Below are 72,089 nucleotides of genomic sequence, written 5' to 3'. Positions count from 1 at the left end.
TGTAAGAGGGCGACAGGGTGGAGAGGACTCCCCTGGCTTTAAGACAGTGATTGGGGTGGCTTTTCCTGTGATGTGTTGTGGTGAAATTTACGCAAGCTATGTTGAACACATACTAATCTCACTTTGATTTGTCATGACAGATTTGTAAGAAGGTATTAATGCAACAAGCACCCCCTCCCCCTTTCTCTCTCTTTCTTAAATATATAGTTGTGTTTGCTTGATCATTGCCGATACGTTTCAAAGCAGCCTGAGCACTATCTCTCTCCCTCTCTCTCTCTCTCTCTCTCTCTCTCTCTCTCTCTCTCTCTCTCTCTCTCTCTCTCTCTCTCTCGTGTTTTAGTGTGTGAGAGTGTTCCATTGGTGTTAGGGTTAGTGTAAATTCCTTGCTTGTTTGTGGGTTGCTCTAACGATTCTCCTCTTTTGCGTCCTAGTTCGCTCTTAAACTAGGTGGTGCCCCTTGTGTAGTTGGGATTTGGCTGTGGGTTTGTTGTTTTGGTTTGTGTTGTGTTGTGCCCCAGCCCCATTGAGCAGCACGGGAGCCTTGAAGGGTGTCTAGAGGTTGCTCTTCTTGTTGCCCGCCCCGGACCGCCTCAGCAGCAGGGTGACAACTATGCATTACGAGGTCAGGTTTTGGCCTGTTCGGGGTCCGTTTGAGGTCATCTAAAAGGCCAAGGGTTCCCAACTAATAAAGCTAAGTGTGAGAACTGAAAAACAAGAGAGAAGACCAGAAGAAACGGGGAGAAGAGAGTAGGAACAGCAGCAAGTGTGTTTTTGATTTTTTTTGGAGCATTTTTTGGCCCTAAACTGCTCATCCGAGGTCGGATTTGAGCACTGTGACATTATAGGGTGGGGTTTTTGGGCGTTCCGGACGCAATGGCGCTGTCCATTTTGCCAAATCCCTCATAGATTTTGTGTTGTTTTTCTGTGTAATCTTCTCTGGTGAGTGAAGCCTATACTTAACTTTGTGGTCGTATCTGGTGTATTTCCTCAATACTGTGTAAACTATTTGCCCCATTGGTGTTGGGATGAGCTTCATTGAGTCTAAACAATAGCAATTTTCCTCCTTTGAGCTGAATTGAGAGTGTGTCTGTGAGTGTATATGTGTGAGTGTTGAGTGGGCAAGTCGGAAATCTCTCTCTTCTCACTCCGTCTGTGTGTTTCCTGTCTCGGCTAGGCTGGTTGTGTAAGCCGAGTGGTGCCCCATAGTGTGTGTGTGTATCATTCCAAGAGTGTATGTCAGGTCATTATAGAGGCGTTCTGTGTGTTTCCATCCCGCTCACATTCTTTTGGTGCCCCCACTGAGGATCTTGTTCGAGTACCTTCTGCTTCGAGCTTCGAGCTTCAAGCTTCGAGATTCGGGGCTACAGGTTACAGGTTATAGGTTACAGGGTTAGGTACAGGTACAGGTGATTCACATAGGTACAGGTAGCTAGAGTACAGTAATATACTAGCAGTGATGTCACTTGCAGTTGTTGTGGGTATGCATCACTTGGCGCCTATTTGAGCGCATTGTCTACTGGATTGTATGTTACTTGTGGAAACTGCCATTGTACGCATTTGTGGAGCCATAATTGGTTGTATTTGGCAGTCCCAACCATTTCTGAGACTTGGTCTGGAAGATAGTCATTTCTGAGACTTGACTATACGCGATTTGCATTAGCCTTCGTGAGAGGGTCGATAGTGTGAGGTTTTTATTGAGCTGGGGGATTCTCAAATGTGGAGATCCTTTCGCTGATACAGGTAGCTGGAGTACCCTTTTTGTGACCTCGCCATAGGCTATATACTAGTGAGTCCTATTTGATGCTCGGGTTCTATTGTTGACAATTTATGCATATATATACAGTCTATATTTTGGGTTCCTACTGCTCTACTTCTGGGGAAACTCTGTCAAAATTTTTCCAAGTTATGATGGCTGGTTTCTTGGTCTTTTGAGCCATTTATGCTGTTATGCTGCTGAAATTTTGGCAAAATCAGAGATTAAGTCAGGTGTGCCTTCTTGGGAGCTTCATGGTTGGCTTTAATGGATGATCAAAATGGCCCTCAATTCACTCCTTTTCATTTAACTCAAAGAATCCAGATAAATGTTCATGTGTCCAGGAAGATTTTTTGCTAGCAGCGCATAGTCTTTATGTTTGGGCCAAAAAGATTACGAGAGATCTTGGAATGTCCTTTGCCTGTTGTCATTCCGATGATTAACTATGAAAACTCATTTGATGTGCATGTGTTTGTCCTTATCTAAAGCTGAGCTCCATTGAAGTTTCTGGGGATTGGGTAGTGAGAAGTTTTGGGTTCTTGCACGTGTGTTCGAAGGGGTTCTCAAAGCATTGTAACTTGGGTAGCCATGGCTTTCTCTTATCCGGAGTTTCATGGAAGAAGTGATGAAGATGTGGAAGATTTTTTGGAAAAGATGGAGGTTTCTTGCATTAGCAACCAGATTCATGAACCTGCGCAGATGTTACGTCTTCTCCAAATTTGTTTGAAGAGTGATGCACGAGTCTGGTCCAAAACATTTGAAGAGGAGTTGCGTGTGGCTGATCCACTTGTAAGATTGAGTTGGGACAATCTAAGGCATGTGTTGGAAGTGGAGTTTGTGAAGATAGAAGATCCTGACAAAGTGTGGCAAGAAGTACAAGGTTTGGTGCAAAAAGAAGGTGAGCCAGTAGATGGGTACATACGTAAGTTCTCATTGGCATGGGAGCGGATGTGCAAGGCCTTAGCACCACAGGTACCCCCGCTTGACATGATGAAGAAGGATAGGTTCTTGGCTGGTCTTTGGGAGAATATACGTTGTTGGAGAGTGGAGCTAAAGAAGCCTAGGACATATGAAGATGCACTAGAGGTAGCAAGGAACAAAGAGTGGAAGTTGAGGAAAATGATCCAGTTAGGGGTGGAGTCTTTGCCAATGAGGTCTGAATTTCAGCCTATAGAGTCTTTACAAGGTCGCATGCCAGGGGTTCATCATGAACCAGTGGTTCCTGTTACTACTCAAGTTATGCAAGCAGTGGTCACTACATTGGTGCAAGATGATGGGCTAAGGCAAGACATGAGGCAAGTGGTAGATTTGATGAAGAATCTCAGCCTAAACATGCTAGGTCAAGTGGAAAATAATCGAGGTCGAGGGAGGTTTGAAAATCAGCCAAGAGATGAAGAAAAGCCTAGGAATGGTGTTGGACAAAGCAATGGTAGGTACTGGAGGCAGACGCCCACATGTTATAATTGTGGAGAGTTGGGTCACATCAGCCCGCAATGTGATAAGCCACCAAGGATGGGGGGAGACATGTATCCATTGCCAAGACAGGTGCTAACTAGGTCAAATGATTATGGCATCGAAATTAAGGGGGACGAAGGAACGAGTGGACTGACCCAGGAGGAAAAGGGAAAGACAAAAGTGCTAAGTGTAGTCACCTTGGAGAAGGCAACAAAGCTAGAGGATACATTAGTGATGCCTATTGGGAAGAGGACCACAGAGGATAAGGAAGGAAGAAGTGCCCCAGGTCCTAGTAAGAAGAAAGGAAAGAGCCATGAAGGCGAGGATGTCAAGGCCAAGAGAAAAAGAAGAGCTCGTTGAAAGTTTCATGTTTCAGATTTTCCACTAGGGGATGGGCAATTAAGATATGACTTGAAGGAGGATCTGACGAGTAGGAAGACAGATGTTACTTTTGGGCAGCTTATAGAGATGGTGCCTAAGCTAAAGCGGCAGTGGAAGAGGATGGTTAACCCAATGGAGAAAGAGCCAGAGAGAGGTTCAGTAAAGGTGTTGGCAATGGATGAGCTACCAGACATTTGTCCAATAGTAGATGTGTAGCATAAAAGGAAAATTTTGGGACAAGGTTATGTGGATGGTGGAGCCCAAATATGCTTCATAACACACTCATGCGTTGAGAAGATGGGTCTCACAGTGGCTGGGGTGTCAGGTTTTCGGATCAAATTGGCAAACCATCAAAAAGTCAAATGCTTGGGTGTTGTAAAGAGCTTAGAAGTGGAGGAATATGTTGCAAAGGCAGTGGTTGATTTTCATGTGATGCCAGCAGGGTTGGGATCATATCCTATTATATTGGGCAGACCATGGTTACGTGCAGTGGGAGCTATTCAAGATTGGCGACATGGTACGATTAGCCTCTATGGAAAGACAGGTACCAAGAAGTTTTATAATATGGACACAAGAAAACGATTAGAGGAGCTTTATGAAGATGAGGATGAGTCTAGTGATGAAGACTCTTCCACGGTGGCAGATGAGGAAAGTGATAGCACTACCAACAGTGATGAGGATGCTGATGTTGCATTTCTTTTGATGGACAAAGAAATCCAAGAGTTTGGTTTAGTTGCATTTGCGAATGAGGTTGAAGATGAAAGTGAAGGGACTTATGAAGTGATTGAAGGGCTGATGCAAACCAAGGTTGAGTTGTCAAAGAAGCAGGAATTGATGACACAAATGATCAGTGGAGACCTCTCAGCTATGGAGAAGGATATATATTTGCACATGCTGGCTAGTTTTCCTGATTTGTTCATTACTTCATATAAAGAGATCAGAGGGTTCAAGGGCGAAGAGATGCATATAGAGCTGAAAGAAGGTGCTAATCCAGTGCGGCAAAGGCTGAGAAGGATGGGTCAAGAGCAAATGGAAGCCTTGCGAGAAGAGGTGGACAAGTTGTTGAAGGAAGGGTTCATAGTCCCTGTGGAGACCACAGAATGGGTGAGTCCAGTTGTAGTTAGTCCAAAGAAGGATGGGAAGTGGAGAATTTGTGTAGATTTTAAACCCTTAAACACAGCCACTAAGAAGAACCCATATCCTCCTCCATTCATCGATCAGATCTTGGATTCAGTGGCAGGTTATGAGAGGTACAGTGTGTGTGATGGTTTTTCAGGCTATTTTCAATTGAAGATTGCTCTTAAAGACCGCACAAAGACCACTTTTATTATGCCATGGGGCTGCTATTGCTACACAGTATTGACATTTGGGTTGTCAAATGGACCTTCCTTCTATCAAGAGAGAGCAAATTGGGTGTTGGAACCATTCATTGGTAGTTGTGTTAAAGCTTTTATGGATGACTTCTGTGTTTATAGTAGTAGGGCTGAACACCATGAGAAGCTGCAGATGGTATTGGCTCGATATGATGAATGTGGAGGACAACTAAATCCAAAGAAATGACATCTAGCACAGCCAAGGGTGAAGTTATTGGGCCATATGGTGTCAGAAAATGGCATTGAGGCTGATCCAGATAAGGTTAAGTCTATTATTCTTCTTCCATCACCTACGAGTACGAAGCAATTGGCAACTTTCATACACAAAGTGAAGTACATGGCAAGGTTTATTCCATTGTCTTCTCAGATTCTTTATCCATTACAGCAAGTGTCAAAGCATGATCCATTGCAATGGGATGACAAGTGTGAAGAAGTGTTTCAAGAGGTGAAAGAGGTGTTAGGGGGGTTGTCAGCCATGCAGGATCCTGATTGGGAGAAAGTGTTTTATGTAAATCCATCAGTAGGGGATGATGCCATTGGAGCCATGCTATTGCAAAAGGGGAAGGGCAGCCATTATATGAGGCCAGTGTATTGTGCAAGCGGAGTGAAGTTGGTAGCGGAGAGAAAGTTCTCGGAAGTAGAGCTAGTGATGGTCAGTGCAATATTTGCTTGTCGACGATTTCTTCATTACTTGCTACCATGGCCTTTTGTTTTCTTGACGAGTTATGCCTTTTTGCCATAGTTAATTAATGGTACTAACATGTCAAATGTGGTGAAGAAATGGGTAATTGAGCTGCAAGAGTTTGAGTTCTCTTTTCTAGTGGAAGACAGTACAAGGGCTACCCTAGCTGATTTGTTGACCTACAAGGAGAATCCCCTTATTGTTAAGGAAGAGGTGGTGATAAAGGTAGTTGAAGAAGTGCCACAGATCAACAATGCACATGTGTTGTTCTTTGATGGTTCATACAGAAAGAGCCATGATGCAACTTCAGGGGGTATAGCACTTTATGATCCAGAGGGGAAGCTAGTATGCAAGAAAGGGTTCAAGTTGGATGCACATAGTAACAATGAGGCTAAATATGCTACGTTGGAAGCTATATTACACATTTGTTTGAAGCATGGGGTTAGAAGGTTGAGCATAAAAGGTGATGCCTTGTTAGTTGTGAATCAAGTGTTGGGTGTGTGAAAGAGCAAGAACACCTCATTGAAGGAAATGTGCTTCAGAATTAAAGGCCTGTTAAAAAAGTTCGAAGCATGGAGCATCAGACACATTGAACGTGCTCTAAATGGAGAGGCACATGAAGCAGCTCAAGGCATGATTGGGGAGCTATTTGTGTTGAGGACCACTTTACCTCTTTATCATGGCCGGGAAAGTTTGGCTCAAGAAGAGGAGTTTTTGCTAACAGGAATTATTCCAAAGGAGATTCAGAAGTCTAAGAAGTATGGTTTGTGCGTAGAGCATACAATTACAAATTGATTGCTGATGTCTTATACATGAAAGGGGATGATCTCGTGTTGAGACATGTACCTTGGCGGGAGGAGCTTTAGAGAGTGTTGGAAGAGAATCATGAAGGTGCATGTGGTGGCCATTTTTCTCTAAAGATCACCTTGCATAAGAATTTGCAAGAGGGGTATGTATGGCCTAGTTTGCACAAGGATGTTCACCATTGGTGTAGGTCTTGCAATAGGTGTCAAGCATTTGGGAAGAGAGTGTTGAAGCCAGAACTACGAAAAACCATTATGGCATTTGATGTGTTTGAAAAGTGGGGGATTGATGCAATAGGCCCATTACCTATCACAAGCAGGGGCAAAAGTTATATTTTGACTGCAGTGGACTATCTCTCTAGATGGGCAGAGGCTATAGCAGTAAAACAGATCACTGCAAAGGATGTGGCAAAATTTGTGTATGATGAAATATGTTGCAAGTTTGGGGTGCCACTGGAGCTACTTTCAGATAAGGGGCCAGGCTTTAAAGCTAAATTGCTAGATTTTTTATGTACAAAGATGAAGATTAGGCACCAACATAACACTCCTTATTACCCACAGTGTAATGGCTTAAATGAAAGATTCAATGGTGAGTTGGTACAGATTCTTTTGAAAGTGACAAAGAACCAAGGAAAGAATTGGGATTTGGAATTGCCTAGTGCATTATGGGCTTACCGTACTTCGGTGAAGACAGGTACAGGGTTTACTCCATTTCATTTGGTGTATGGAAAAGAAGCACTATTGCCTGAGGAAGTAGAGTTGCCTGCGATCAAGATGTTAGAGAAGTTGCTTGGGCCACCTAGTGATGCATTCGAAGAGAGGCTCTCACAGCTACAAGATGTCCAGTTGGATAGGATGAGCGCATTGGAGCATTATGGGCAGATGCAGGATAAGGCTTTAGCAAAGATAAATGAAAAGGTCAAAAGTAAGAGTATCAAGAAACATGACTTGGTTTTGCGCTACAATAGTAAGCTGGACAACACCTTCCAAAAGAAGTTTCAAATTAAGTGGAAAGGCCCTTTCAAGGTAGTGGAGTGTTTTCCAAATGGCACATATCAGTTGGCTAACCTGGATGGTGTTCTACATAAGTCAAGCGTAAATGGATTGCGTCTTAAATTGTATCATGCTAGATTGATGATGGTGGAGCAAGATGAGTTGTCTATGGAGCAAGAAATGTTGGTGAAGGATGAGGAGACCTGTGATGCGGCGAGTCTCATATCTCTCTTTGCTGCTGTTGATCATGAATAATCTAGCAGGCTAGGGGATGGGCAATTTATGTAAGGATTTTTTTTGAGCAAGGGATTGCGCATATGTACATACACATGCATGGTGCATCGAATAAAGGATTACCCAATTTCCATAGCCAGGTGGTTACGTGGGGCCCACGTGTCTACAGGTAGGACAGGGTGTACATAGTGCAATGATTTTCACTATTATCAGTACTAGTGTGTTTTTCCTACAATAAGGAGGAGTTGGTAGCGCATAAAAATTCTCGACGAAGCTATCTGCGGGCCGACGACATGAGGTAAGCAGGTGCGTCAGATGGCATCGAGTGGCGTTAGGAGGCCGAACGGGGTCAATATTTGCACGTGGAAGAATACGGACACAAAGTGGTGTTTTCTTGTGAGAGTTATGCAGAAAGTTCATCATTAGGACCACTTTTTTGGGCCACTTCACTTGGTTATGAGACACATTATTGAAAAGAAATGAGTGCCAGGTGTGCGCATGGATGCAGCAGGGTGACAACTATGCACTGCGAGGTCAGTTTTTGGCTTGTTCGGGGTCCGTTTGAGGTCATCTAAAAGGCCAAGGGTGCCCAACTAATAAAGCTAAGTGTGGGAACTGAAAAACAAGAGAGAAGACCAAAAAAAATGGGGAGAAGAGAGGAGGAACAGCCGCAAGTGTGTTTTTGCTATTTTTTGGAGCATTTTTTGGCCCTAAACTGCTCATCCGAGGTCGGATTTGATCATTGTGACATTGCAGGGTGGGATTTTTTGGGCGTTCCGGACGCAATGGCCCTGTCCATTTTGCCAAATTTCTCACATATTTTTTGCTATTTTTCTATGTAATGTTCTCCGGTGAGTGAAGCCTCTTCTTAACTTTGTGGTTGTATTTGGTGTATTTCCTCAATACTGTGTAAACTATTTGCCCCATTGGTGTTGGGCTGAGCTTCATTGAGTCTAAACAACAACAATTTGCCTCCTTTGAGCGGAATTGAGAGTGTGTGTGTGAGTGTATATGTGTGAGTGTTGAGTGGGCAAGTGGGAAATCTCTCTCTTCTCACTCCGTCTGTGTGTTTCCTGTCTCGGCCAGGCTGGTTGTGTAAGCCGAGTGGTGCGCCATAGTGTGTGTGTGCGTGTGTATCATTCCAAGAGTGTGTGTCGGGTCGTTATAGAGGCGTTTGGTGTGTTTCCATCCCGCTCACAACGTAAAGGCGAACAACTCATTGTTCCAATTGCACCAAGCAAGGAGGAATGGAAAGGAAGTTACCAGCAGATCAAACTACGAAGCAATCAATCTTCTCTATCCTATTGACAAGTAAATACTACAAGTGGCATGCAAGGAGTCAGGAAAATTTGGGTACCAAAAGCACAGCTTAAGGTTCAAAACACAGAGACAAGAATCTCCGAGCAAGGAACCTAACACAAAATGGATTTGGAACAAAAAGGAGTACTTATCTTCTCCGCAAACTATAAAACCAATCAAGCAATGGAGAGTTAAGTCTCAAAAAACTCAACCACACCATTCTGCACAAAGAAAACCAAGATATCAATGGTGGAAAAAATCTCGGCAACAACCATTATTGATACCAATAGCTCAGGGAATCAACATGCCAAAGCATCCTGATGGTACAATCAAGAAAAGAGCACACAAGATACAAGAATTTCTCTTTGAAAGACAGCTTCAGAAAACCTCGACATCAGAAACCCTTGAGTTAATTACTCAAGACCCAACTCTTGCACAATATGACAGTTTGCGCTGCATTGATCTTCAAAGCATGGTAGAGCCAACCAAGGCTATACATAGACACTATTGTTCAACCCATGCACACATTTGAATCTCGGAGTACGCCATCTAGGAGGGGTGGAAAGGCACTAAGTAATTGAGGGCAATGTTTGAAGAGAGAGGAAAAAGCTAGATGTTAACGTGTGAATTTTTGCAAAATTACCTAATAATGCCCTTATAAATCATCAACAAGGAAAATTAACTAATAATATATTCCCGATGGTTGTAAATAGTGTATATACTATCAAAAAATCATCAAAAAATAGTCCTTTTTGGTTATTTTTCATCCTTTTTCTTGATATTGAGACTTAAAAATGGAGAAATCCCACAAAAATAGTCAAGGTGTGTTTTCCAATGGATTTTCTTAATTATTGGATTTTTATTTTGCTCTTTTAGAGCATTTTGTTATTTTCTTTTATTTTTTCAATAAACATGTCAAAATTTAATAATAAATAGCATAGGAGCTCAGATGGAAAAATTGAAAACACACTGATAATAAAAAAGACAAGGTGGACAAGCTCAAAACATTTCAATCAAATCGACAGATGGAAGCAGGAAGGCGGCCAAAGCTACTTTTGCAGAATTCTCACAGAATGAGCTACAGGATTGGGAAATTTTTTGAGTCTAACATAGATTTCACGGCCTAGTAGGACTAACAGAGGAATTTGGGAAAAAATGGTTTGGGAAGTCCGAGTATAGATACCCAAGGTAGGCTAAAATCACCTCATTTCCACTTGTTATCTTTGGATAGAGAGATTTTCGACCTTCTTCGCACGCATTTTTTGGAGTCCATAGTTGCCTATTTTCAGCACCGTCTCACACGAGACATGAGGGGTAAGTTCTATACTTATCAATGGTCCATTCTGTATGGCCGGTAGCTAGTCTAAACCCCTGGAAAAAACCCTAGAATCCGAGCAGTGCATGAAGACCTATGACCAAAAATCGACCATAGCGGCCTCTCAGCTCAACCAAATCATATGAGACTTGAACTATAGCATGCCTCAACATAATAGAACACTACTGTATAAACAGTTGACCATTCAGCAAGGGTAGAGGGGGTCCCAAGTAGAAAAGCTAAGTTTTTGGCAGATGCCAGAATTGGATTCTGACTCCACAGACAACTTATATACGAGGTCTATCTACAATGTATATGATTGGTTTCATAAAATCAACCACGCCAAGCCCTCGAAAAGCAAAAAATGGCTTGAAGGTTACAAAGCGTCAAATTTGACATACGAGTTCAAACTGACTTCAAATGGGCCAAAAGTGGATGAGTTGCTTCAGGACTATGTAACGAACAAGTCCATAGCCTCAGAAGTGACTAACCAACTCTACAGGCCATGTAGTCACAAAAATCGGTGATTTTAGAGTCGAGAAAGCAAGAAGTGATGCCAGCAAGACCAAATTTTACCAAATTCAATCTAGGACTTGTCTTAGGTGTATAGAATATGTTTAGGTCAAAATTCTTAAGTTTTGCAAGAAAAAGTTGACTGCTGTAAATAATCACGATTATTTACTTTTGCAATATTTTGGCTTGGAAATGGTATCATTGCCTGACCTATCACTTGTACACACCTATTACATGCCACATTTTAAGTCTGAGCCAAAATGATCAATTATAACTTGAAAAATTACCAAAAAACACAAGCAAGTCCTATCAAACCAAATGACCTCATATCACATACATAGGGTCTACACCATGCCTAGAACCAAGTTGCACCAAAAAATGTTCACTTTGATGAGAAAGTTAATAATTACGATTATTTACTTTTTTGCCAAGATGGGGGAAAATTGCAACTTTGCCATTATGGAACCAAAGTACATGATGTCCTTAAAGCCCACTAACCAAGTTTGAACAAATTTGGAGCTCAGAATCTCAAAATTCCTTTACATCTACTGTTCTAGAGACCTAATGCCTAAATCTGGCACTATTTTCACCCTGTGCACTCAAATGAGCCCACACTTCACTCAAAGTATCCAATTGATACATACTTCAAGCCTATAATGTCAAAATTGCAAGAAGTTGAAAAAATCTCTTAGCTATAAATAATCGTGAGTATTTAGTTTTGTTGCAAATTTTTGCTTGGACTTCATGATATTGATCTTTACATGTTTTAATGCACATGTTCAAAAATTGATTTCAAGAAAATTGGACTCAATTTGTCAGCAATTCAAACTGAAGGACAATTCATGGCAGAATCTGCCAAATTTTCTAACTTTGACACTCTATTCACTTAACAGAAGCCATGTAAGCTGCAGAGAACGCCAAGAAGAGGGTCTCCCAAAAGGAGAAGCTGCAAGAGCTACCACCATACCAACTGGACCCCAGTTCAGTAAAGGCAGCCAAAGCAACCTATTTGTCAAAAGAACAACTTGAGGAGAATAACACAACGGTTTTCACAGGTAGATTCAAAAGTGAAGAAGGGCATAAGGTGGAACTACAACTTTTGCCAAAAGAGGTCTATGATGTCGCAGAAAAGCCTGAGACAAAAGAAGCTAACAGAAGGCTTGGGCTCAAAGAGTTCTACGAACAAGAGCCATGTGGGGTGTAGATTTTCAGAAATCTTTTGAGCTCCTATCCACAATCAAGGAAGATGGAACATCCCAGATTTCTGACCAGCAAGGGAACAAGGTCGAAGTGGTAATTACAAAAGAGATAGTAGTTGAAGCTCTCAAGTTACCGATAGAAGGGATAACCATGAGAGCTAGAGATAGAAAGACATCAAGTACCTTCACCAAGGAAACCACTGCTGCAACCTTTTCTGATCTTATCTAGAAGCAAGTGGAAGAACTAGCAACATTATATCATCAACACTTCCACTTCCTCGCAAAGAGACCTCCAAGATACACAACACCCAATCATGCAGTTGTGACTACATTTACACAAGTGTTAAAGTCAACAACTAGGCAGCCCATTGACCACACACAATATGTTCTATCCACACTGAAGGGTACAAATAAAGAGGGTAAGATAACATATCTAGGAGCACCTGAGGTACTCACAAGAATCGCATACCATGCTATCGGCATGACAGACAATTTTCCACCTACCCCATATCGGAACACATGGATCCTGCCTACACAACCATCCCCTCGAACCACAAGGTCCACCAAAAGAGCTTACAAATCCAATGAAGATTCTGCCAAGATCTCTCCAAAAGGGCATAACAGCAAAATGTCAGACAATGAGGAAAGAAGAACCCGCATTGAAGAGATGAAAAGAAAAGCAGTGGCATCACATCAAGACGATTCTCAATAGAAGAAGGCAAGGTTTGAGAGAGAAAAGCACTCTTATGAACGAAGCCGCCAATCTCAAGGCAAGGAACCTGCAAAGTGGGTACCTATAGAAGTAAAAGGACCAAGAACAAAGCACTATGCAAGGAGAGAAGCAAAAGATCCAAAGGATTTTTTGGAAAGAATGCACCAAGAAGCAGAGGCATTAAAGTTGAAAGAAGCTCAAGAATCAAAAGCAAATATAGAGCAGATACATCCGAGCAAGAAAAACAAGCAGAAGAAGCAACCGCACAAGGAGAGACGGAGCATGAACAAAGTGATATGTCTCCCTGACCATCTTCACCTGCTACGGACCAGCACGACCACCCCATGCCAAGCCCACAACCGTCACCAACAAATAGACCCACAGAGGGCAAGTCAACCAAAGAACAACAGCCTAAACCACAAGCGGTAGCATATTCTGCACAACAGGCAGCAACTACTTCTAACCAAGTTAAAACAAAAGCACCAGAACCGCAAAATGAAGCAAGCCCTGCTCTAGAGGAGTCAACAAGGTTTGAGAAAACAAAGGAACAGGAAATAGAGGAAACCTCGTCTACCACCACCCAGCAAGAAATGGTTGAGGCATCCACGAAGCCTCAAGAAGACATAGGAGAAGAGTCCCAAGCACAACCTTAGGGGGGAGAACAAACCTAGACGCTACCACAGACAGCCGCCACAACCCCACCAAGAGAATCACAAGAGACTACCAAAACATCGAGGCAGCCCACTGAAACTAAAGACTGATAGAAACATGATGAGGTAGTTCTCCAAGTTAATAAATATGTGAAGGGTATGACAGAAAACTACGATCAGCAGCACTTAGCTGCAGCACAAAGGCTAAGGAATTGGACATGGTGATCAACGCTCTCCAAGAAGAGTTAGAAGACAGATTAAATGTCATCATTGATCTGCAAAAACAAGTCCAAGAATTGAAAGTTGAAGCTGAACAACACTAGCTAGCAAGAGACAAGCAGCAAAAGGAAATAGAAGAGTCAGGCAAACTTCTCATGAAGTTAACCGATGCCTGCAAAACTAAAGATGAACAGTTGCTGACAGAGGTTACTAACAAACTCTTAACTACAACTTTGTCAGTTTAGAAGATCCAAGTACAGCTAAATGTGGCAAATGCCTCATTGCAATATTCAGAGTAGAGGATCAATAATCAGGTAACCTTTTTGCGACAGATAAGAGAGAATACTGCAGTCACCTCGATCAAAGGTACAGACAAAGTGTACAAAGCACTCGAAAAAAAGAATAAAGATCTCAAGCTAGAGCAGTCACAACGCAGAGACCTTGCATTAATGTGGATACAAAGAGAAGAAAAGATGCTCAAGGAAATAGCCGAGCTGAAGAGAGTCAACCAGCTACTGCAAGATGGACAGCAAGAGACACAGGAAGAAGTAAGTACGCCAGAGCAGCCACATATTGATATTCCCTTAGTATCTTTCATTGAGATGGAAACATAGACAACAGAAGGGCTAGGTTGCAAAGAGGAATTTCAGGTACCATTAACAAAAGCAGATAAAGTGCCAATGGTCCAGCTTTCAAAAGCTGAATAAGATGCACTTAAGAAAAAGGTTACCCAGGAGATGGATGAGCAGTGGAAAGCAGCGATGGATTGCGAGCTGAGAGTTCTTGACTTTGTCAATGTTACTCAACTCACTTCCAGCAAAATCAATGCATGATGGCATTAGCAATCACTACCATATCCCTTGATCAAGGTAGAGCTGCTCCTACAGGTCAAGGAAAGACTTTATAAAGACATGCAAGTAGAAGGCGCAGATGAAGTCCACCCTAAGTGGAGAAAGAGCTGGTTGAACAAGAATCCAAGATACTTGATTCTATTCACAAGATCACTTGCGGAACTTCAATAGATCCAAATTTTTATCTTGTACCAAGAGTAAGGACATGACAAGCACATGAGGCACTGACAAAGAAGCCGCCTACATGGCTGAATTATCCGAAATTGCCTGCTAGAAAAGGGAACGCCGACAGAGGACTACATGGTGAAAACCTTAACGGGCATTATGTCATTCTTCAAAAGCCTCCCTGATCTCTCATGTGCTATGCTCTACAAAATTTTCCGAATGATGCTCACATGAATTGAAGTCTTTCATGAGCCAGAGCAAACAGAAGCCCCGTGGATGTCCTTCCTCAAGGGCAATAAGGGTTTATGTTACGATCTCAGTGGGGGCCAACCTTCCAAAGAAGTCCTCTATGGCTTCAATGCCCGCTGCATGTTCTTACCTTCTCATAATATGTTGGCGGTTGAGAAGGTGTTCTACACAGGGTTTTTCACTTGGAGAACGAAGATTTTTGGGCTAGTGATCAACAATTTGACTTCCAAACTCGTAGGCTACTCCGAGTCGAGCTTAAAAACAAAGTCACTATGTAGTTTTTGCAGATGCCAGACAAGAGAGAAAGATCAGATACAAAAAGGCTCTACATGCACTTAAAGATCACCTCACCAGCCATCAAACCGAAGATTATTTCAGCCCATAAAACTGTGTCAAGGGACGACACAGGCGAGGAGGGGGGGAATGCTAGCAGCAAGCTAACTCGGATACCATTTTTTGGAGCTCTCATTGTAAAAACACTTATTATCTTGATAAATTGAGAATATTGTACCTCCTACTTTACGGATAAACGTTTTAATTGATGAGTCGGGGCTAAAGCTTCCAGATTGTATCAACCTGTCTTTACCCATCTTTGGTTAGAGCTCCCAGATTATCAGTTTTGACCACCAAAAACCTTGGCTAAGGTATAAAAGCCAACTTTTGTTAGTTATTTTTAAGTTTTTGGATAATGAAACACAGTGTGTGCTAACAATACTCACTTCTCTCCTTCTCACGCTTCCTACTTGCTCCCTGGTTGTCACATTGTAGTTGCGTCTATTGCATTGCAACCGCATGTAAGAGCTCTACGCATCGATGTTAGCATTTCATGGTAATCCGTAGCTTTTGGCGTCACCGCTAATCTCATCATAAATAGGAATTTAAGCTTCAAAATTGAAAACTAAGTATAGGCGGGTTATTGGAGCATCATTGCTAAGCATTTAGATGCATTCTAGGTCGAAAAGGACTAGGTCAAAAATCCACTGATGTTAATAATCGTGATTTTTGCACTTGACCTAAAGTGGTATTTGAGACCATAAGCATGAATGCTTAGGTCTTATAAATATGTCCTAGAAGTTTCGTTACGTTTGGATGTCATTTGATGCTGTAACGGATGTGACTTGTTTGCCGATGAGCGATTAGCTTTTGGTGATTTCAGTCATTTGAGTGTAGCTTGAGCTAGATGCGAGTAGTTTGTTTTTTTTCAAAAGATTGAGCCTCTATGCACTAGTTGAGTCAGCTTCGTCCCATGGATTGACAATTTATTCATGATTCTCGCTATGTCTGCAATAAGATAGGAGTGAGGTTAGACACCCGTCCCACAAGCATGATGCAACAAGAGAGCAGGTGATGGAAACCGGAAAGCAGGTGGTGCTAATCGACCTTGAAGGGCCGGTAGACGAGGAGGATATTGATGATGCTGGAATTGAGTGCATGGCAGGTGAGGAGGACGATATGAAGCCAAAGGTAGAGGTGCTTCATGTGCAGTCAGTGCACCCTATGAGAGGTGACGCGGATTCTAAGGAGATGTCCAATCTTTCCAAGGAGCTTTGTGAGCGGTGGCTGAAGGGGATGGTGATAAAAGAGGCTATACAATGGGCCATTAAGCAGGTACAAGATCTGCTAGATGAAGATCGCACTTTACATGGATGGGAGAGTGGGTCAGGTATGTCAGGACTCTTTGATGCGAGCAATGGTGCAGGTATGTTTTTGGATGTTTTTGGATGCGAGCAATGGACCTATCGAGCTGGTAAGGAAAAGGCACACGGTGAACGATGTGTGGCTCAAGTTGTATTTTGAAAGAGATCTAGTGCCTGAGGTATAGCAGATTGTAGCCAAGGGGGGTGGGAAACCAACCTAAAGTATGTAGTGTGCAAAGAAGACGAAGCTTTTGTACATATCATGTACATAGGGTTGTGGTGTGCCAATTTTTAAATTTTTGTGAATATGCTTTTGGTCAAACAAATGTTCGACAAGTGGACTGGGCAATGATGGTGCAAACAAAGTTGGTTGAGGCTAGCAATGGTGCTAAGCAGTGCTAGAGGTGTGCATATGTTCATGGCAAAGGGTTTGAGCAGGTATGAAGGGCCTAGGTAGGCAAGTGGCAGTGGAAATGTATACCTGGTGTGTTTTTTAGGCCATGAAGGCTCCAAAATGGACCAATTGGGGTCAAGGGTTTAAATGTCCAAGTGATATGTTTGTGTCCTAGAATGTAGTGTTCTACGTGCTCTAGAAGCTGGTCTATATGACTCGTCCAAACGGAACCCCGATGTGAAAGATATTGTAGTTCAAAGTTGGAACGTGTTGCAGAACCGTGACGAATAGGGAAGTTGGGGACAGGTAACCAAAGAAAATGGTACACGTGAATATCTCAATTTATGGAGCACGGCATTTTTCTAGATCTTCAATCGGAGCTCTAGAGGGCAAGTTATTGGCCATCAAAAGATTTGCCAGGGGCTAGTTATGGATCGGGTTGACCGCATTGGGGGAGGTGCCAGATGACATCTTTTGGGCCTTGGCGGGGTTCTAGCGGGTGGTATGCATCAAGTAAAGTCAATAGGTACTGACAACACCTTAATCAAAGCTTGGAGCAGTGATATATTAAAGTCTAAAGTCGCGGAGCGATTGCAGGAAAGCGGGTGCATAAGGTTTTTCACCAAGTATGGGCTCTCGGTTTGAAGCTATGGAGGAATGGAAATGCACCAAGGATCAAGTGTTTTGGAGTTGGCACAATGGAGTTCTGGTTGGGCTTTACGGCTTAAAGATCAAATACCAGAGCAGATGTTTGTAGAGGTCTCAAGTTAGGGAACCAAGAAGGATCTCTTTATGTGTATCAATGGGGTTTTCTAAAAATTTGGATCACCGAAGGGGAGAAATAAGGTAGGGATGCCATGTGACGGGATTTTGTCCCACATGCAGACTTTGGACAAAGTTTTTTGGTATGTAGCCTGGGTCGTGTCCCATATGGGGTATTGCAAGAGAGAGAGAGAGAGAGAGAGAGAGAGAGAGAGAGAGAGAGAGAGAGAGTCTCTCTGACTGGCTATGGCGTGAGTACGTGGTACTACGCGCGGTGGCCCAATGGGCTTTTGTAGTGGACGACGGCTGGCGACGGGTGGACGGGGGCATTGCGGTAATGCTAGATGGCAGTCCTCACGATGCGTTGGCATGGAACCCCCAAAGGGGATTGATCCCACGGGCCCGCTAGAGGCCAAGTTTTTGAAGGGTAAGGGCGAGGGCACTAGTGACCTTGCTAGTGCCTGCCTGAGCTTGAGAGCGTATGAGATAGAGGAGGAATGAGCCAAGAGAGTGGGAGCAAATCTAGGAGTTGCAAGTTGGAATTCCAAAAAGGTAAATCAAAGGCCCATGAGAGGGCGGTTCAAGTGGACCCAATTGAGAGCTGATCAAAGCTCTAAGGTAAGAGAGAGGGAGAAAATCCTAGATCTCCAAAGGGGCATTTTAAGAAGGCAGTCAAGGATGGTCAAAGGCTAGATCGGCAAATTCAAAGGTGAAAGGGGGTAAGGTTTGGAAAAATAAAATAAAAGTGGATAATAAATTCAAAAAAGTCCAAGGGGCACTAGCGAGGTACCCATCTCTCAAGCTAGCACCCCCCTACTCAAGTGTAGAAAAGGGAGCAGATGAAAGAAGAGTAGAGGCCTCCTAAAAGATGCCAAATTGAGAGGCCAAGTGGACAATTAAAGAGAAATTTCCAAAGTTGAAGAACCCCTATATAAAAAGTCATTTTTAAATCAATTGAGGGGCTTTTTTGGTGGCAGTTGAAGCCTATAAAGTGGAGTTTTTTGACAGAGGAGTGTGCTTGTCAACCCCCTTTGTATCTTTTCATGACAATGGCCATTGTGATGGAAATGAAAGCTTTGTATGTGCCTTTTGAACTGCAATCAAACCACTATTGCCTAGTCTTGCTATCATTTCCTCTTCCCCCCTTCTCTTTCTCTTGCTCTTGTGCTTCCCCGCGGTGCCCGAAATGTGAATGTGTGTGCCTCCCCGGACCCGCTGTGAGGAGTTTCAACCTTGCCAAATGGAGGGCTTAGAATCGGATGGCCAACATGGGAGAGTGGTAGAAAGTAGTATCATAAAAGGAAATTATCAGAAGGGTATTATTCTCTCCAATGGTGTATTAGTGGGTTTCTTTTCATTTATGGATAGTCTCTTAGCAAGAAATCTTTTACTACAGACAAAGTTTTACTTTGGCAATGCAATAAAATCATGCTCAATCATACCTCAATTTTTTATGCAAATTCTTCAATGGATGCATACACAATCAAAGCCCGCATTCATGCTCTTTAACTAACAAATACGACATTTATATCAAATGATGGAAAGGACTATTTAGCTCTCGCGGTAATAAATACCCAATGAAGCTCATCCACTATTGCATGATAACATCTGGCAGTCAAGGTAAGCATCAAAAGATACCATGATCATTCACGAACCAGAAAATGTAGCTTCATTCCATGGCCTTCACCCAAAATCGTTGAGAATTTTAGCATTATTGAACATACATTACAAAAAAGAAAGGAGAGATTTTACAAAATTATTTTTTCCAATAATCAATGTTAACAGTTGGTTCTAAAAGTGCACTCAAAATTCGTCAAAAACTGCAGTCCATAGGGCAAGAATGAGGGAGGTGGGAATCCTCTCTTGATAAGAGAAAAAATTAAAAAATCTTTTAAAAAGGATTTTTATTTTTAAACTTTTTTCCTCTTCTTGTCTCTACAAATCCTTATGGCATCAACCCATCTGTGGTGAATTGTTGGATTGTACGAGCAGAATATCACGGCGTCGGTAGGCAGGTGGGGTCAGCGTCGGCAGCCAAGGCGGGACTAGAGTATTGATAGGGCAAGGTTGTGTGTGTGCACCAATGTAGGGACGACTCAGATGCCACGCTGAACCAGGCTGCTAGCGAGTTAAGGCGGGCATGTGAAGTGGGGTGCATGCCAGCATTAAACAAGGCTGCGAGGAGTCGGGACTCAAGACTCAGCAGCTCAACAAAAGCTACGGTGTGTGTATGTGTTGGTGAGCCAGCGCGTACGCCAAGCAAGATGCGCCGACTGCAGGCAAGGCGGGACCATGGAAATGCACTACAGGCGGGCAAGGGAAAGTGAGAGAGAAAGAGAGAGAGAGAGAGAGAGAGAGAGAGAGAGAGAGAGAGAGAGAGAGAGAGAGAGAGAGAGAGAGAGAGCGAGAGAGAGAGAGAGAGAGAGAGAGAGAGAGAGAGAGAGAGAGAGAGAGAGAGAGAGAGAGAGAGAGAGAGAGAGAGAGAGAGAGATGTGTGGTGTGTGTGGGGTCGAGATAGAGAAAGAGAGAGAAGTTATGTGTGTGTGTGTGGGTTTATGGCAGGCGAACCTGCAACGAGAGTAGGGGGATCAGGGGCGTGTGTCTTTTTGTGAGCCAAGGCGAGACTCAGCGGGAGCTGCGGTGTGTGTGTGCGTTGTCAAAAGAGGGGTGGGGTGCACATGGGTGTGGGGCCGACTCGGGCTACTAGAGAGAGAGTGTTGTGTGCTGAGGGCGTAGGAAGTTTTGGGCCTGGGGCAGCAACATGTAGGATGACTTGGTGGGTGCAGAGCGTAGGAGGACTAGGCTACTCAGCACATAGGAGAACTTGACGACCAGCACGCGTAGGAGAACAAGACGACCAGCACGTGTAGGAGGTCTTAGGTAGTAAGGATTAGCGTGATTCACGGCGGAACTGCTGCCGAGCGGCCAGCCTTTGTCAACGTTCAAACAAAACCCCTTCTGACAACATATCATGAGTTATCCAAATGGTGAGAAAACACAATTCAAGATATAGCCTTAGAGGTTGGATGTGGACCAGGCACCTAGGATGGACAAGCGGTGGACCTATTATCATTTTCCCACGCCCATCTTAGAGAAGTGGTATACATTGTTTTCCTAAGGCTACACACATTGTGGACTACAAGATTGGATTGTCTACTATTTATTGAGTGTATAGCTTGGACGAGTGGTGGACCTTCAGACCAAAAACTCAATGTTCTTCATGTTTTAATAGATCCCAGTTTGGGAAAATGGTAAAAATTTCTTTTGTCTCAGTCTCAATTGGCCGAAGCCTTGCCAAGTGGTGAATCTTTCTTCTCTCTATGTTTCAAAGAAGCATGGATGGAGTACGTGGTGGAGCTTATCTTCTATGATAGCTCCAATACAGCTAGATTGGACAAGTGGTGGAGATTTTCTTCTTTTCATGTTCCAATAGAGATAGCTTGGACAAGTGGTGAACCTTCAAACAAAATCCCTCATTGACAAAATATCATAGGCTATCCAAATGGCAAAAAAAAACCATTCAAGCTAAAGCCTTAGAAAACATGTGTGGACGTTGCTCCTAGGATGGACAAGTGCTGAACCTATTACAATTTCTCCAAGTTCATCTTAGATAATTGGTATACGGGTATATGCATGCTAAGGTGGGACACTAGCTACTTGATTTTTGGGGGCTAGCAACTTCATGTTACTACCTAAGTTTGTAAGTGGTGGAGGTCACTTGTAGTACCGAATTTGAGAACATGGGTTTTTTTTTCAATATGTACATATTAGTGCCTTTTTTTTAAAAGTGAGTCTGAGTGGCTTGGGCTCCTTTGTAACAGCCGCGAGCGGGGGAATTATGACGCGGAGATCTGGGGGCATGGAGCTACTGTTGCGCGCCAAACGGGCTTAGTCCTCTCCACAGCACGTCAAGGAGCAAGTGGGGAAAGAAAGGAAGGCACACATTGTTTTAGGGCAAAACTACTCCCCTATTCATACTCACGAGCACGACACAGACAACATACTTATCATCCGATGACACGACTAACCCGTACGTGCACGTAGGCAATCTCATTAGCTTGTCAGGCTGAAACCAATCTACACATACGCACTTTTATGATTCATCAATCACTAACCCTAGTAGAATGCAACCCACTCTATCCCTAAACGCTCACAACACAGTTTACACGTCCAATGAACTCGGAATCGCATCAAACTTACTAGGCACCATCCTCTCACTAGGATATACTTACCTATAAGTCTAATCTCACCAGATTTGAACCCTAGTTATCTCCAATAGAGTCACGATAGACTAACAGGTCATAATCCAAAAGTGGGCGAAACTTAAGTTTATGAGTATCTATGTGTAGCTAATCTCTTTCTCATTCCATAAAGCACTTGATTATTGAGCTACTTACAAGCAAAACAAGCTCGAGGAAGGATCGATCGCGATCAACTCAAAACGGTGAATGCGTAGCGTGGGCGCGTAGCTCTCGGAGAGACTACCGCGATGGTGTGGTCGTGTCATGAATCCGGTGAGGGAGAAGCGCGTAGCGAAGAGGATAAGACACACTCTCTCTCTCTCTCTCTCTCTCTCTCTCTCTCTCAAACTCGTACGACACAGGATAAATATTCAAATGTTATTCAAAAAATGGTTCTGAGTCCTGACTAACTGATTAGTCTTTACATAACCCAGACGAATGGATCAAAATGATAAGACGTCTTTGACATAAAATGGGAATTTAATATGCTTTAAAAGATGGGCTCATTACAACAGTTGGACCAATGGGGCTCCAACACTCCCCCGCTCCTAATTCATGTCTACCACGACATGGTCGTCTTTGTCTTCATTGTCGTTGTCGTCTTTCTTGGTTAATTTGATGTAGAAACGCATCATATCGCATAGACTCGCTTGCCATTAATGGGCTAAAATTTTTTGACTTGTACATGAAGAAGCCTTTGTAAAATGCTTCTTCAAAGGTTTGGAGATGGTAGCTTGGAAGAAACATTAGCCGTTTGAAATAGGCATACAATACTGGCTTCGTCGGTGGCCCACTTAGATCGTATGACAACTCCGAGATGCTTCTTTCAGTATTCATATACTCTGACGTCCAGCTTTCTGAGAAGACTGTGAGACAGGCCAAAAAGGTTCGAGCTATTTTACATAGAATTTTGCAGGATAGGTGGGGAGAGCCTCCGAATTCTTCGATGGCGCCGTGATGGGTTTTCACCATGTAAGAACCAGATATTCTCTCTCCCTCTGCTGGCCCTGGAAATACTGGATAATTTAGCCATGTCGGATTTCTCCTCTGTAGTGCTTTATGTTGGCTGTAGGTGTATGTCCGTGGAGTTGGGCAAAAAGTTATGTCATTCCTCAGCTCGGGCGGTGCGTTGACTAAGTGGATCAGGTTATTAGGATGATCCAAGAGCCATTGACGCCTCCACTTTGGCTGGTTGTTTACTATTCTATTTTGCTGTTCCCGATCCTGTGCTTCTCCTTCAAACACTGGCACTTGTGCTTCGTTTTCGAGCTACCTTTGATGTGTTAGAGTTTCGTATTTCAGCAGAGCATAGGGTAACATAGGGGCATTCCATTCACTCCGTAGCTGTGCTGTTGTTTTCCCTAATCTAGAGAGCCCTTGTAGCAACTCCTTTTCTAGTTGCATCGCCTTGTACCATATCATTTCTGATTGTTTCTCCATCTGCTCGGCCAGCCTCTGCTCTTCCAATCTCGTGACTGCATCTTCTTCTGTCTCTTGGTCTTTGGAGCCGGTTTGATCAGTCTGTGTATCTGGTGCCTCCTGTTCATTTGAATCTTCCTCGTACTCATCTTGACCCCCATATACTTCGGCGAGTCCAGCCAAATTCGTTGTTGCTTGCTCCAGGTGCACTCGTACCTGTCCTTGGTGTTGCCTTGCAGTTTGTAGAATTGCAATTTGCGCTGCCATTGTTTTACTATTGATTTGTAGAGCTTGAAATTCCATTTCCTTTTGAGCGGCAGACTCCTCTAACTATTTTAACCTGATGTGCAGGTTTTCATTTTCTTCCCTGAGTGATTTGGAAACAATGCTTTCCATTTCACTGTCAGGAGCTGGTCCTTGTTGTTGTTCACTTTGTAAATCTGAAATTTGTCTTTGTAGTTGATCTTCTGCTCTAAGCGCACTTTCGGCTATCATTAAATGCTGTTTTCTTTCCAACTCCAGCTCCCTCTTCAGTGCAGCCACTTCTTCTTCTGGGTGGACTATCGGTGGTGTTGGTAGCGACGTTTTTTGCTTCTTAGCTCGTTTGATTTCTCTTGCTTGTATATCTGTTACTGCTCTCAAATCTTTGACTTCAATTTGTAAGTCATCGATGACGACTTGCAAACTTTTGATGGTCTCCAGTGCATCTTGCTTTTCTTTTTCCAACTTTTGGATGTGTTCATCTCTGTCACTGACATCTTCAAGGAATACGTTTATTGTATCTTCACATATGGCATTGAAGTCTTCAGACTCCTGTAAATTGTCTTTGAGAAGATTTACTGTGCCTTTGAGCCCGAAGATCTCAGCATCTCTGATGCTGATCAGCTTTAGAGTGTCCTCCCTTTGCTCTTGCAGTCTCAGAACTTCCTCATGGGTTTTTTGTAACTTCATCTTGTTGGACCGGTTTTGATCAGCTAACCATTGAGTGTGCAGTCTTGTTCTGTTTAGTATTGTCGCCATTGACTGCAAATCTTCATCTATAGTAGCTTCCAACTCAATTTCTTGAGAGGAGAAAGCTTTATCTTTAGTTTGATCCACCTCCTTTTGCTTGCCTTTATCACTTTGTGATATGGTTCCAGTGTTTGGGTGTCCATCTGTTCTTTCTTCTTCTTCTTCCTCTTCTTCTTCACTTGGAGGTGTGTGAACTCTGTCATCACGATGTGAACTTTCTGAATGCGAAGTAGAGTCAGCGAGTGGGCTAGATTGCCTCTCACTTGTATCTGGCCTTGGAGATGGCGGCGATGTTTCCTGATCACGTGAAGTTGGCCTCAACTGATCTCTCAAAGTTTGGAGATCCTCCTCTTCTAGTGGCAATTCTGGTTCGTCCCTAGCATTTCTTTCTTGGATGTACCTCTTGAACCAGTCCAACTCAAAAGCTGGGTTGTTTCTATTCTTCGTTCTCAGTGTGTAAGTGCTACTAGAAGGTTTCCAAGTGGCGCCTACCTCGCCTCGTAGAGATCTTTCTAGAGAAAATCCTTCTAGCATCCTTTCCATTTTTGCTATCTTCTGCAACCTGGTGTTGTTTTCCATTTTCGCTTTCCGCTTCTTTAGTCGGGCATCTTCCTCTTGGGTTCTTCTTTCTTCTTCCATCTTTTCTTGTGTACTTCTTTTTACTCTTTCCAGCTTGCGTCCTCCAATGGTGTTAATAGAGGCCGGTACTTTCGTTTGTGATCTGTCTTCGATATTCTCCCTTAATACCAGCCAGTCGTTCTGATGAGGGGCAGGTGGCAACTGATCTGCCGCGCCTATGGCATGGTATATTACTCTGGTTAGGACTTCTCCTCCTACAATGTAATTTGGTCTGTCCTACCTTAGCTTTGTCATTTCTTCAAACAGATATGACGCATGATCTATATAGAACTCATGGGTCATTCCCATAGCCCATGTCAGTGTGGTTGAGATGCTCCCGTGTGGTGTAGTGTATCTTGGCGGTCTTTTGTTGTAGCTCAACAAACACTAACTGTAGATCTGTGTCAGTTCTCTTACTTCCGGGTTTGCTATGAGTTTGAAAGAAGGCAGTTTGGACTTTTGCAAGTAGACTGTGAGGTTTTTCCTTCTTTCCCTCATATTGGCTCCTTGATCTCACAATTTCAATGCCTCTTTGATGATCTGGATCTCCATCACTTCATTATCCATGCCTGCTACTCTGCAAGTTCCATCTTCTTGGATAGTCTCTATTAGGTGTTGTACCCTCTTGAAATCTATCCCTACGGGTGGTAGTGATACAAAGTTCCACAAGCCAACTTTTTTGAGCCATGACCTTTGCGGTGATCTTTTCAAGTAATTCTCTGCCTCCTTGGGAATCATCAATGTATCCACTAAGTTCCTTTTGTCATCCACATATGAACCTTGATAGATCTGAAAGGCTGCTACCTATTGCACATTTGTAGGTATCCAGGTGGCTGTTGGCTTTAAGGAATTGGGTAGAAGTGCATAGGGTACTGCACATTCCGTTGCCAGGTTCTTGCCTTTTCTTTTTCCCGGAGAAGCCTCTATAGATCCTGTATTCACAATTAATAGTTAATGCACAAACATAGTACTACTCTCCTAAATTGATTATTAATTAATCATGCATCTAGATGAGACTTCTTAGTCCCAAGATTAGTTAAGGTAAAATGTTGGCAGATAGACAATCTCTTCCATTGTGAGACTTTGGCGGCTTCAAATTGATGTTGTTGGTGAAGGAGAACAAGTCCAAATGCCTTGAAATTTGGTGTGGTGTATGATCACAAGGCATGTAAGGTCACTCTATAAGCCCAGGCTCAAAATCTGTTCATTTGCAGCTTTTGCTCAGTCTATCGCGATAGACTAACCTTTCTTTTTTACCAAGGTCCTATTTTGCAGTTGTGCCTCCACCAATTGGTTTCCCATACCTTGCACATGATGTGATCTCATTTTCACCTCAAATGAATGTCAAGTGACCCCTTTTTAGATCAACTCCTAGTTTTCCAGATTCCTGCCAAGGAGATGTTGATCTATCTCCTTCAGTTTCTATTGTTTTGGGCTCAAACTTACTGGGTGGTCCTCTTGCATCATGTTGAAGACAACTGATAATTCAAATTTTTGATAAGATGGTCTAGTATCTCTCTGCTTAGTGTATCGCGATAGACTGGTACTTAGTGCCAATTTGTCATTTTTTAGCTCTGTGACCCTCTGTCTGCCTTCTCCCAGTTGATGCAAGGTTTCTTGACCCCTCACATGAGAATTTTACCTGTCTGCCCTTGAGATGTCCCGTTCTGACTCTGAGTTGTCACCATGTCTTTCTCAGCTTGCCATAGGAGTCCATCTTGTCACCAAATTTGGTGTACTGCCTTCATGTGCTTCCCCAAGTCTAGCTTGTAAAATTTTTGAAAAGTCTTTCCCCCAATAATTGGTGTAGCAAGTCTATCGCGATAGACTAAGTTTTTGGCCAGAAAAGATCCTTCTTGCACTTTGAATTGATATTGGTGGTTAATAATCCTAGTTAGCACCCCTCATGAAGTTAAAGTCAAAGTTTCACTTGTCTAAGTGTAAACTCAAGTCTATCGCGATAGACTAGCACTTGGTCATTTTTACCAATTTTTTCTTGATGTTAGTTGACCACCATGGTTTTAATAGGCCCTCCTAGACACACACATCAAGTTTTAATCAATTTCGCAGAGTGTACTCCCTGTTTGCAGCACTTAGCTGGTCCTGGAGTCGAAGTAGACCACTTAGGTGATGGTCGCGGTTCCTTTTGTTCATTGATGATTCCAGCTATCTTTTATTTCCTTTTGACCTTCCATCCAAGCAGTCAGTTGTTGTTTTGGTGTTTACAACACCAAGAACGACCATTTGGACATCCTTCTGGTCTGTTGCCGGCATTTTTCCTAGTGGAAGAGCTTTTTTCCCGAGTGGACACATTCCATCTCGTAGTTGACCTCTTTTGGATGTACCTTGTTGAATTCGGTGTCATTTTGTCACTTGGTCGGCCCTTTAGAGTATCGTGACGCTTTGTGCGGTTTTCGTCAGATAGGGACTTTAGGCTTCGTTTTGACGAACTTTTTCATAGTCTAACCCTTCACTCGGTTTGTCGAGGTTATTGGATCGCTATCTATGAATTTTGGCTCATTTCCGATCACCTTGGTTTAGTTGCCCTTTTGCAGGTTCTGTGAAATTAGGGTTTTTTGAGCGGCTTCTTTCACACTTTACGAGGTCATCCGCTCGATCCCTAAGCTATAGGCATTGTTCCTTTCAATTTTGGTTCCATTTGGTGGCCTCTATGTCTCCCTAACAACCGGTGTACCGTATGTGTGCACACGTTGTGATTGTGATGCCGGCGAGGTTTTGCAACTAACTGAAGTAAACAACACTTAGAGTCAGCGTTGACGAGCATACCTCTCATATCTGATGTCGATCTGGTGACCGTGCGCGATGGATGAGCTCCTGGAAGTCTCAACTGCTGTAGGGAGCTCTCTCTCTCTCACTATGGAAAATGACTCAAATGAGGGATTTCTAGCCTAGCCTCTCTATATGTAATCGAGACTCCAACACCAAATTTTCCAATCTTTTACCTGTGGTTATAACTTTTTGCGAGATGCGGTTTAGGCTCGCAAATTTCCTGATTTGGACTTCGGTTGCTCCAGTTTTACCAGTTTTGTAGATTTCTCTTGTTGGAGGTCCCTTCAATACAGTGGTCATTTTGCCCTATCACCTTTGCAGTCCCTATTTTTTCTGTGTCTTCTTTACCTTGTTCTGATCAGGTGTCTCTTCTTTTGTGTTTCCATCTGGATTACAGATTTTTTCCTATAATTTTTGCTAGAAAATGGCTAAAATAAAGCAAATAAATCCCAAAATAACCCGAAAATAGCAATTCTAACCTAGAAAAATACCAATGAAAAGAAAAACACTTTGTAGCTCACTTTTCTCTCGTCTATGTACAATCTCGCTCATTATCGTCAACCTTGGCCTATTTTTTGCTGTTTTTAGACAGTTTTTGGCCAGATTTGACTCTCTTTATAGTCTATACACGTCCCTAGGGGCTCATGAATGATGATTTGGTCCCCAATTTAGATTAATTACGAGGGCATATTATTTTTTCCCAAAATCACACAATAAAACACAAAAATGGTTGAAAAATTGCTCACAAACATTGCCCTCTAATATATGACATGAGTCCGCATTTGGAATGCCTCCCCCCCTCCTAGTTGGAGTCCTCCTGGACGATAGGGTATCGTCAAGGGTATGTGCTGTGCATGGGTGTGAACTCGTGCTAATGCACGCCTTGTAATATATCCCTATATGCCTTTGCAGTCAATGCATGTAGAAAGAATTGATGCAGTGCAAGAGGAAGTTATAAGCGATTCGCTTATTGGCATTTGTTGTTGAGGCTTCCTGTGGTAGCTTGAGTTGGCTGGCAGATTTTCTTTGCAAGGAGTAGTTGTAGATCTACCGCTCTTTGTTTGATTGTTTTCCACTGGTTTTGAATTGGCGTATGTGGTTCCTTTGAAGTCGATATTGTCGTTGAGGCTTCCTGTGGTAGCTTGAGTTGGCTGGCAGATTTTCTTTGCAAGGAGTAGTTGTAGATCTACCGCTCTTTGTTTGATTGTTTTCCACTAGTTTTGAATTGGCGTATGTGGTTCCTTTGAAGTCGATATTGTCGTATCTGGTGGAACATTCTTTCTTTCTGCCTTTTTTTTTTCCTTCCGAGAAAAATATCCTTCTATTAGTTAATGAAAACTGCCCATAGGGCTACATCCACCTCTGCACGAGAGGGCTACAACAAGCATGATGGGGAGACTCTCCCAATGAAAAAACAGCATATATACAATGGGGCTAAACCAAGAGATGGGAGGAGGGAAAAGCCACACAGGTGGACAGTAGTGCCATCTGAGCACCCTCTGGACCATGGTGTAAAAAGGCCCAGGGCGCCAGAGTCAAAGGAAAGCCTCTCGGCGCTCCTACATGCGGTCGGAGCTGCCCTGTAGTCCCTCAAGCTGTCCTCTGAGAGTATGGATCAGCTCTAGCCAAAAGTCACGAACAATCTCTGCTGGTGGCACAGGGCGAGCCTCAAAGATGCGGAAACAGCGGGCCCGCCAGATGAACTAGAGAGCTAAGCCGTTGATGAGCTCCCAACACTGCTCCCTCTCACTGCTCCACTCCTGTGGAGTAAGATCTGTAACAGGCTGGAGTGTAGGTCGCCCCCCCTGTATCACTATCATACTGCTGGTGGAAGATAGCTCAAACTTAAGTGTCGGGCCCGTGAGGGTGGACCAAGCTGCTGCCCCCCAAGTGTAGTGTCGAGCCGTGGAGAGGGCAGGCATCAGCCGAAGAACTCGTAGCCACACCTGTTGGGCCGAGGGACAGTCCCAAAGACAGTGACGTTGACTCTCCACCAACTGGTCACACACTGTACATGTGGCCGAGAGACCACTATGCACAAGCCAGCTCCCAACTGCTGTGGCTCTGTGTGCAACCAACCACTGGAACAAAGTGACGCGCCTCGGCTGTCTGGAGTCCCACAACCTTTGCCAAAAAGCTGCCAAGAACTCAACTGTGAGGCCCTCCTCCTACCAATGACGTGTTGCAGCGGGGCGGGTCCCTAGATAGCCACTCACCAGGATCCCACTACACTCGTCCCAATGGACAACACTCCCAAGCCCATAGCCTACAGTGCCCTGTCTCAGAGCTGCTGGGTCAGGGTCTATGACGCAAGTCCTCCCACAGATGCCCACAACACGGATCCTCTGGAAGCAGCACTCTGCTACCTGCAGGGCCTCTACTGCAACTCGCTGTAATCGTCCCCCACCCTCAAGCTCGAAGAACAGGGCTGGGACAGTCTCTGAATAGGCCCTGACTGAGATGAGAACCTCCAGTCGTGTGAAGGCTCCCATCCATCGGGGTGCTACTGGCTCGAGAGGTGTGAGCCACTCAGCGGGAATTGACTCTGAGATTTCCTGACACATGCTCTGAACCCCTCTCATGCCCTGTAGTTGGACAGCCTGTACCTCCTCTGATAGACCTATGAACTCTAGCCAGTCACCTAGAGAGCGCGCTAGACCTGCTGCCATGGGACCCCAAGAAACATGAGGCCTACTCCCAACCAAGTGGCCTCTCTGGGTGCTAGCCATGGGGTTCCAGACGAGGGGCTTCCGTAGGCACTCCTCCGTGCATGTCGGCTGTCTCTGCTCTACGCCACGCCGTAAGAGCTCCCAAGAACGAAGCAAACTCACAGCGAATCGGTCCTCCAGTCTCCTACTCAAACCAGCTCGGCGCAACTCTGTGAAGATCCATCTGGTCGAAAGTTGCCAAGGTCCTCCTGACTGAGGCACCCTGGCACGAAGCCTTTGCAGTAAGAACTCCTTCCAGGGCTCCTCGCCTGGAAGAAGTCCTCTGATGACGAACTTCCCAAGAAGGGCTCTATTGTGTTGTGCTGGATCAATGATCCCAAGCCCTCCCTGAGAGCAAGGGAGTGTGATGACTGACCAAGCCACCTTGGCTTGGGCAATCTGAGTGTCGTGTCCTGACCAAAGGAAGTTCCTGATCAGCCTCTCTACCTGGCTGATACAAGAACTCGAGAAGATCCAGCAAGAAGTGATGTACCACATAGTTGCCAACAACACCTGGTTGGCAACTACTACTCTACCAGCCAGCGAAAGTCGTGTTGAGCTCCAATGTAACAGCTTTCTCCTGATGGACAAGAGAAGCGGAGCAATCTACTGCTCGGGGGACAAATCCAAACCAACCTGACAACCCAAGTATCGAGCTGCAGTCCCTGGAGGAATTCACCTGAAACCCTCTCCTGGCATCCACTCTGGCACAGGAGCACTGCCAATCGAGAAAGCCACTGTCTTTCTCCAGTTGATCAGTGCACCCGATGCACAGCAGAAGGTCTCCAGAGCCTGCCCACACCTGTGTAGATTGGCCTCCTGGACCTCTAAGTACAAGGCTGAATCGTCGGCAAACTCAGCATCCAGAAGCTCATCTCCCCGTATAGGGAGTGCTAAGCCCCTCAAACAAACCTGCTGTGACACCAAAAATCTGCTCATCGCCTCCGCATAGAACAGATAGAGAAAGGGGGCAAGAGGACAAACCTGTCTGACCGATTGTGTGAGCATGAAGCGCTCACCTCTACCTCGTGCCAAAAGCACCTGACTGTGAGTCTGTCTATACAAAGCTGACACCCCTCTGATCCAAGCATCTGAAAAGCCCATCCTGTGAAGCGTGCCCTCTAGAAAGTCCCAGTCAACTCTGTCGTATGCCTTCTCAAAATTGAGAAGAAGAATCACAAGGTCCTCCCCACGGAGACGTGCCAGGGCAGAAGCCTCCCAGAAAGTGAAGATGTTGTCAAGGATACTATGTTCCTTGACAAAACCTGTCTGAGTCCCATGAATAAGGCTCTCCAAAAGTGGCTGAATCCTCAAACTCAGAGCCTTGGCAAGAATTTTGTAGGCTGAGTTGAGGATGGTGATAGAGCGCCACTGTCGAATCTCATCCAAGGAGCCACCCTCCTTTGGAATGAGGTAAATCAGGCCCTCACTCATGCTATCCTGCATCACTCCTGTGTGCAAAATGTACTGAAAGGCACTACAAAGATTTGGGCCAAGCAAGTCCCAGTACTCCAAGAAGAAGCTGGAGTCAGCCCATCCTCACCGGGACAGCTACCGCGAGGAAGGGCCCTAAGAGCCGTGTGTAGCTCCTCAAGGTGAAGAGGTATCTCTAGCCTCTGGCGCATCTCCTTAGTCACAAGACAAGGCATCTGCGCCCAAACCTGCTCCCTACATGCATCCTGTCTCTCTGACCGAGGCTCAGTCGACAATAGCTCACGGTAAAAGTCAGTAGCAACTACACGCATATCCTCAGGCTCACAAACAACTGACCCATCGGGTCTCCTCAGCTGTTTGACCTTGGCATGCGAGTGCCGAGGTCCCAATGTCTCAAAAAAAGCACCTGTCACTCTATCACCTACCTGAGTCCACTAAGATGCCTGTCGGTGAAAGGCAAACTCATGGCGCCTCTCCTCTGTGCAAGCAAGCTCCTATCGAGCCTGTTGTAGCTGCTCCTCCAACCATGGACTGTTTGGATGCTGCTCCTGCATCCTCTGTAGTGAAGCAATGCCTCGTCTGAGACGTTGCTCCTCCTCTCTCGGTGCATCCCGTCGAGCCAAAGACTCCTGGAGAAAGAAGTGGCTAAGCTGAGCTAGGCCTGAGGCCACTCTGTCTGCCGGTAGAGCCTGTCTGTCCATGCCCTCTGTCCAGAGAGCCTCGACCCTCTCTCTGAGTGCTGAGTCCAACAAGAACCACTCTGGGATGCAAAGCATCGTGCTCCCACTCCTCTACTTGTCTGCCACTGTGAGGATCACTGGTGCATGGTCCGAGAAGGATGTCCCTGCCAGGATGCCCACTGATCCCGCCATGTCACTGAAGTGGTCACTAGTGTAGAAGCGATCTATCCACGATAGATTCACTCCTCCCACTTTGCGGTCCGATCTAGAGAAGGCAAGACTCTCTGAAGGCCTCACAAAGCCTGAATGCTGCCATGTATCCGAGACCCTCAAAGTCATACACAACCTCTCCCAAGCTGCTAACTCGTCTCCATGCTCAGTAGCATGGCTGCCTCCTATCCTGTTAGAGGGGTCCTCCAACATGTTGAAGTCCCCTCCTACACACCAATGGTCAACCTATGGCAGAGACTCAACAATCTGTGACCAAAACTCTACACGAGCACTCGCCACATTGGGCGCATAAATGTTCAGGAAGTCCACAAGGTCACCCTGAACCTGTAGAGTGATCCACTGAGCCCTGCCTGGCACAATAATCCCTCTGCCCATAATGGCCTGTTGTAGTGAGTCCGCAATAGTCATACATACCCCACCTTGGATGCCTCCAGGTCCAAAAGCAGCTGACCAAAAGGTATCATAACGTCCACGCAAAATCTGACCACATCCCCGAATGCGGCTCTCAGACAAATGGTGTTGCTGAAGCATAAGGAGATCAATCTCTCCTCCCACAAGGCAACGCTGCAGCTCCTGACACAATCGGCCCCGCTCTCGCTGAAACTGGGGCCCACCTAATCCCTGCACATTCCATGAGACGATCCTCATGGGGAGCGAGAGAGAACAGATGCTGTCGCAGCACCAAGACGGGCTATCTTTGAGGCAGGCTTGGATGGGGAGTAATCCGCATCCGAGCGTCCTCTAGATAGGCGAGCCTGTAGTGAGTGTCTGGCCCAAGCCCAAGCAGAGCGAGCCATGCGTAAAGCAACCTCCTCTGTCCAGGAGTCCTCATGTATGTATACATAGCAAAGCAAAAATTGCGTATAAGCAAAAAAGTATACCACAATGTGCCTACATCCTGCTGAGTCTGGGGGTGTCACCGCAAACTTGGCCAGTGGCCACAAAGTCTGCAACAAATCTGTAACTCCAAGTTCTCCCATGTGGTGAGAGAACTCGAGAACCTGTGTATGCAACCATCCCTCCACTGAGTCGAGGGACCACTCTGTCTCGGTCCTACCACAGAGGGGAAAGGAGAAACCAACTGCCGAGTCCAAGGCCTCTGTCCCCCTAGCGGCGAGAAACAGAGCGTGGACCCTGCCTCGTGGTCTGCTGCGGAATCGCCGAGAAAGCGAATGAATTCCTAATCGAAGAAATCCCAGCGGCGTCGGAGGTCAATGCTCGTCATACCACAAGGGATAGCTGCAAGGGAAGATGTCTGAATCTGCAGAGGGGGCCGCAAGAAGGGCTGACCCTCTCTCGCTAGGCGACTCGTGCCAAAAGCATTGCCAAGAGGAGAAGAGAAGCCGGGTGGGGCGACAGAGACAGAGGGGAGAGGTGGGGAGTGGGCGGGAGCAGAGGGCGGAGGAGGGGATGAGGAGGAAGAGGGGAGATCTGGAGGTGGGAAGGCTGGCGAGGGTGAAGCGGAGGTGGAGGCTGGCGTAGGGGACTCCTCCTGCTCAAGAGGACCAAAGCGGTTCCCCGTGGGAACCCACTGCTGCTGAGTAGGCACTTGAGGGCCACTCTGTGTGCGAGGCTGTCGCTGTGGCCCCTGGCGTCGACGGCCACGGGCCTGCTGCCACCCCTCCTCCGCTGGAGCCCCAGGCTCGGAGGGTGGCTCAGAATCTGTGCGCCGTGTCGCTGGCTGAGGCTGCGGCCCAGCCTTGGCAGGCTGGGGCTGAGGCTAAGGTGCAGGTCGTGGCCTCCTCCGTGGATAGGCCTTCGCTAGGTGGCCCATCTGTCTGCAAATGAAGCACTGGTTCGGGAGACCCGAGTACTCCACACTCTGTCGAAACCAACCCCCACTCACCCGAGGCAAGAGGATGACCTTTAGGAGCGTGTGGGTATCTCTGACCAAAACTCGAACTGAAGGGATGCCAGCCGCCTTGGCAGCTACTGATGCTGCCGACGAGGTGTCTCCAGAATAGTCCAGATGGAGGAGCCAATCCTGGAGAGAAGTGGAAGGTACTCCCTCCGTAAACCCGGAAAGAAGATTGAGATGGGGATGTCTTCCTCCTCTACTAGCACATGCGAAGTCGGGTCAAAACCATGTCGCCACTGTCGAAAGTGGGCGCGTGATGCTCGAATAGCCAGTGGACTCATACCTATGACCTTGGAGGCCATCTCAGAAGTCTCGAACTCGATCTGGTAGTACCCCCATCCGAGGATCTGAACATCCAAAATCTTGCCCACCTCTGCGAGAAGGCGGGCCTGGAGAAGGTCTCGCAGCTCTCCTCTGCTAGGACGGGTGCCGAGAACCTTGCAGATGACAGAAGTCGCCTGCAAGCGCTCTACCTCTGCGGCAAGGCTCGCTTGCTCTGTCGGCGAAAGAGCAAGTCGAATGGTGGGCTCAGTGGGGTCGGGAGAGGGGGCTTCAGGCGAGTCCCTCTGTGGCGGAGCTGGAGCCTCCATCTGTGTCTACTACTGAGTCGAAGAGGCGGACGGAGAAGAACAATCTGCAACTGAGGACACCGAACACTTGTCCCAAGAACAAATGTTGCAGAGCCAGGCGCAAAGAAACCTTCGAGGATAATGCGGACAAAGGGGGGGGGCTAGGGGGCTAGGGGGCAGCTAGGGGGGGAGGGCAGGGGGCAGCAGGTGGCGGGCAGGGATGGGAGGGGGAGACAGCGCAAGGCGGGAGGGGGTGGGGGATGCAACACAAGGGCGAGGGTGGGGGCAACACGAGGGGGGCTGATGGCAGTGCAAGGGCGAGAGAGGGAAGGGGGGTGAGGGGAGGCGATGGCGCAAGAGGGGAGGGAACGTGCAGCAGCAACGAGCCCTTTGTCCTTCTTTCTGCCTTGATGACTTGGGTCTTAGACATCTGTAGTTTTTGTTGTTGATTCTGTTTGTTTCCTCGTGCTGTTTGCATGATGTTGCATGACCTTGAGAGTTGTAGATAACTATTTGTTTGTCATCTTTGGCCGCCCTTCTTGTGTTGTTGGCTCATTTTGAATTGGCAATTTTGGTCGCCATACCAATATAGTCCGTTTCGTATTTGACAGATTGACTATGTTTCTTTGAAGTTTTGTTGGCTTTCGGTGTTTTGTCTGTTCTTCTCCTTTTTTATAGGAATTAGGCTATCGTGCCTTATCCAAACTTTGTATTTCCGCTTTTGATGTAATTGTGCCTCGGTCATCTCTGTACGCCGTACCCAAACTTGCCTGGTTCCCTGCATGGTTGTTGATTTTTGATAAGACGTTGCTAGACTTATAAACTTTGTTTGTTGTTGGGCAGATCTTTGCGGTTGTATTGACTTTTGTTTCCTCCTTGACATGAATTGTTTATATGATAAGAAGGGTTCTGAAAAGTTTTTATTTATGAACAGTGCTTCATTAGTATCCAAATCAATGAATATCCTGTTAGCTTTCATCCATGACACTGCTAAGATACACGGCGTTGCTGATCTATCTGGTGGAAGTACATGGAATTTTGTAGTGTACGGGTGTGCCTGCACTGTGATTGGTATTATAATAGACCACAACGTGTTCACCTCATCACGCGATGCTACTTTCAACCGGTGTGTCTCTGGGATCGTCTTCATTGTTCCAAGTTGACACTTATTTTTGCTGATGACACTTATTTTTGCTCCAGTGTCAAGCAATGCATAGATTTCAACTTGTTTTGTGCCTACATAAGCTTTTATGTAAGGACTACATTATGTATCTTCCAAGTCGTCGATGATGCTATCTTCCTGAGCCCTAAGGTCTGTCATGGTCTTTTCTAATTCGTCGCTTTGTATATCCGCTTCAATTGTTTGGGATGTTAAAAGAGGATATTCGTTAGTCATCATTGGGGTGACCATGTTTATTGTCCTGAGAAACTGCCTTCGTTTAGCAACCCGTTCCTTTGCTTCTTGTTGTGCCTGGTCCTGAATTCTTTGTTGTTCCTGTCTATAGGTTTTTCCATAATGCAGTTGAAACAACATTTCCGGTGTTAAAGGTAGATGATATTTTTTTAAACGACACCCACTAATCCAGTCTGACATTTCTTTTCCATCTAGTGTCGACAGTTTTACTGCTCCGCTGGACGATATTTCTTGGATCAAATAAGGCCCCATTCCCCTTTTCTTTAGCTTTTTGACATGCTGTTTAAGGGTGTATACCAAGACATAGTCTCCCATTTTAAAGTCCTTGTTCTTGACATGTTTGTCAAAAAACTCTTTCTGTTGTCGTTTTTTGCATATATGGCCGCTACAGCATTGAGTCGTAACTCATCTAATTTTTCAAGGTCCTCTAACCGTTCGGAAAGTTCATGCCCCGTCCAGTCCAATTGTTTGGCTACCCTTAGTGTGGGGATCAGAAAGTCAATAGGCAATATTGCATTTAACCCATATACCATATTAAATGTAGCATTGAGTGTTGTTTTATATGCAACTCGATAAGCCCACAATGACGAATAGAGCATTTGATCCCAATCTGTTCTTGTTTCACTAACCAGTTTCGTAAGAACCGTGCACAATATTTTGTTGGTCGCTTCCGCTTGGCCATTGGCTTGTGGATGATAGGGTGCAGATTTGCGATGAATTACCATAAACTCATTTAAGAGATGTTGGATAACTTCATTTACAAAGTGTGTCCCTCTATCACTCACCAGCTCGATTGGAAGGCCATAACGTGTAAACACATATTCATATAAGAATTGTGCCGTGGTTCTAGTGTCTGCTTTCGTTGTGGCTTTTGCTTCCACCCATTTGGTCATGTAGTCCGTGGCCACTATGATATATTGTGCTTGTGAACAATACGCTCGTGGAGTGATAGGACCAACAAAGTCCAATCCCCATTTAGCGAATGCTCGAGCACTCATCATTGGTCTTAAGGGCATTTCGTCTCTTTTAACTGATACCTTAGTGCGTTGACATTCATCACACCTTTTCACGAATTCCGCTGAATCTTGAATCATGGTCAGCCACCATATACCTGCAACCATAATGATTTTTACGGTTCTCTCTGCTGAAAAATGACCTCCTGCTATGCCTGCATGAGATTGTTCCAATAATGGAAAGTAGTTATTTTCATGAGGAACTAACCTCAGCTGGTCATCAGTTCCTCTTTTATACAATTGGTCACTAATGAGGGTATACCTATTCGCTTCGATTTGTAGATCCTTTTGTCTGGCTTTAGAACAATCTTCTGGAAGCTCCTTATTTGTCAAATATTCCACAATAGCATGACTCCATGCGGGTGCTACAGTCACTTGGTATAATGTGGCATAATCCATAGTGGTATTGGATGTGCAAAAGTCGCATTTCTTGATGTAATTAGCTACATCGCCTGCCATTCCTGGCCAATACACTCCAAGTCTTCTTAATTGTTCATACATCATTTGATTTCCTCTATGGAACCCCCCTGTTTGGGTATGGGCTTCCTCTAAATATGCTTCGTACTCATCAGGGCCTATACACAATCTTAGAATCCCATCGTTTCCATGATGGTACATTCTTCCCGCAAACATTGTGTAATTTTCTGCTTGTCTAATGTCTTCCACCGTTTGTTTGTCATCAAGATTCATTCCGTATGTCAGCAACGGAATAATTTTCTCTGACCATTTCGATATCATCTCTATATTAAACATGTATGCGTCTGGGAGATCATCATCTACCCCGATAGCTTTTACGCCATGTAGTAGTCGAGAAAGGTGGTCTGCTCTTTGATGCATTTTTCCTTTCTTAACTACTACCGTAAAATCAAACTCCAGTAACACAATGAACTATCTTACAATTCGTCCCGTGTTACAAGGTTTGTTTACTATATAAGTACAAGAGTGCCTGATGATCCACAAAGAATGTGAATTTGTTTGCGAGTAAGTAATGCCGAAATTTTTTTACCGCATATATCATACCCAATCCTTCTCTTTCAGTGGTAGTATAATTCTTTTCTGCACTGTTGAGTTGTCTACTAGCATAACTGATTGGAAAGTCCGTCTTACCCTCATCTGGTTGTGCTAATATACAGCCTATTGCAAATGCCGAAGCATCTACATGTACATGGAAGTGGTGCTTTTAGAATTGGTGCGGATACCAGTGCATCTGTCAGTTTTTGGAATGACTCCTCATATTCATTTGTCCAAATGAAGAGTGTGATTAGACTATACAAGGGTTTTGCTATTACAGCGTACATGTAGATAAAACGTCGGTAGTATCCACAATGTCCCATAAATGATTGTACCTCTCGTACAGTGTTTGGTCTTGGCAATTCTATGATCACCTTTACCTTGTCTTCATCAGTGGTAATTCCATTATCCGACACTATGTGGCCCAAGATTTTACCTTGTCGTACCATGAATACACATTTTTCTGGGTTGAGACAAATCCTATACGTTCTGCATTTTTTGAATACCTTTCTCAGACGATCTATATGGTCTTCTCTCAATAGAGAATAGACACACAAGTCGTCCATGTAAATATCCAAGAATTTTATCAAGTATTCTTTAAAAGCGTGTGTCATTAATCTCTGAAATGTGGCTGGAGCATTGGTCAAGCCAAATGGCATTACCCTAAACGCATATATGCCCCACTCTGTTGCAAATGCTGTTTTGTATTGATCTTCTAGTTTGACTCCCAATTGGTTATAGCCAGAGAATCCGTCCATAAAGTTATAGGCTTGCTTGCCTGCCACTCGTTCCAGGACGTGTTCAGTGATAGGAAGAGGGTAGTTGTCCCTTATCGTGGCTGCGTTTACCTTCTTGAGATTTACACACACTCGTAATTTCCCGTTTTTCTTGGGTACCACCACTATCGAGGACACCCAGTCCGTGTGTTCTATCTCATAAATAAATTCAGCCTCCATAAGTTTGTCTATCTCCTCTTTTATCCTTTTGGCGAATGTCTCATTATACGTGTATGGACGTTGTTTGCTTGGCTTTGCATCAGACTTCAGAGGGATTGAATGTTCACAAATGTTACGATCCACTCCCTTCAAATCTTTGTACGACCATGCAAATACATCTCGAAATTCCTTAAGTGTTTTGATCAGTAAGTCCTCTTCTTCTCGACTTAGATCTGTGGCAATGTAAGCAGGTCGAGGATTTTCTCCTGGCTCTGCTAAGTCTATTTTCTTGGCGTTCTCTGGTCCATCGTAGGATTCGTTTGATTTAGGCTCCCTCATTGGTTGTTGAACCACCAATGTTCTTTCCTGAATGGTGTACTTACAATAGTGAGGAGGTACATCTATCTTTTTACTCCCATCACTCTTGTTCGTTCCATCGCTACTTTCCATTTCAGTTGTCCATACATTTTTCATTTTTTGTTTCAACTCATTGTATCTCGTTTTCCTTTCAATTTTCGTCATAATTGGGCTACCACAGACATTCAGTTTTTCTGTTGCAACTCTTTTTTTTGGTTTGCTGGTTTTCTTAGGTTTCAACAGTCTGGATTTAAATCCTGAGTCAACAACCTTAAGAAATATTCCTAACACTTTATCCTTAGCACAATCAATAGCATGAATGTTCATAAGGAAATGTGTCTTACCCTTAAACTCCGGCATGGGTCTCAGCCTGGTTGGTGGACTGATATGGTGCCGTTTACTCTTGTCTCTTTTTTGGCGTCTCTCACTTTGGTTTGGGAAATTGTAGAAGACGTCATTGTCTTGATCTCGATTGTCGTCTTCCTCCGTATTTTCCGACTTCTCTTCATCTGCGTTATCCTTGTTTTCACTTTGATCAGAAGAATCATAAAATTCTTCTCCCTCCTGCTTGATTTCTTTAGTGGGGATGTCCACATAGCCCACTATCTTAATCTCAAGTTTCGTTTCTGTTTTATTGGTCTTCATATTCTCAGTATCTCCATTGTTCTCATCCTTCTCCACAATTTTGCTTAACATGTAGTATGGTATGATATCGTAGCCATTCTCATCACAAAATTTGGTGGGAGTGACTTCATTGACGCATACATCCAATGTAGCCAAAATTTGAGACCATTCTAGGGGTTCGAGCTTCTCTTCAGGAAAAGGTTCTCTTATATAGGCATCGTCTTCCAAGACCCTCTCTAGTGTCCTTTCATTGTGGTCAAATTCACTACATTGAGATGCCCTGCACATCCATATCTCCTTTTTCTTACAAAGCCACGCTGGGACTTCTGATCCACTAATGGTGGCTGAGTCAAATTCTTCCACAGGGATCTTCGTGACATCATGGTAGCTATCATTTTTCATGTTTACGCGTGTAGTAGTTTCAGCATGTCTTAGATACAAATAATCATACCCCTAGTCCTGCACCATTTTGAGTTTCCTCATGAACGGCCTACCAAGGATAATTTCATAGTTGTTCTTCTTGCCGAAATCTACTATGGCAAAGGTATGTTCGTACTCTATGCCACAGGAAGATACCACAATTGCCTCAAGCAATCCTATAGGCCTTTCTATGTGCCCATCCGCTAGTTGCAATTTCATTCTAGTTGTTCGTATTGCTGGTTTTCCCCATTTTTCCCATAGCATTTTGGTGGCAATGGCAATGCCAGCTCCACTATCAAGTATTGCCTTAGTCTCTATGCCGTTATACTCAACTGGTAGGGTTGTGTTGCCGTCTTCACCTTCACAATACTCTCCTACCTTGTTGAGTGGCACTGGTCTAGTGTTGACTTTCTTCGGTTATGTGTCATTAAGCTCGGTTTCGAAGAACTTAAGAGGCGTCCTTATGCCAAATTTTTCAAGACATTTGCCCACTTCCGTCCACATGCTTGGCCTAATTTTTAACAATTCTGCCAATGTGATTGTACACTTGACTGAAGTAGTCAACAAGTCTGTCAGGATTTTAGTGTCCAATTGATTTGACCCGCCTATTCTCTGAGAAGGTACTCTTCGAATTTTTGATCTTGCCTCATAGTTCCCTATATATGATGGAAAAGTTCTGAGTGATTCTGGTCTGCTATCTTCGGATGCAGCTGAACCATTATCCCCTTGAAATGATTTAACGTCTAAATCCCACGGAGGCTTATTCAAGTTTAGCTCCGAGAAAGGCGCTGACTCGACTGTTTTTGTCTCATATTTTTCTTCAGCTTTTTGCACAGTTTCCCATAGCTCTTCAGGCCAATTTTCTTCCACAATAGGGGAATATGGTGGAAAATCTTTCAGTGATTCATCGGTGCTACTAGGTACGTCTCTTGCATCCTCTACATCCGGCAAGGATTTAACGTTTTCTATCTTGTCGGGTATCCTTTGTTTGGTTTTGTGAGGTGTTTCATTGTTTGGTGGTTTGATTACTCTATCTCCCGATTCCATAGGTGGAGGCTCCAGTAAAGCTTGTGACGTTTCAATCAGCTGTTTGCACATCTCTAGTCTCTATTTTTCTATCTCTGGATATGGATATGTCATCCATCTTTGCTCTAGAGTCTGTCTATTCTTCAATCTTGCTTCATATGCTTGCAAGATTGCATCTAAGGGTTCATTGATCTTATGTACCAATACCGACCCTCTTGAGCTTGCACTTCTTGGTCCCTCCGTTGATTTTAGAGAGTCGGACTCTCTTTGCTGTTTAAGTTGCTCTCGAGCTATCGTTAGCTGAGCTTCTACATCTTTTTGTTTTCGCTCATGTCTAGCTTTCATTTTCGCTCTTTGTTCTTTCCAAGGATTATCACGACTGATGCTAGACTTGTCAGTCTTGATTTCTTCTTGATTTTCATCGTTACTCTTGGGATGATTGTCATCTTTCCTTGCTTGGGCTCTCGTCAAGACCTTAACAAGAATCGGAGTTTCGTTTTCTGACCCTCCACTGGAAGGTAGCACTCCCAGCATATTCAAGGTAGTTTTTTCTCCTTTGCTCGAGTTTTTAGGGCAATCAGGGATCAAGTGAGTAATTCTACACTCGGTGCAATATGCATTGACCCTAACGATTTCATCATGAGGGCAGTCTCTCAGTCAATGGTCTCCACCACACTTGTAGCATGGTCCTTTAGGTTGTTGAGGTGCTCCTGGAGCTCCTCTTTGTTGGTGTGCAATTCTTTGCCTGCTCATGCCTCCGTTGGCTATGAACAACAGTGTTCTTTCATCCAAGCTATATCGTCCTTCTCCCGCTGCCTGTGCAGCAGTTGGTGGTCCTGTATTTCCTATCATGCTCCATGGTTCTGGTGTAGAGGGTTAGTCCGATGGATAATAGACAGAGTTTGCCGCATGTCCATTGTGCTCGTCGTAGTATGCATGCATAGGTACTAAATCCTTCTCATCCGACTCAGTTACTGTTGGTGTGTATCTTATGCCGACTGGTCGTAATCGTGGTAGGGGTGGTTGTTGTCCCGACATTGGTTGTGGTCTTTCTACACCTACAGGTCGTGGTAGGTTGCCATTCTGATATCTAGTCATCGCTGGGACTTGAGGGGATGTTGCTTGAGCTTGCGGAGCATATGGTCGTTCTCTCACATATCCCTTGTTATAATAACACTCCTCCGTCCCATGGTTTGTCCATTTTTGTTCAATCGCACACCATTTTGGTTGTTTAGCTTGTGGTTTGGAATACAAGTTAATCTTTTTAAGAACTTCCTCTACAAGCTGCTCTTGGCTTACCGCTACTTCTCCTTTCAGTGTTGTCTTAGCAGATTTTCTTCCGCTCTGTTGCGAGGAAGAATCATCATCAAGATCCTTGAACTCACCCTCTTTGTAGACCGCACAACTGTCCACAAGGTATAGAGCTTTCTTGGTTAAATCATTCAACGTCATGCTCCTTTTCATATGTAAGTCCTTTTGAAGATTTGCATTCCTTAGTCCTTGGATAAATATAAGCATAAGTCTGGACTGAGTTGGCAGTTCCTCCATGGGGTAGAACTTAACATATCTTTTTAATCGGAGGGCTTCCTTTTGCACAGACTCTCCATCTTTCTGTTTGAATTTATGGATTTGTGAGACTGTATTATGAGCTATTCCTCTTTGTGAGAATTCCTCGATAAACTCGTCAAACACTTCCTCCATAGACTCAAAGTCTCTTCGCTCCACCGAGTCAAACCATGTAGCAGAATCATCCTCTAAGGTTAAACTGAATCCTGCAAATTGGGTAGGAAAGTCTAACACCTCTTCAGCTCTAATTACACGCACAAAGGCTGCTACATGGTCTCTTGGATCCCTGCTTCCCGTATATTTCTTGTTTACCCATTTTTTCACTTGAGAAGGTCTAATTCTACGATGGTCTACAAATCTCATCATGGGATCTCCCTGTCCTAGTCGATATACCTCCTCTGGTCTTCTGTAGTGGCCAGGTTTCTCTCCCAGTGGTGCTCCTAATCCATAATTTCTAACAGTTCTCGTGAGAGATGGTTCATCTCTCCGAACTCATTCTCGGGGTGTTCTTCCAAGCTCAGTTGACCCCTGAGTCTTTGGCTTACTCTCTCCTTGATACTTAGCATAGAGTGGTGGTTGTTGTAGATCCCTTAATCCTCGTGCGGTTTGATAACCCTCTCGGGTTCGGTCTTGTTCTAATGTAACACTCTGTCGAAGCCATGCCTGCAATGATGGCTGAGTAGCTGGTTGGTCCTGGTAGTTGAACGTCGGTGGTCAGGTAGAATGTGAGGTAGCGTCATACTCTTCTGAAAAGGGATTAGTCGACTTACTAGGGGTGTAGGTGGCTCTTGGTACTTCGTCGGGGCCATCGGTCGATGCTCCCGGAACTGTTGCCCTTTCAACCTCTTCTGGGAGAATACGTTTGTATTCTCGCCCATATCTGTCAACAAAAACAATATTCTTCCCCATATCAGTTTCATAAGAAAATAAGTAAAGAACCTTGTCTTTGTCTAATTCATTTGGGTAGGGTTCCTTGCATCGAAACTAAGAGACTATTCCCTCACTTTCATGCTTGTAAATCCCTACATTCTCATTATAGGTTGGGACCCTGGTTGTTTTCTTATCATACATAAAAAGCGCTCCAGGTCGATCGATGTTAGGAGGCGGTTCTTGGGTTTTTGAAACCATTTTCCCTTTTTCCACGTTATCCCCATATCTGTTGTAATCCTCAGGGTTACTCACTATCAGATAGTGGTTCCCCTTTTCGTCTCGGAATCTGTCACCATCATCATAGACTCAAATTATCTCTAGTCTCTGAGCCGGTCTTTCTTCAATACAAATACACTTGCGTCCCCGATAGTCAGAATAAACTAAGGATCCCCTCGAGTTCAATCCTTCTAAGAAGATTATAGTGAACTTGGTTTCGTTTAAAGGATGTAGGGAGGTGCTCCCCCCTGGAATTGGTCCTTCACCGTTGAAACCTCCTGGATGTTGACTCCCCATCATGAATAAGGACTTTTCCGACAAAGTGTCAGTATCACTACCCTCTTCAATGATTGGTGCTAATGGGTCTAGCCTCGTCTGAGTTACACTCTCTTCGGTGGACGTGGTGCTAATTTGACTTTTGACACTTTTAGCTCCCGACTTAACAAAGGCTCCTGACCTTAAATACATAAGAATGAAAGTTTGGTTGCAAACTTAAAGCTTACCTAGACTCCTTCTTCCTGTGTGGCTTTGTGCTGATCTCCTTCTGGGATCCACACAAGGATGGTTAGTCTATTCACAAGGGTTTTCGTTGAATTACCAAAAATCTTTCAAGTATATACAGCAACCCCTTAGTCAGTCTTCTGGTGGCCCAATTTCAAATATGAAATGATGGCTGGGATCTATATAGAGAGTATGTCCTAGCACTATAGTCACAAATTGCAAAAAGTGTCTAATTCACTACTTTCTTAGTCTATCGCGATAGAATGACAATTTGCTCAGCACAAGTCAATTCAAAATCGTGACTTTACCCTTGAGTTCCAGTTACCCTCTATAGCCTATCCCTCAAGTTTTATGAAGTTTGGACACTTGGGTTGGTTTTTGGTCCCATTTTAGTATTTCAGTCAGAGCTTGATTCTCTATCTGACCCTCAGATTGACCTTTAGTGTTCTAAATGCCTTGAATTTTGGTGTGTCTGCTATTTAGGCCCTGATAAAACTCTCCCTAGGGAAAATTTGAAAGAAAAATTCCCCAACAACAATTTCCTTGGTCTATTGCGATAGACTAGGCATTTTCTCCAATTTTAGCATTTTTCCCAGGTTTTCTCCACAGTTGGTTCAGCCTCCCCTTGTGTAGTGCATTGACCAATTTTGGCACTGTTTGGACATTTGGTCAAAGACTTCTTTCCCTTGTCTCTGAATTCAGACTCTAAACACCAGTTTTGAAGTGTTGTGGTCAAAATGGTGTTCAAATTCACTCAATTTTTGTGAGTACCCTTGTATTGATGTGTTAAACCTGTGGTGTAAAGGTTTTTTGCTTGTTGCTAGTCAATCACCACCTTCATCATCCTATCGCGATAGACCAGGTGGAGAGCAATGGGGACTAAATTTTTTGTCTGTTTTTGCATAGTCTTGTTCCCTGTGCCCATATAAGTCTATCCCCCAAGTTTTATGAAGTTTGGACTTATTTTGACCTCAAACTCAAGCATTTCACAAATTTTCACTTTTCTCCGACAATTCACAACTCCATTGCACTTGAAGTGATGCAAATTTGATGACACTTCATCTTAAACTTGTGAACACCAGTCGTACCTCATGACACAGTCAGTTTACCCTAGGCTAATGGTTATATCTCTTCTTGGCCTCTTTAGGTTCACTTAGTGTTTCCTTATGACAATCACCTGTTTCTTTTTTTGTTGGTTTTGGTCGCAGTTTTAATGTTTTCTCGAGTGTTGGACCATAAATTTCAATGTCGACTCTTTTCACCCCTTTCAAGGGTATATGGGGTGGGTTTTTCTTTAAAGTCAAGCAACTGCCTTATCGTTTCTTCTTTTTGTTTGTTTTTTGCGGTTTTACAGCGTTTTTCTACTCTATTTCTTCACAAGTATAACAAGCATTTAAAACCAAAAACCATAACTCCACATTATCCTACTTAACTAAATATAACTAGTCGCAGACCCTCGGCAAGACAGAGGCTTCCTGGCTATCCACTAGACCTCAGGATACTCTATCCTGGATATTGTTATAAAAGTTTAAGCTCTCTCTAGTCAAAACTAAAGTAAGCCAACCATCACACGAGTGACGTAGATCTCCCTACTTAAGGTCTTGTGTCCCCGGCAGTGGCGCCAATGTTTTAGGGAAAAACTACTCCCCTGTTCATACTCACGATCACGACACAGACAACATACTTATCATCCGATGACACGACTAACCCGTAGGTGCACGTAGGCAATCTTGTTAGCTTGTCAGGCTGAGACCAATCTACACATACACACTTTTATGATGCATCAATCACTAACCATGGTAGAATGCAACCCACTCTATCCCTAAACGCTCACAACACAATTTACACGTCCAATGAACTCGGAATCGCATCAAACTTACTAGGCACCATCCTCTCACTAGGATATACTTACCTACAAGTCTAATCTCACCAGATTTGAAACCTAGTTATCTCGAATACAGTCGCGATAGACTAACAGGTCATAATCCAAAAGTGGGCGAAACTTAAGCTTATGATTATCTATGTGTAGCTAATCTCTTTCTCATTCCATAAAGCACTTGATTATTGAAAACAGACACTGTTTGTGCTACTTACAAGCAAAACAAGCTCGAGGAAGGATCGATCGCGATCAACTCGAAACGGTGAATGCGTAGTGTGAGCGCGTAGCTCTCGAAGAGACTACCGCGATGGTGTGGTCACGTCGTGAATCCGGTGAGGGAGAAGCGCGTAGCGAAGAGGATAACACTCTCTCTCTCTCTCTCTCTCTCTCTCTCTCTCTCTCACAGACTCGTACGACACAGGATTAATATTCAAATGTTATTCAAAAAATGGTTCTAAAGTGACTTTTATACTTTTAGTCACCTTAGCTCAAAAATGTACATGGGGTTCTCTTACTCATTATTACAAAGTGGGAACAAATCTGAGTCCTGACTAACTGATTAATCTTTACATAACCCATACGAATGGATCAAAATGATAAGACGTCTTTGACATAAAATGGGAATTTGATATGCTTTACAAGATGGTCTCATTACAACAGTTGGACCAATGGGGCTCCAACACACATGCACAGGTCTCAAGAGCAAGAAGCCAGGCAGAAGGAGAGCAAGCCGGTGAGGAAGACACCACCCAGGCACGTAGTGCATGCTTCTCCAAATAAAAGAGCTGCATCCTCTACTTCTGAGAGGGAGGACCATGACACATTCAGGGTGAAGAAGAGAAGGCCAAATCTTACTCATGCAACACCTGCTGTAGAGGAGAGGCAAGCTCGTTGTTCTCAATTAGACCAAAACATTGGAAGCCCCGCTTCTCCTGCATCGATGTCTAGATGGCAGCCTCCTCATGTCAACTTTGAGAGGAAGAGCCAATTTTGCATGACAAAAGCAGAGGCCCATGAGGTGTACAAGCTTAATTGTGCTGGCTAGGATCCTAGGGTCCTCAATGAGGAGTATTTTTCAGATGAAGACTAGCTGCAAGTGTTTACTGAGGTGCCAAAGAGAGGCAGCAAAGTCAAATGTAGGTTTGTTAAGAAGGAATTTTGGAGCAAATTCTACTGCATGTTCATTTCGGTGTACCAGGAGCCTCTTGGGAACTATGGTATGGAGGTAACAAAGGCATTTGCCAGGGGTTTCCTCTATGAACATTTGAGAGGGGCTGTGAATTGGGCAGCTTTTGCTGAGAGCATTGTAGCCAATATGGAATCTAGCAAGCTGCAGCTGAAGAAACAGAGATGGGCAGCGTTCCACTCCACAAGTGCACCGCAGAGCTCGCGGCGCATGACCATGGTTATGAATGTAAATGATGGGGATGCCAGCAGGGGTTCTGGCTTGCACAATGCAGCCAAATTTTCAAGGCTTGGAAATTTGTCTCTTCGTGAACTTGATGATGTTGGAATGGTTGTGGCACTCAGCCAAGCAAAGGCATTAATGCAGTACCATGAAGCGTGTAAAAGACGAGATTCCATGCAGATAAATGTGCATCGAAATGAGGGGGCAATGGCAATCATTATTAGTGACAATGCAGCTTGCTAAAGCCAAACATCGATTGGGGGAGCTACAATCATCTGCGGTGGACAGTGCTGATGTGGAAAGGGAGAAGGAACGGGTCTTCAAGCTCAAAATGGCGCTAGAGACCTTGCAAGCTGAGGTGGAGGATGATGACTGTAGTGCATAGTTGCTTGAGATTACTTGGGAAATTGAGATGAATGAAGAAATTCTTTCCTACAATCATCTGCGGTGGACAGTGCTGATGTGGAAAGGGAGAAGGAACGGGTCTTCAAGCTCAAAATGGCGCTAGAGACCTTGCAAGCTGAGGTGGAGGATGATGACTGTAGTGCATAGTTGCTTGAGATTACTTGGGAAATTGAGATGAATGAAGAAATTCTTTCCTGAATGCTCATGTCGATTTTGTAAACGCTGTTAGAAGTTTTTTGGAAGAAGTGATTGTGCATATGTATATACACATGCATGGTGCATCAAATAAAGGATTTCCCATTTTCTAGAGCCAGGTGGTTACGTGGGGCCCACTGTCCACATGTGTACAGGTAGGACATCATGTACATAGTGCATCGATTTTCACTATCACCAGTATCAATGTGTTTTTCCTATAATAATGAGGAGTTGGTAGCGCGTAAAACTTATCGAGGAAGCTATCCACGGGCCGACGACATGAGGTAAGCAGGTGCGTCAGATGGCATCTAGTGGCGTCAAGTGGTCGAATGGGGTCAATATCTGCACGTGGATGAGTACGGACACAACATGGGTGTTTTCTTGTGATAATTATATAGAAATTTCATCATGAGGACCATATTTGAGGGCCACTTCACGTGGTTGCATGATGCATTATTGGAAAAAGTTGAGTGCCAGGTGTGCGGATGGATGCAACAGGGTGACAACTATGCACTGCGAGGCCACTTTTTGGCCTGTTCGGGGTCCGTTTGAGGTCAACTAAAATACCAACAGTGCCCAAGTAATAAAGATAAGTGTGGGAAATGAAAAACCAAAGAGAAGACCATAAAAAATGTGGAGAGAAGAGGAGGAACATCCACAATTATGTTTTTGCTGTTTTTGGAGCCTGTTTTTGCCATAAGCTGCTCATCCGCGGTCGGATTTGAGCACATTGACATTGTAGATTGGGCTTTTGGGCCATTTCGGACGCGATGGCGCTATCCATTTTGCCAAATTCCTTGCTATTTTTCTACTTTTTTTGGCTGTGTAAGTTTCTCCTATGAGCGAAGCTTCTTCTTGAATTTGTGATTGTATCTGGCATATTTTACCCATATTGTGTGAGCTATTTTCCCCATTGGTGTTGGCCCAAGTTCAATTGTATCTAAACATCAGAAATTCTCCTCTTTTGAGCTGAGTTTTTTGGGTGTGTGTGTGTGTGTCTCTCTCTCTCTGTGTGGAGTGGGTATAGTCTCTCTCCTCTCACTCCATCAGTGTGTTCCCTGCCTCGGCCAGGTGGGTTGTGTAATCTGAGTGGTGCCCCATAGTGTGTATCTATATCATCCCAAGAATGTGTGTCGGGTCAGTATAGAGATGTTGTGCGTGTTTCCATCCCACTCACATTCTTTTGGTGCCCCCACGGAGGATCTTCTTCGAGTACCTTCTGCTTCGAGCTTCAAGCTTCGAGATTCGGGATTACAGGTTGCAGATTACAAGTTACAGGTTACAGAGATAGGTACAGGTATAGGTGATTCATACAAGTACAGGTTGCTGGAGTATGGTGATACACTGGCAAGTGGGAGTCACTTGCAGTTGACGTGGATGTGCATCATTTGGCGCCTGTTTGAGTGTATTGTCTGTTGGTATTGTACATTACTTGTGGAAACTTCCATTGTATGCCTTTGTGGAGCCATACTTGTTTTTATTTAGCAGTTCCAGCCATTTCTGAGACTTGGTCTGGAAGATAGTCATTTTTGAGACTTGACTATATGAGATTTGCATAAGCCTTCGTGAGAGGGTCGATAGCGTGAGGTTTTATTGAGCTAGGGGATTCTCAAATGTGAAATCCTTTCGGTGATACATGTGGCTGGAGCACCCTTTTCGTGACCTTGCCATAGGCTATGTACTAGTGATTCCTACTTGATGCTCGGGTTCTATTGTTGGCAGTTTATGCATACATATACAATCTATATTTTGGGTTCTTACTGCTCTACTTCTACGGAAACTCTATCAAATTTTTCTAAGTTATGATGGCTGGTTTTTTGGTCTTTTAAGCCATTTATGTTGGTATGCTACTGAAATTCTGGCAAAATCAGAGGATAAGATAGGTGTGCTTTCTTGGGAGCTACATGGTTGACTTTAATGGATGATCAAAATGGCCCTCAATTCACTCCCTTTCATTTAACTCAAAGAATCCAGATAAATGTTCATGTGTCCAGGAAGATTTGTTTCTAGCAGCACATAGTCTTTATGTTTGGGCCAAGAAGATTAAGAGAGATACTGGAATGCCCTTTGCCTCTTGTAATTTCAATGATTAACTATGAAAACTCATTTAATGTGCATGTGTTTGTCCTTATCTAAAGTTGAGCTCCATTGAAGTTTCTGGGAATTGAGTCAGTACAAAGTTTTGGGTTCTTGCACGTGTGTTCGAAGGAGTTCTCAAAGCATCGTAACTTGGGTAGCCATGGCTTTCTCAGTATCCGGAGTTTCATGGAAGAAGTGATGAAGATGTGGAAGATTTTTTGAAAAAGATGGAGGTTGCCTGTATCAACAACTAGATTCATGACCCGACGCATATGTTACGTCTTCTCCAAATTTGTTTGAAGAGTGATGCACGAGTTTGGTCCAAAGCATTTGAAGAGGAGTTGCGTGTGGCTGATCCACCTGTAAGATTGAGTTGGGACAAATTAAGGCATGGATTGGAAGTGGAGTTTGTGAAGATAGAAGATCCTGACAAAGTGTGGCAAGAAGTGCAAGGTTTGGTGCAAAAGGAAGGTGAGCCAGTAGATGTGTACATATGTAAGTTTTCATTGGCATGGAGCGGATGTGCAAGGCCTTAGCACCACAAGTACCCCCGCCCTGACATGATGAAGAACAGTTTCTTGGTTGGTCTTTGAGAATATACGTTGGAGAGTGGAGGTAAAGAATCCTAGGACATATGAAGATGCATTGGAGGTAGCAAGGAACAAAGAGTGAGAAGCTGAAAAATGATCCAACTAGAGTAGAGTCTTTGCCCATGAGTCTGAATTTCAGCCTATGGATTCTTTGCAAGTCCACATGCCAGGGGTCATCATGAACCAGTGGTTCCTGTTACTCCTCAGGTTATGCCAGGAGTGTCACTACAGCAGTCCAAGATGATGGGCTAAGGCAAGACATGAGGCAAGTATATTTTAATGAAGAATCTTAGCCTAAACATGCTAGTCAAGTGGAAATAATTGAGGTTGAGTTTTGCAAATCAGCCAACCAAGAGGTGAAGAAAGACCTAGAAATGGTGTTGGACAAAGCAATGGTAGGTTCTGGAGGCAAACACCCACATGTTATAATTGTGGAGAGTTGGGCCACATCAGCCCGCAATGATAAGACACCAAGGATGGGGGGAGACATTTTCCATTGCCAATAGGTGCTAACTAATCAAATGATTATGGCATCAAAATTAAGGGAAAAAGGAACCAGTCCTACACCCAGGAGGAAAAGGGAAAGACAAAAGTGATAAGTGTAGTCACCTTGGAGAAGGCATCAAAGCTAGAGGATACATTAGTGATGCCTATTGGGAAGAGGACCACAGAGGACAAGGAAGGAAGAAGTGCCCCAGGTCCTAGTAAGAAGAAGGGAAAGAGCCATGAAGGCGAGGATGTCAAGGCCAAGAGGAAAAAAAGGACTCGCCACAAGTTTCATGTGTCAGATTTTCCACTAGGGGATGTGCAATTAAGCTATAACTTGAAGGAGGATTTTCCAAGTAGGAAGGCAGATGTTACTTTTGGGCAACTTATAGAGATGGTGCCTAAGCTAAAGCGACAGTGGAAGAGGATGGTTAACCCAATGAAGAAAGAGCCAGAGAGAGGTTCAGTAAAGGTGTTGGCGATGGATGAGCTACCAGACATTTGCCCAATAGTAGATGTGTGGCACAAAAGAAAAAATTTGAAACAAGGTTATGTTGATGGCGAAGCCCAAATATGTGTCATAAACACACTCATGCGTTGAGAAGATGGTCTTACCAGTGACTGGGTGTCAGCTTTCGGATCGATTGGCAAACCATCAGAAAGTGAAATGTTTGGGTGTTGTAAAGAGCTTAAAGTGAGGCTATGATGCAAAGGCGATGGTTGATTTTCATGTGATGCCAACGGGGTTGGGAGCATATCCTATTATACTGGGTAGACCATGGTTACGTGCAATGGGAGCTATTCAAGATTAGAGATGTGGTACAATTAGCCTCTATGGAAAGATAGGTGCCAAGAAGCTATATAATATGGACACAAGGAAACAATTGGAGGAGCTTTATGAAGATGAGGATGATTCTAGTGATGAAGACTATTCCACAACATCTAATGAGGACAATGATAATACTACCAGTAGTGATGAGGATGTTGAGGTTGCATTTATTTTGATAAACAAAGGAATCCAGGAGTCTGGTTTAGTTGCATTTGCAAATGAGGTTGAAGATGAAAGTGAAGGGCCTTATGAAGTGATTGAAGGGATGATGCAAACCAAGGTTGAATTGTCAAAGAAGCAGGAGTTGATGACACAAATGATTAGTGGAGACCTCTCAGCTATGGAGAAGGAGATATATTTGCGCATGTAGGTCTATGCCAAAGTAATTGATGGTTTTTTTTATGCAAGGTTGATACATGGCATCTCTACAGGTTTTCCTTGGGAGCCGGGTGGAAGCTTGATAAAGCCTTTGATGCAGGGAATGCCAAGTGTTTTTGTGTGTGATCCAGGTGGAATGAGCATCTCTTTTTGCTCCTACTGATCATGAATGATCTAGCAGGCTAGGGGATGGGAAAATTATGTCAGGAGTGTTTTGGAAGAAGTGATTGCACATATGTATATACACATGCATGGTGCATCAAACAAAAGATTGCCCATTTTCTAGAGCCAGGTGGTTACGTGGGGCCCACATGTGTATAGGTAGGACATCATGTACATAGTGCATCGATTTTCACTATCACTAGTATCAGTTTGTTTTTCTTATAATAATGAGAAGTTGATAGCGCGTAAAAATTCTCAAGGAAGCTATCCACGGGCTAACAACATGAGGTAAGAAGGTGCGTCAGATGGCATCTAGTGGCGTCAGGAGGTCGAATGGGGTCAATATTTGTACGTGGATGAGTACGGACACAACGTGGGTGTTTTCTTGTGATAATTATGCAAAAATATCATCATGAGGACCATCTTTGGGGGCCACTTCACGTGGTTGCACGATGCATTATTGGAAAAAGTTGAGTGACAGGTGTGCGGATGGATGTAGCAGGGTGACAACTATGCACTGCGAGGCCACTTTTTGGCCTGTTCGGGGTCCGTTTGAGGTCAACTAAAAGGCCAAGGGTGCCCAAGTAATAAAGCTAAGTGTTGGAACTGAAAAACCAGAGAGAATACCATAAAAAACGTGGAGAGAAGACGAGGAATATCCGCAATTGTGTTTTTGTTGTTTTTGGAGCCTGTTTTGGCCATAAACTGCTCATCCGAGGTCGGATTTGAGCACTTTGACATCGTAGACTGGGGTTTTGGGCCATTCCAGACGCGATGGCGCTGTCCATTTTGACAAATTCCTCACTATTTTTCTTCTACTTTGTCTGTGTAAGTTTCTCCTATGAGCGAAGCTTCTGCTCCAATTTGTGATTGTATCTGGCATATTTTGCCCATATTGTGTGAGCTATTTTCCCCATTGGTGTTGGCCCAAGCTCAATTGTATCTAAACATCAGAAATTAGCCTCTGTTGAACTGAGTTTTTTGGGTGTGTGTGTGTGTCTCTGTGTGTGGAGTGGGTAAACGGATAGTCTCTCTCCTCTCACTTCATCGGTGTGTTCCTTGCCTTGACCAGGTGGGTTGTGTAAGCCGAGTGGTGTCCCATAGTGTTTATGTATATCATCCCAAGAGTGTGTGTCAGGTCAATATAGAGGCTTTGTGTGTGTGTCCATCCCGCTCACAATGCCATGCAACGCAGGAAAAGCCCGGTTCATTTACAGGTTCCACCCCCCAAAGTGCCACCTCCTAATGCTGAGATATCGCAGGTGCCTGATAGCTGCAGTGCATGTGGCCTGCTCATGTATGACAAAGAGGTGTTGGGGATATTCGTACTCCCCTGCAAACATGCTTACCACATATATATGGCCCTTGAGATTATACAGTCGCACTCTATGTTCCTAGGGGCAGAGGTTGGTCTAAGTTTCAACGTAAACGATATCAAATAGAATTTAGGCCATTCAAGGGCACCTACATGGGCATCATGGTAGATCTATGGCCATAGGTCCATAGGATATCTCATTGAAAGAGAGGGAAACCTTTGGCCCTTGAGGTTACACATTCACATCTTATGGCTCTAAGTCCATAGGATCTCTCATTAGAATAGAGAGAAACATATGTCTCTAGGGCCATAGGGTGGCCTAGGTGTCCATGTAAAAGATCTCAAAGATCATTTAGGCCATTCAAGGCAACCTACATGGGTACCATGGTAGACCTACGGCACTAGTAACATAGGATTCTTCATTACAATAGAGCGCAACCTATGGCCCTTGAATTTCGACATTGGCACCCTATGGCCCTAGGGCCATTGGATCTCTCATAAGAATCGAGGGAAACCTAAGGGCCCTTACATATGCACCATGATAGTACTATGGACGTAGCGCCATAAGACCTGTAATTGGAATAGAGGAAAACCTATGGCGCTTGAGCTTATGTGTTTTCACCCTATGGCCCTAGGGACATAATGCCTCTCATCAAAATACAGGACAACCTATGGCTCTTGGACAGTGTGGACTATTTGTCAATGTAAAATCCCTCAAGGATCATTTAGACCATTCAAGGGAACCTACATGGGCACCATGTTAGCCCTATGGCCCTAGGGCCATTATAGGATATCTTACTACAATATGGGGAAACCTATGGCATTGGACCTTATACGTTGGCACCCTATGACATAGGCCCATATGATCGGCATTAGAATAGAGGGAAATATATGGCTTTAGAGCTAGGATGTGACCTATGTTCAATGTAAACTATCTAATTGAGAATTTAGGCTCTTCAATGGCACTACATGGGCACCTTGGGAGCCCTATGGACCTAGGACCATAGGGTCTCTCACTGGAATAGAGGATAACGTATGGCCCTTGAGCTTGTACATTGGTACCCTATGGCTTTAGAGCCATAGGGTCTCTCATTAGAATAGACGGAAGCCTATAATCTACCTATCATCAACATCACATGTCATAGAAAACATAGTGAGACGCCCTATGACCCTTGGGACATATAGTTCCAATATAGAGGTACAAAAACATGATCTTGCGGTCCTTTAGGATCAAAACAAAGCACATTATGGTCATAGGACCATATTGAAAACACCGTATAATTCTAACTCTAAATTATTTCAATGTAGAGGGTCTAACCGGTATAAATGACCCCATGGTCCCAAGACTATAGATTTTGTTATATTTTTAATCACCTAGAGAAGAAGAATCCATCCAGAACATTTTGGTAGCTCAAGATCTGGGAGCTTGGGTGCATGATGATTTGGACCTTTCATCCATTGAGAGACCAATGCTAGCTATAATAGTGAGCGTGGGTGGGATTTCTTTTGAGACAGTTGTGGCACAAGTCCAAAAAATGAAGAGCTTAAAATTTCAACATGAGTATATTGTTTTACAGCCAAGATGCATTGATTTTTAACGACTCTACTCAATAATTTCAATGTCGGGATATGGTGTGCCGCTAATGATACACATGTAATGGCCATCATCAAGATTCTAGAGAAGGATGCGGGAGAAAAGTTTCCATTCTTTATGATTTGAGGACAAATCCAATGTCAATCATGTGAAGAATCAAGAATCACTTGCCCAAATAATTCAAGAGTAGAAGCACTTTTAAAACCATTGTCTATTGCATTGACAAAATTTGGGATTGATGCAAAATGAATTCTTCTAGGTAGATGATTGGAATTGGAGTTGATCTCTTTCAGATAGTTGATTCCAATGTTAGAACTTACAGCTACTGGTAAGTCATCAGATCATTCAGAGAAACTGGGATAGAGGGTGAAAACTAGACTGAAATAGTTAGCTGAACTGAAATAGTATACTGGACTGAGAAATAGACTGGATGACTGGAAAAGTGTTCATAGTTCATATTCAGATTCATAGTTCATGAGTAACCAATACAAGGTATATCAGATTGAAGCTCAATTGATTACAGTGGTTCTGATTACAAAGTGAATTTACAGGTGAAATATTGGAGATAAGGAACTGTTTAGGAAACTAAACCAAGAGGACTAAGGAGTAAGAAGTCAAAATGACAAGTAGCCTGATTACAAAGTAATGGGTCTATTTATAGCGTGTAGAGTTACTGTAGTAACTGCCGTGGTAATTACTACTATGTCACCAGTCCAATGTCCGGCTTCCAGGAGATAGTTCCCGCCTGATGGAACCGTCTTCGCTTTCTACATCATTACCTCCTTTCTTGAATTTGGTATAACTCCAAATTTTCTGAAAAATCCCCTGCCTGATCCCAAAATGGTGTTGAGGAACCCCTTTGCCCGTTTGTTAAGTTGCTGATGTTCCTCATGATAGTACTCCCTTGTAGTTGCTAGCTCTTGTGGTATTGCTAGCTTTCTACCATATTTCATGCTTGATGAGTGCTTGACACCCCTATGATTGTAATTTCAATCATAGCTTGTGCCCTCTGGTCCATAACTCCTCTGGCAATTTGCATTTGCAGTAGTACTTCTTTCAATTGATTTTTTACCTCTCCCATACACTTGTATGTGGGCCTATTCCCAAGCAGGAGCTCTAATTCAATGGCTAAGGAATGAGAGTCTGCAGTAGATGTTCGTTGCCAGAGGTTAGTAGCCATTCAGGTACTCTCTTTAGAAACTGATTTTGGCTAGGATGCTCTGATAGTTGTCACACTTCCTGATCATGGAAGGCGTCTGATTTCCAATGCTTGACCATTTCTCTGGTGCCAACATATAACCTCTGAAGCCATTCTAAATTAGAAAGAAGATCGTCATCCTCCAAATACATCCTGGTTATTGAAGCTTGCTGAGGTCTTACCTACTTTTGACTGCATGTGATGTTTCAAATTATTAATTTTAGTTTATGGACATATTCAAATGTTTGTTGCTTTACAGTTTGTATCCATTGCACCATCAAGGATAATCTACATGACCATAAGGCCATATGTTATGTTATGACCGTAGGGGATTTGCACTTTATAGTAGCAACACCCCATGAACCTAACGCAATACATTTTCTTAAATATGTTATTTCACAAGATACTTACTGATTGTGGCTAATAGTGTCCTAAGATCCTAAAGTTTTTAACAAGTCACTTAACACCCCTATATAGATAGCTTCAAAAAAAGCATGATCCTTTTAGTACAATTATCATTCTTCTTTACATTCTTAAAGTGCCTTTTTGTTATTTAGGAATGGCACCTTATGTCGTTTGGGTCATAGAGATCTTTGGCCACACTTTAACAAAGTGTGGCCATATGAAGCGAGACTATTGGTACTGTATGATCGGCCACACTAGTTTATCCACAAAAAAGTCTATGATCTTAATGTCAAAGATTGTTATATTAACTTCTACAAGACTTTTATTAATTGTAGTCATATGAAGCGATGTAATTTGCACCTATGGCATTCGCACACTGTGACCATAAGTCCATAAGTTGACATATGTTATTCTAGAAAACACTTACCTTGTGGGGGGGATCCACATTCCGAGCGAGCAAAACCAAGCAACGCATTTTCCGAGCGAAGCTTGTCAAAAACTTGATACAAAATTCATACTTACTTAAGTTAACCAAGCTAACAAAATGTAATAGGTACTACAGGAAACTTGGAAAAATTCTCCACCATAGGTTGGAAGAACGCCATGAAGAACACTAAGAAGAGCTTTCTTACAAAGAAGAACACCTAAACACGTCTCTTTTCACTACTCAGAGTGACATTGCTAGTTCAGGGCAGAGCAAACAATTAGACCAAGTAAGCTTGCACGGCATCTAGGCAGATGAGTGTGACAAGGTCTTAGGAGCAACAACATGGACAGTTATCTCGAATTGATAGCTCTATTGCTAGTATGTTAAACGATTTTTACATAATAAAAGTAAGGAGATACTCTCTCTCTCTCTCTCTCTCTCTGAAATGTAGTGGCTACCACTTCCATGTCTCCCTCTCGTTATATTTTGGTTGCATGGAAGGCTACGACGGCATCTCTCTCTCTCTCTCTCTCTCTCTCTCTCTCACACACACACACACACACACACACACACACACACACACACGTGCGCGCAATCCAACCATAGAAGGATTTCTGGCTCCTTTCACCCTGTGCAAGATGTTAACATGCAGAAGCTGAAGAATTAAAGTAAGCCATGAGCGAGACAAAGTGCTTGATTATGAGTTGGACGCCTTCGGAATGTGGTGATTTTGCAGGACATGTCTACCATGCTTTTGTGTGTGTTTTTAAAGGGGGGGGGGGGGGGGGGGGGGGGGGGACATTTGACAATTGAGATCCGTTTTTGAGTGCTTAGCATGTAATTTGTCACAAATTACATCACAAAAAAGGTAATTATGTTTAAAAATAATGAAGCAATTCATCTCCAAAGCCTACATAACCAACTCAAATTGTAGCTTTAGCACCTTGTATGATAGACAATCAGTCTTCTTTTGAAGAGCTACAAAAAAAAAGGAGAAATTTACTTTCACAACTAGGGGTATTTTGGGAATTTATGACAAAATACGTATTTTGGGATTTTTTGAAATTTGAGGGGTACTTCTGTAATTTTTCCAAAAAAAAAAAGCAAGAGAAGAAGCAATAGCGATTCTGTGTGTCTGTCCGCTCATGAGGTCGGCTCTTTGGCCACTGACAAGAGAACCACTGATGATATTAATGTAGAGACCGGGAATATACGCAGTGGTAGTTCTCCACGATGACCAACGACGTCAAACTTAAAGTGGAAATTGATAAACATGATCTCTCTATAGAGGCCACATGACGTCGTGGGTTAGTGACGGGCTGGCCTTGGAGCATGCACAATCAAATTGTAGTGCGATCAAGGAGGAGCATGGTGGAGAGAAGCATCGAAGGAGGACATGAATGCTGCCGCTAGGGTGCTTGCTAAATGTAGCAATTGATCACTTGGCCTTTCATTGCCGCAAATTATTTCCTTGTGATCATGTCCGTCTTCATGTCTGCAAAGCTGCACCAATTGCCAATATAGTACTTGCGGCCACAACACTTGTAGCACCGGGTATAGTAGCTTTGAGATCTAAGAAAGGATCAAAGAGACAAGAAAAATAAGAAATTTAGGTCGTCGAACTGTGACCAACTCCGCTCCAACTGAAGCTTCAAATATTTGAAATGCTTTCAGTGCAGTGGTTGCACATCATTCAAGAACGAAAACAGCAACTGGTACATGAAAGGGCCTTTCTCAGGCTCTGATTGAAAGCTGGCGAGCTGGGGTGGTAGTCTCTGTGTGTGGACGCAAGCTTTGTGTTGCCATCATCTCACCCCGCCCGCTCCTTGCTGCCTCCTGCCTACTACACCTTCACTATGATCACACCTGCACATGCATTCTGTCGCTCTGATCCTTCCTTCTCATTCACGCTTCGGATAGTTCTGAAATGGTCCCGCACCGGCACGGGACCTTTTCGAGCAATGTCCCAAGCATGAATGAGAAGAGAGTCTGTAAGGAAGGAAAATTCATCTTTCTTAAGCGTGGCAATTGTGCATGCCATGGCTGCCTATCAGAAAGTGTGCCGCGCCGGTGTGGGACCATTTCGAGCACTCTCCCAAGCGAAGGAAGTCCGTAAGGAAGGAAAATTCATTTTCGTTAAAGGTGGTAATTGCGCCTACCATGGTTGCCTATTCAAAATCGAGCCGCACTGGTGCGGAGAGGTTTTGAGAACGGAATGGGTTTTTCGATAAACTCCCTCTCCTATGCCCTCGCAGCATCTCCCCTTCACGCTCCCTCTCACCCATTTCTTCTCCTTTCCTCCTCGCTCATCGCCCCTCTACGATACATCCCAGATTGGAAGCTACTCAATATTTTTAAGGGAAATTACAAAAACCTCTAATTTGTAGAAATTCCCAAAATACCCCTCAAATTTCAAAAATTTCCAAAATACCCCGGATATATTGTCATAAATTCCCAAATGCCCTTCAAATCTTCCAAAATTCCAAAAATAGCCCTCGTTGTGAGAGTAAATTTCTCCAAAAGTAATTCTTTTTGTAGCTCTTCATAAGAGACTCTATCACAGAAGATGCTAAAACTACAATTTGAGCTGGTTGTGGAGGCTTTGGAAATGAATTACTTCATTATTTTTAGACATAATCGTCTTTTTTGCAAGGTAATTTGTGACAAATTACATGCTATTAAGTCAAAAACGGATCTCAATTGTAAAAAAGGAATAAAGATTAGAAAATCTGGAGCAATCCAACCAAAACAGATACAAGGGTTTTTTGGGAATTTCCACAAATTAGAAGGGTAATTTGGTAATTTTCCCATAATTAAATGTACTTCTATGAGGTACATGATTTACCTAAACTTGGGATTGTTCCTACCCACAACCCAACATCCTGTGATAAGCAATCCCCTCCTCAATTTTGATGTTAGAGAGAGAGAGAGAGAGAGAGAGAGAGAGAGAGAGAGAGAGAGGAGGGTTATCACCGAAGTCTTTGTTGTAGTAGGTTAACCATGGTCCACCATGCAAGAAATATTTCTCCACCTTCCCTCATCTTTCCTTTTGAAAGACCTACGCAACAACATGCCTTGTCCTTTTGCCTCTAAATAGAGGGCATTGGTATCTCCCTACTCTGTGATCCTTGTCCTTCTTTGTTTCTAGGCTACGACTGTGAGTTAGTATCTCCTTTCACTTCAATGGGCATCCTTAAAGATTCATGCCAATTTTGGATTAAAAATGATTGCCCCCCCCCACTCTCTTGATCATCAACATGACTTGTCTATTCCCTCTTCTTGTAATCTGTTCAAAAGTATGCCATGTTAGTGCTGTAACATAGAGTAGAGCGCCAAACAAGAGGGATTCATTCCACTTCTCATGTCATGGTTCTCAATAGGACTCCTTTTTTCTCTCTTTTTGTACTCTATCCGAATGTATGCTGCGTCATCACAAAGACGTTTCAAGCATAAAACAAAGCAACATTTAGATATCGTGCTTATATGTCTTCTCTATAACCACTTCATTTCAAGCTCTTGATTAATAGCCTTTCGTGGATAGGAGAGGATGATTAGATCTTGTCAAGGGCACTTGAGGTCTCGCTCAGTTTTTCCTTTCGCTTGGTAAATTCTGCTCGGTGTATGGTAAGACTCACCTTGTGTGGCTTGGAATTAGAACCCTTTAGCCTTAATATCATGGGAGGCTATACTCTACCTAATGAAAATCACAAGCCTCTCAATTGCAAACTAGAAAGAAAGGAATAACTCTCTTAGGCCACACTTAGGCTCCATGTATTGAGAGAGGTAAAGGAGAATTATATTGTAGCCTTTAAAGGAACATAAAAATAATTGAGAGTCTTACAAAGAATTCGCGTCATTTGGAATCAAACACCCCTATGATCCTAGGTCCATAGGAAGACAATATATCCACACCATATGGTATCATAACCCTATGAGCTTGAGTCCATAAGAGAAAAACGTGCTTTACTGAGAACTCACTAGAGGGTATCCTATGACCTCAAAGATACTAAGTCTTCTGTTATTGATTTTTTGATGTCATTCTTGGGCGTGTTTTGAATTTTTTTTTTGCTATTATAATGTCATAAACTAGAATATTTTCTTCTCATATTACACCAACTAGATCATTCAAAGCCGAGCAATGATATGATAAGATACCAACTTCTTTCAAACGAAAGAAAAATTCTCAATTAAGAAATAGCTTCCAAAAATGGTTAAATTTTGGATTGATGAAGTGAATCCTATGTGAGGACACATCTCTCACTTAAGTATCATTCATAATATGATTTTTTTGATGCTCCCATCATTTTCTTCTTATTACTTGTTTTATTTGAGGTGATGAAAACTACCAAAATGATGTTGACAACTCATAGTGCGACCAAAATGGTGTTTTTTGAACACCCTCTATCTTGGAGATACTATACTTCTTCCACTTACTACTGTACATGAACTAAAGACTAAATTTTTTATAAAATGAGCTGTTGGAAATCTTTGTGCACAACCCATAGTTGGTTTAACCAGTTTATCTAGAATGGTGTTATATGAAGAAGAACGACATCCAAAATTACACGCCCCAAATAGTGAATCTCATTTTTGGGAAAGTCGTACTTGTATTCCTTTGATATAACTTTTTTTTCCATGTTAATTTCTACACTTGATTCAAATGCGGTAAGTGCTCTTCCTTAGAGGCGCTAGACACAAGGATGTCATCGAGTAAAATGATCATTAAATTTCCCAGATATGGTTTCAAAAAATCGTCCATAAGCATCATGAAAGTAGGTGGCACATTGGTCAACCTGAAGGGCATAATCAAAAGCTTATAGTGTCCAAACCTTGCTTGAAAAGTATTTTTGGGTATATTAAAAAGCCTAATGCATACTTGATGACACCTTGATCACAAATCTATCTTTGCAAAGACACAAACATGGGTGATTTTATCAAATAATTTATCCACTCTAGAAAACAGATACTTGTTCTTAACAATAACTATGTTCATGCCATGATAATCTATGCACATGTATATACTACCATCCTTTTTCTTACCAGTAAGATGGGAGAGGTTCATGGTGAAGAACTAGTTTGAATGCACTCACTATTCAGTTAGTCAATAAGGTGATGTTCCACCTCAATAGCTATAAATTTACTCAATCTATAAGGTGGTTTATATGGGAGAGGTGCATGGTGAAGAACTAGTTTGAATGCACCCTCTATTCAGTTAGTCAATAAGGTGATGTTCCACCTCAATAGCTATATATTTACTCAATCTATAAGGTGGTTTACTAATGGACTTACTACTTGGAACCTCTATGTCGTGTTTCATAGAACATGTTGGTGGTAACCCTGGTGGTAAATCCTCTAGAAACACATCCTTATATTACATCAATAATTATATTAATTTAATTTCAAAAGTTTCTTGTTTTTTTGATAGAGAGGTTTCCATAGGTTGATGAGAAGAGAGAGAAGAATACGACATTGAGGAATTGTTAATCAATACCATTATCGACATTTGACAAAAAGTGCCACAGTGAGTAACACAGAAAGAGTTATTGTGTATCATCTTGAGAGAAGAGCTTCATAAGCTTTATTGTCCATATAAGTGGAGAGGAAGGAATATATTCTTCCCCCTAGAGTAGGAGATGCATGCCATTGGATTCAAACATTTAACTATTATACTCATAGTTATGCTTGAATGAGGACCCTAACCATATATCCACCCACAACTTAGTACCACATCTTCTCAATTCACGTTAATGACTTGAAAGTTCAAGTGAAAGTTCAAGGATGTATGATACCCTTTAATCTCCAACGGTATCCCACAACTCGGCATCATGGCCGTTAATCATAGCTATCTTGTAACACCAAGCTGTTTCACTAATCTATAATCAATGAAATTGTGAAAAGCATCATTGTCTACCGAGATTCTCACCTTGTGACCTTGGATAAACCCATGCACATGCACCAGCTCTTGTGAACCAAAGTTAGGTTTTTATATGGAGGCTGTAATATAGCACTCATGCATTGCTTGGTGTGTGGTACTTGAACATTAAAAAAGCGACAAGATAAGAGGAACCAAAAGCTAGTTGCCATATGGAGGCCATAATATAGCACTCGGTTAACTGAGTCAACGTTTGGTAACAAGAGTTGCTAAAGATCAAAGACATACGGATACACATCAAAGTTACACATTTTCCACATTTTCTCAAAATGATCCTATATTGTAAATTTTTGATTTATTTCAAGCCATTGTAATATTTTAATGTGTTATGGGCACAATGGGAGTTCCAAGTTGTAAAGAACTGGTGAGTTAGTGTGCCTAGGTAGCAAATTCAGTAAGCGGTGGAGCCCTAAAGGCCTTGGGCGCCCAAAAATTGCATATTTTTACCCTAGGTATATAAGGTAGTGTGTAAAGGAAATTAGGGTTGAGAGCACTCTTTAGTGAGGGCTCTTGAGGTGCATGGATATGGAGTCCTTGAGCTTCTCCTTCCTCATGTGACTTGGTTAACACTAATCAAGGCTTAATTCTCTTTCACTATGCCTCTCTCATGCTTTTTGTGATTGCTAATGATGCTTTGATTAGCTAAATCGTAACTAGTTAGTGGTTAATCCCTCTCTAATATTGTGTGATTGCCCTCTCTTGCTTGTGTGTGAATGTAGGTTTGATTGGAGGGTGGTGCTCCATAGATCTATCTGTGTGTGCTTGCGATTAGTGTGTTGCATGATAGGATTAGTGTTGTGTGTGTCTTGCAATTGTTAGTGTGTGTGATTGGGTTGATTAGAGGTGAAGAGAAGTGGATGTAGAGATTGCCCATCATTGTGGCTTAGCTCCTCCATAGGCCGAGAAGCTCACCTCGTAGAGTCAACCATTCCTATTTCCATGATTATCTCACTAATCGTGTGAGCGTTTCCATGCCCTAGCAGGGTAGTTCATCCCTCCAAATTGATAATTTTGTTGGTCATTGGAGCTATGCAACGATAGAACCCCCAACATTGGGCACCGTTGCCGGGGACGATGGCCTACGCTAGTGTAATTGTGGCATAATTGAATGTGTTTCTTCACTACTTTCACTTGTGTGTTTATGTTTTTGTGGATTTTGGATGTGTGTGCATGAAGCAATGTGTTCATAATTCCCTAATGTGTCACTGTATCTTGTCAATTGTGTGTTTACACACTCTAATTTCACACTAACCCCTTGCTAGTTTGACTAATTTTTGCTAACTTATTTGCTACGAAGGACTGGAGCATTCAACCGTCAATCGATCTTCAATGGAAAGGTAATCAAGGTGGTATTCTCAACCTCCCTAGAATCTAAAGATGTGTAGAATTGTGTAGAGATCCCATCATGATGCAATGTAATTTTGATGCTATGTTATTGCAATGCAATGTTAATGCTATGATGCTATGAAAGTTTTGGATTGTTCGTTTTCATGCCGTCATAATGCCAAAATTTTCCAGATTTGGTGGCGTATGAATTTGACAAGTTCAATTGTTGATTGGTGATTGTATATTTCTAATTGTGTGCCTGATTGAGTTAATTGCATGCTTGCATGGTCAATTGAAAGTGTGTATGCACTAAAATCAAGTCTGTGTGCATTCTAATTAAGTGCGTGTATGCCTAATTTTAGGTGTGTGTGTGCACTATTCTGCCCTTCTTTGTGCACCTAAAACTCAATGCGTGCTTAATTATTTTTCAATTGTGATGATTGATTTGTGTTGTGGTCATGCCCAACTAATGATTTGTGAAATCACATTGCATTTTTGACAAGATTTATCCTTTTGTGTGCACACCTAAAGATTGACAAAAACTACCAATTATTGGTGTGTGTGTGCCTAAAAGTGTTTAATGTTCATGATTAATTCAATTCTTGATTCCATGTTTGATGTGTGTAATGGTTGATTGCTGCGTTTTTGAGCTCAAAACAGGGATTTACACACTTCAATTGCGTCAAATTTTGACCTAATTTTGCCGATTTAATTGCTTAGTCTTGATTTTATTGATGAAATTGTTTTGCAATTGAATTGATGTGATTTTTGTGATTTTACTTGGCTGCACTCATCCCCTATGTGTGGAGAATCTTCAACAAATTTTTGGGTATTTTTTACAAATTTTTGGTTAATTCCATAAAATTTGATATCTTGAGATCTTTACAAGCTGTCATGAATGTGTGTTTCTGGTTTGATTTTGACCGCATTTGGGCTTTTGTTTGCAACATTTTGAGCGTTTTACTAGTTTCAAGGGGTCGGGTTGACGATTTTGTTGAATTTGGTGTTTTTGGTAAAATTTGTTATTTTTGGTGTGCTTATGCGTGTGGAAAATGTTCAGTTTTGTGATTGTCAATGATTTTCTAAGGATTGTATAATTTCTTGGGAGTTTTTATGGACTTTCTTGGTGATTTCTTTGATTTTTGGGTGAATTTTAGCGTTTTCGACTAATTTTTGGCCTAATTTTGGCAATTTTGGATGATTGAAAATCAGACAATAAGAAAATATAATTTTCGCGCTTCAATATTGTGCCTTGGGGTGCATAAAAATTCCTCGTTTCATATGTCTTTATGGACTCCTGGGATAGTCTCCTACGACGCTAAAATAAAATTCTTCATGATTTTCTTATGCTGCCATCGCTCTCGTGCTTCGTGGCACATGAACACACCCCACACTCACACACACACAATAAATCTCTCTCTACTTCTCCCAGCCTCTCTTGCTCTCTCTGTCCTATTAACACACACACACACACCCTCCCCCCTCTCTGTCTCTAAACTAACTTACCCTCTCTCTCTCTCTCTAACTAACTCTCACTTTCTCTCATTGCAAGACAGCGCTCATTATTGAAGTCGCTGAGCGGAGCGTGGGTCGACTCTCTCACACACACACACAGTGATCTTACACAGTACAGTACGCAAAGAACTGTTAGAAGGGTTATCTCCCAATTCCTTAGTATTCACAAAGTATATGTGAGTATATACAAAGAGTTAGAGGTGAGTGAGTTAGGCGGGCGGCCGGCCATATCCGCATAAGAGGCCACTTGGGCTTTAATCCCAACAACCTCCCACTTAAAGTCCAATGTGGCACTTTAAGTAACTGTAAATCTATGAACATAAATGTACAAAGATTTACATGGCTGCCATCTATCCAATGCCCAATAACTCACGACAATGCACAAAGCCCTCTCCTGGAAGTCCCTTTGTGAGTAGATCAGCAGGATTGTCCTTGGTGTGGATCTTCAGCAGTTGTATCTACTTGTCTTCAAGTACTTCCCTAATGAAGTGATATTTGACATCAATATGCTTAGTCTTCGAATGGAACACTGGATTCTTTGCCAATTGTATAGCACTTTGACTATCACAATATAACTCTGGCATATCTACTTTGATTTCCAAGTCTGCAACCAATCTACCAAGCCAAATAGCTTCTTTGCATGCCTCATTTGCTGCAACATACTCAGCTTCTGTAGTAGATTGCGTAACACAATCTTGTAATCGAGATCGCCATGATATGGCACCTCCAGCCAATGTAAAGACATAGCCTGATGTAGATCTCCTCTTATCCAAGTCTCCTGCATAATCTGAGTCAGTGTATCCTCTGACACTCAAATCCTGACTACCATAGCATATGCGCATACTCTTTGTATGTTTTAAGTATCTCATGATACCTTTCACTGCCTCCCAATGTTTCTTGCCGGGATTTGACATATATCTGCTAACCACTCCCACTGCAAATGCAATATCCGGACGTGTAGCAATCATTGCATACATCAAACTACCCACTGCAGACGCATATGGAATCTTATCCATTTCAGCCTTTTCTTCCTCAGACACTGGACAATCTTGTTTGCTAAGTTTCACATATGGTGGCAATGGAACACTCAATGCCTTTCCCTTCTCCATATTGAAATGTTGCAAAACCTTGTCAATATACTCTGTTTGAGATAACCAAATCAAATTCTTTGATCTGTCTCTCTCAATGCGCATACCAAGTATATGACTTGCCTCACCCATGTCTTTCATGTCAAACGATTTTGCCATCTTTGACTTCAAAGCTGAAATTTCTTCCAAGTGTTTGCCAGCAATCAACATGTCATCCACATACAAAATAAGGATCAGCCAACTGCCATCCTTAGCCTTCTTTGTATATAGACAGTGATCGAACTCACTACGTTTGTAGCCTTGAGAAAGCATAAACTGGTGGAACTTATGGTACCATGCCCTCGGTGATTGTTTTAAGCCATAAAGACTCTTTCACAACTGGCATACCAAATGTTCCATGCCTTTCTCAACAAACCCTTCTGGCTACTGCATGTAAATTTCCACATCTAAATCACCATGCAAGAACGCTGTCTTGACATCCATTTGGTGCAACACCAAATCCAATATAGCAACCAATGCAAGAAAGCATCTCAATGTAGTCATCTTGACCACTGGAGAGAAGACTTCATCAAAGTCAATGCCTTGTTCTTGCTTAAAGCCCTTGGCAACAAGCCTTGCTTTGTACTTTGGCTGACTATCATGAGCGGTGATCTTATACCTGTAAACCCATTTACAAGGTAGAGCCTTTTTGCCCTGTGGTAATTTAACCAACTGCCATGTCTGGTTTTTATGCAGAGCTGTCATCTCTGACTACATGGCCAACTGCCATTTTTTCGAGTCAACCACTTGTAATGCTTCCTTGTAACAAGATGGTTCTCCGCAATCTGTGAGCATGACATAATTTAGAGATGGCACATAACGATCAGGTGGTTTGGAGACACGCTCAGAACGTCTCACCACAACTGATTCTGCCTCTCTAGCCACAATAGGCTGTTCCTGAGCCTGACCATGCTGTCTTGATGTGCTAGCACTAGGTCCATCTTCCCTGAAGACAACTCTTCTGATCTCCTCTGTCTTCTCTGGCTTAGCGTGAAACTTGGATTCATTGAAATGCACATCATTGCTACGAATAAGCTTTCTGGACTCAGGATCCCAAAGCCGGTAACCCATCTCGCCCGATTCTCCGTAGCCAAGAAATATACACTTCTTGCTCTTTGGTTCTAACTTATTTCTGAACTCCTTAGGAATATGGCTATAAGCTTCACAACCAAAGACTCTGAGATGCTTATACGAAGGTGCCTTGCCTGTCCATAGCATCTCGGCCACTGCACTCTTATCCAAAACCCTACTAGGAGACCTGTTGATCAAATGGACTGCTATAGCCACTGCTTCCGCCCAAAATCCATCAGGCAACTCAGCATTTGACAACATGCTTCTGAACTTCTCTTGTATGGTCCTATTCATACGTTCTGCAACCCCATTCTGTGAAGGATTATATGGTGCAGTAAGTTGCCGCTTAATCCCTTTTGCTTCACAAAAGTCTTGAAAAGATTTGGAAACGTACTCTCCACCATTGTCAGTTCTCAAGCACTTCAGCTTCTGACCACTCTGATTCTCCACCAGCTGCAAGAATGTCTTAAAGACCTTGAGCACCTCATCCTTGTGCTTCAAGAAGTAAACCCATACTTTGCGAGAATAGTCATCTATGAATGTACAAAAGTACGTTGCTCCCCCTAGTGACAAACTAGGCATTGGTCCGCATAGATCACTATGTACAAGAGCTAACCGTTCGTCCCTACGATTCCTCTTTGATCTGTGCGGTTCCTGTGTTTGCTTACCATAAACACAATGCTCACAAAACTCAAAATCTTGAAATGAAAAGCCAGGCAAATAACCATAATGAGAAAGTATTTCCATTCCTCTTTTTGACATATGTCCCAACCTACGATGCCACAGTGACACACTTGGCTGCTCAATCACATTAATTACATGGTTTTTAACCTCTGAAACATGTAAAGTGTACAAAGTTCCTGACTTGCTGCCATGTGCTACAGTCATCGAACCTTTGGAGATCTTCCAAGCGCTGTTCCCAAAAACTTTCACATAACCCGCATCATCCAACTTCCCTGTACTAATCAAGCTCTTTCGGATTGCTGGAACATGTCTGACATTCTTGAGCCATAAAGAAGAGCCATTCTGAAACTTCAACTGCACATCTCCCACTCCAAGTATGTCACAAAACTTCTCATTGCCAAGTCTGACATAATCTTTAGTAGCCACATATGATGTAAACCACTCTTTGTACGGAGAGACATGTAAAGATGCCCCTGAGTCGATAATCCAATCACTCATAGCATGTTCATCCTATGCAGTCAAGAAAACAGAATCAAGATTGCTTGTAAGGAAGATGTCACCAGCTGCTATACCAGAATCACTGTCTGAACCAGATCCTGTGACATTCACCTCTTCAATTTTCACTGAACTCTTCTTTTCATCTTGCTCAGAACTCTTTGTTTTTCCTTTTTCTTGTTTCCACTTCGTACAGTCTCGCTTCATGTGACCCTTCTTGCCACAATGGTAGCATTCTATGTCATCCTTTGACTTCGAATCACGAGACTTACTTCGATTTTGTGCCTTCTTACCCTTCTTCTCTTTAAACTGTTGTTTCCCTCGAACGACCAAAGCACTATTGCCTTTGCTTTTGTCAATGTTCTTCCTGTTCACTTCCTCTGTGAGCAAGCTGCCTTCTACATTGGCACTTGTAAGACCTTCTGGCGCGACAGAATTACTTAACGCTGTACGAAAAGTATCCCAACTGTCTGGCAAAGTGATTAAGAGAAACATAGCCTTCACTGAATCTGGAAAGACTATCTCCTGTGCTGTTAACTGGCTGAAAATTGTGTGAAATTCATTCAGATGATTTGACATGGCTGTCCCTTCCTTCATCTTCAAATCCACCAATTTATTGAGCCAGTAAATCTGAGAAGCAGCACTTTGTTTCTCGTACATACCACATAGCTTTTGCCATACGCCATACGTTGTAGTCTCTTCTGCTACGTTGAAGTAAACATTTTCTGCCAGTGTCAGCATGATTGTGGAACAAGCTAACTCGTCAAGCTCTTCCCACTCATCTTCAGCCATACCTTCTGGTCTCTCCCCTTTGAGCTTCAGTGGCTTCACTTGTTTTTTCTGCACCAAAACCTGGCAAATCTGCTTCTTCCAGAATGGAAAGTTTGTGCCATCCAGCTTCTTTATGTTGTAAAGAGTCTCACTTTGAGAAGATGCCATATCTGCCAAACTGCTTACTCCTGAGAAAAATCTGGCAGAGTTTCCCCTGTAAACTGGCCTCTGTACACAGTAAACAAGCTGTAATCAACAAGCTGAACACCTCTCCTCAGGAACTGTCAGTATTTTGAAAATTTTTGACAGAGTCTCCTCTGTAAACTGAGCTCTGGGAACCAAAAGATAGCTCAAAAAACAATCATAAATAGCTGACCAATGACAAATCTAAAAAATCTTTGTAATATGCTGTCCTGTAAGCATACGTTGTCTCCTCTTTGGGCGATGACAGAACCTGTATCTGTCTCAAGACTGAACCCTGAACAATGCCTCAACGGCCTGACGCATAAGATGCAATCTAGTGTCTACACAAAGTCATACATCCTAAGGGATAAAAGTCGCTGAAGAGGATGCGTGTGGAGGGGAACTCCAGCAACCTAATCCACCT

General features: G+C 43.2%; 1 pseudogene; it reads left to right on the top strand.

Moving 5' to 3' along the window:
- The first annotated feature begins 21,498 nt into the window (after positions 1–21,498).
- Positions 21,499–48,741, top strand: LOC147460978 (uncharacterized; annotated as a pseudogene).
- The last annotated feature ends 23,348 nt before the right edge of the window (positions 48,742–72,089 follow it).

The sequence above is a fragment of the Adiantum capillus-veneris genome, chromosome 3 (genome assembly GCF_014529385.1).
Source record: "Adiantum capillus-veneris isolate H3 chromosome 3, ASM1452938v2, whole genome shotgun sequence".
NCBI classification, from domain to species: domain Eukaryota; kingdom Viridiplantae; phylum Streptophyta; class Polypodiopsida; order Polypodiales; family Pteridaceae; genus Adiantum; species Adiantum capillus-veneris.
The sequence above is the reverse complement of the archived record's forward strand: the minus strand, read 5'-3'. Positions and strand labels throughout refer to the sequence as shown.